The sequence below is a fragment of the Cupressus sempervirens genome, chromosome 7 (genome assembly GCF_028749045.1).
Source record: "Cupressus sempervirens isolate cs-2001-9-10 chromosome 7, ASM2874904v1, whole genome shotgun sequence".
NCBI lineage: Eukaryota > Viridiplantae > Streptophyta > Pinopsida > Cupressales > Cupressaceae > Cupressus > Cupressus sempervirens.
Window position 1 is genome coordinate 795,539,969 of NC_143124.1, and position 72,089 is coordinate 795,612,057.

Consider the following 72,089-nt stretch of genomic DNA (forward strand, 5'->3'; position numbering starts at 1 on the left):
AGTTTGATCATCGCCAATGTAGAAGTGATACTCTCTTATAACATTTCTATCCTCATTTATTCTATCATGTGCATGAATGAATGTTATATGCATAAAAATTGAGACTTTTGTTGAGTGGTAGTAAATATTTTGTACTTCATTTTGAGGCTTCAATGTATAATTTTTAGAAAAATCAACAATGGAAACAATTGTGCCCAATGGAAAAGTGTCTGTATGTATCTTAAATTTCTCATTAACCATCTAGCTCTATGTGCATTGCCTATTTACTCATATACTAATTTCTCTCAAAATAATTTCATAAAATAAGCTACACATATATCATTTTTCACTAACTCACACCTCTTTAACTCTTTTACATCTTTAACATCATATGTAACCGACTTGTACTTTCTAAGAGAAACTATTTTTTGACTAATTTCATGTGTGTTATCTACATGTGGGCATGTTTGAAACTTTTTTAAATCGCTCACAAGAACCTTTCAAACACATATTCTTATAATAAATTTTTCTATCATCTCGTGTGCATAGTATAATTGTAATAAAATCTCTCAAGGACTTTGGAGGTTTTTTTAGACCACATTCCTACAAAATATCATTTGTGTGCAAAGTAAAACATATAGAACAATAAATATCATAATGCATAAAAAAATCAACATGGATCCTACAAAAACACATGGCATGTGTATGATTAATCTTAACACAAATGGTTTTTTTCATCTCAAAAAACCTTTGGCTTATTCTAATTAGAGGATACCTTTGAAGAAAACTTTCATAAAATTATGTTTGAGTCATATCTTTAAAATGTTTTGGATGTGGGTCATGATTTGTACTCTCAATTCACCTTTTGACAATATCTCTTTGGTTTGGTGAAACCATTGTATCATCAAACCAAAAATTTTCAATTAATGTTCTTAGTGTATCAACAAAAACCTTGTCCTTACGTGGGAGTCTAGCTGAGAATGACCAAAGATGATCATTATTATTAGGATCCTCAATTATATCTTGCCTATCCAAGGCTTTGCATAATGTTGTTATATTTATCTTTAATGTCTTGTTTGTTCTTCTTATTATGTAATTTTTTTCATTTCCTTTCCCACTATGGTTGATGTGAGGAAATGTTGACTAACATTGGTGTCTTTAGTATGTGATTTTGACCCAATAGCTTGATATGCATCAAAAAGGATTCTCATAATGGTTCTTTCACTAATATTTTTATGTTCTTAACCCCGAAATTCTCATCATCTCTCTAAATTTCAGAATTTTAATCATTTCAACAACTATTTGACATCTTCTGCTTATGTTTAATTTTTCAAAATAGTTATTCCATATCTTACTAAAAATTCTTCTACAATTTATTTCTAACATTTTTTCATACATTGGCCTCACAAAAAAATCATCAATGTCAATTAGAAACTTTGGCTTTTTGCAAATTATAATAGGAGGTGTAGACAATGGTGCATTGTGTACATTAGGTGCATTATGTGATTTAGGTGCATTGTCAGCATTAGGTGAATTACATGCATTACATGAATTAGGTGCATAAGGTGAATAAGGTTCATTATGCAAATCAGGTGCATGAGGTGAAATAGGTGTGTGCCCTTGAAATTTAATTGTTGTGTGCTCTTGAATCTCATTTTCTAAATTAAGTACATTAATTTCAATTGGTGTGTGCTCTTGAAATAAATTGTCTACATTAGGTGCATTCATCATTTCAATATCACTTGGTGCATTCTCACTAGTCACATCTTGTGCATTTGATGCTCTAGCTAGACATAATATCCTCATACACTCCCTTTATTTTTCCTTCATTTCATCTTGTCCCTTAGTTGATATTTTGTTGTTATTTCCCATTGTTGATAATCTAAAAAATAACAAGAAAAATACAACATTTTGTTACAATGCCAACTAATTTTTTTTGGAATTACAATAGGAAAGATAAACTTTTGAGAAAGGGGGGTGAATCAATAGTTTAGACTTGGACCAATAAAGCTTTCACCACACATTCATCTCATACATTTACCATGTAAACTAAAGTAGCATGTAAGACATGTAAATCTAAAGCATGTAAGAAAGTAAACATTCACACATTTAACAACAAATATGATTACCGAGAAACCCTCCAATGAGAAGGTAAAATTGGGATGGGGATAACACCCACAAATCTTCACAACTACAGTAATAAAGTGTATCTAATCAAGGTTACAATGTTTTGATCATTAAACATGATCTACCCTATGAAAGGTATGTCATGTTAAAGGCTTACAAAGACTATTAGGCCTCACCCTATTAAAGGATTTCAACACCCTATTAGAAGTGTGCCTGGTTAAAGGACTTCAACTCACAATTAAGTAAGTACCTTGTTAAAGGATTTCAATACAGCTTATTAGGACTACTCTGTTAAGAGATTTTGACTGAAATCACCTGTTAGAATGTCTCAACATTGATCCTATAGTTAGCACTTGGTTGCTTGATGATAGATCACCTCTAAATTGATGTATCCTCGATCCTCCTTGATCAAATGTCTCTTTGTTGTATCCATTTCCTTTCCTTTGTTCTACTCTAATTGATTTAACAATTCAATCTCACTTCATAACTCCTTAGCCACCATGAATGCTCTATTTTTCACATGCAAACTGCTCTCTTTGCTCCTTCATACACCTTACACATGCTCTTCATATCATATATAGTTTAGGGTTTGTCTTCCTTAAAAGGACTTTGGTGACTTAGGGTTAAGTATGAATCAACAATTGTGTTTCATCCATTTTGTTGCTTAAACCTTCCCTTTTTTTGATTGGCTACATGTAATTTCATTGGGAATTCAACTTAAGATTTGTCCTTATCTCCAAAATATTGTAATTCATCCTTAAGTCAGCTCAAAAAGGTTTACATAGTTGTTTGTGCCATTGCAAACAAGTATGTCAAAACTATGTCACCTTGCATCTGAAGTCTCTAATGTTCGGCATATACTATCTTCTATACTATGACTTGACATATGTATCACTTGACATCCACTATTTACTTGGCTCCTATGTCACTCAACATAAACTATCTATTCAACACTTGAGTGGCTCAACACTCACTATAGATTTGGCATGCTCTTATATATACATGTTTTTCTCGCCATGTATTACTTGTTCGACATGAACTAAGTAAATAACTTAAGTGTGTTGACACTCACTTGTCAAAACCAATCTAAGATCAACAATCTCCCCCTTTGACATGAGTGTCAAAAACACTTGAGCATGCAATAATATAGTTAATCTTACAAGCATAACATATCTATAACTCGACTTATGTAGAAAACTTCAAAATTTCAAAATTTTGTAACAACTTAGATACCTCAAAATTTTAACTCCCCCTGAGTTGATATGTCTATTCTGTATCCAAAATTTTATACTCCTATTGAGTAAATATGCCTTAACTGATACTCTTTGACTTCATGTGGTTTTGTGCTTGCTTTGACTTAGCTTAATCTATATTGTCTCTATCCCTTTTTCTTATTCTCCCTCTTGTTTCTCTTATCTATATTCCTCTTTCTTTGCTTACTCTCTCAGCTTACTCTCCCATTTCTTATTCTCCTTATATCTCCCCCCAAAATTTTATCTCTTTTCTCTCCCCATTTAGCTTTTTCTCCCCCTTTATTCTATCTCTCCCCCTTTTTGACTCTTATGTCAATGGGCTATACACTTATAGTGTGATTGTCCAGAAAAGATTTATGGACATCTAAGATTATCTTGAGAGTGGCATCCCAATTCTCACATACTACATCCAAGGACTTTATTTGGATAGCAAGCTTAGCAGCAAGGTGGACTAGGCCATCTACTGTTGAAAGATTGGGGTCTTTCTTCATGAGAGTTTCAGCATAACTTAGTTCCTTGTGCAAAATTTCCATATGGGAAGTCAAAGTTATATGAATGCTAATCAATTTGGCCCTAATGTTGGCCTCATATACTGAAAATGTAGCTAACTAACTCTAGTTTTGAAGTAATGTTCTGAAGTGCTTTTCACTCTAAGCTAGTGTCATTGGCAGTTGTGCACTAATGAATTTATTTGACTTTTCAAGCTCAAAGTGTGACTTCTAGTCTCTTGTGTGAAGGGTGTTGGATTGCACAATTTTGTGTACAATGAGAACATATTCTCAAGTACCTTCTTCACACTTTCTACTTTTCTTGCCAATGCAACTTCTGTCAGTGCTATATCACCTAATATCTTTTCATTTACTTTATATAAAATTTCTTTTCATATCATTCTAATAATTTTGCATTTGTGTCTAGGTCAGCATCACTCACCTTCTCCACTTTGTTTGTCAATTGTTCAATTAGTGGCTTGTTCTCATCTAGAGTTGGTAGAATGAATGCATCTAAAAAGATGTCTTTAATATACTGTAATAGCTACGTCACGTGTGCTCCCTTCTAAGCATTTCCTGATGCTTCTTTCTGGCTAGGGCTTGTTACAAAATACCCATTTTCTCTATAGTCATTATATCATAATCATACTATCAAGGCTCACATCTCCATATTGTATTACTTCTTTAGCATTTGATTTACTCGGTCTCAACATTGAGATCTGCAATGGAGTTGCGTCTGTGCTTGGCTTTTGAAGAGTTTGAGTGAAAGGAGTGCTAGATACGGTAAGCCTATTAGGGCTTGTATATCTTCTTTCTCCTTCAATTGTGGTGTCACCTCGATCTCTTCAAGCTTTCCCTTGACTTCCAAAATGACTTGGATGCACCTTGTTCTTGCATTGAGGGTGCAGATAAGTCTATCTAACCTATTTGTCTCTATTCTTCTCTAGTGGTCTGAGTTTCCACTATATCCTTCTCAACTATATCAACCTTTTTTGACATAGTTAATGGTATGTTTTCCACAGGTTATATATTAGTGACTTGATGGGGCATGGTAGGTGGTTCTTGTGTATTCACCTCCTCACTTGTTGTATTAGTCATTATCTTCTGCAATTCATTCATACTCACCAATACAGGATTATCACAAAGTTTTGCCTACAATGTGGACTGATCAAGTATCTTCTTGAGATCTTCCTCTATAAGGGGAATTATGTTCTGAGCTATAACATCAAAACATCCTTAACGATTATTTTTTTAGTATTCTCATTGATTACATGTTGAGGGTTAACACTAGGCAGTTGTTTGTCTTGCACACTTTGTTCTTCTTGTTGCACTAGCTCAGTTGTTTCCTTGTCATCTATGTTCATTTATGTTCATCCTTGAATAGTGTTATCATTGTTATCATCTTCTTCATCATCCTTCACTTCAATGGGTTCTTTCTCACCTTCTTTGATTGTAATCAACCCATAATTAAGTTTCCACATATGTGTGGATTTTTTAACATCTTCAATATTATTTTGTAATATGCTAAAGGCTCTATATTTAGGTATAAACCTAACTACATATTTCTTCATAGCCTTAGCAATTTGTGCCTCGTTGAATCCATGCATAACTTGTGCAAGAGATGACTCTCTTATTTGTCTCTCCAATTTCAAACAATAGTGTCATTTTTGCTCAACTCTATCATATAATCTTTTGGGCATTGAGTTGGCAGTCTCTAGTGGTATAGTCTTGAATTTTTCCATCATGGCATATATAGCCTCCTCCACTTGATTCTTCTCTACTTTACCAAGATTATCAAAGTCTATATGAGAGAATCCTGATAAATTTGCACTATTCTTGGCATTTTCACATAGATTTTCAAGATCTAATAAAGGATAATGACTCATCACTTTAAATTGGCTATTGTCATTTGATTTTGTTTTCTCCTCATCTAATTCGGCTTGTGCAAAAAATTTCCTGCTAGGTATTTTCTACATATGACCTCCTTGCTATAGAAGCTTTGTCTTTTCTTTTGCCTTTTGTGTAGTTGCATGTGCACTAGCCCTTGTAGTAGGTATAGTTGGTTTGGGTTGGCTCAGCTGGGAGATCTTCTTGGCTTTTGTCACAATTTGCACGGTGGCCTTCCTCTTCTTTTGTTCTATGGGAGTGGGTGCATCCTCCACTTCTTCCTCCTCAACACCTTTAGTAACTTCAGTCTCCTCTTCTTGCTAGTCTTCTCCCATACCCTGTGTTAGTGCAAGAGGTGCTTGTGCTTGAATGTCTTCTTCCTCTTCGTCCTCTTCCTCTTCTTCTTCTTCCTACTTGACACCCTCTCTAAATTTGGCTTTCAAATTCTTCACCAATTTATCCTTCTTCTTTATTAAAAAAGTAGTCTTAAGTTCCATTGTGATTTTTAATTTTGTCATTTCATAGTTTCCAAATGCCTTGGCATTTTTATGTACCTCTTCTGCAAGTAATGTAGTAATACCTGCAAAGGCCTCATCCACATTTATTTCATATCCAAGTGGCCTATGCCATCTCACCCTTGGTGTTGCTACTTAGACATATGTATAGTTAGCATCTACTAGAAAACATACATCATCATAGTGTTTTTATACTAGAGATACTAGTATTCTCAATCTTTTCTTCATTGACTGCTTGAAGTCTTCAAAGTAGCTAGTCATCACTGATTCCAAAATTCTCACCCAATTGTTCAATGTATTCACCTATCTGTACTGCTACTGATCTGTTGATTTTCCATGCAACTATCCCAAATGTAGGAAAAATGTTTTGCACATAAAAGAATATACATATTAGGATAGAATCAAATTTACATTGTGCACTTTTATTTTTCCTTATTGCTCCTAAATTCTCAACTAGTTGTTGTAGTCGTAACTTGGCAAGATCATATGTGTGATCTTTCTTGACAATTTTGTATCCCACATCCACTACTATACAGGGCACACTATTCAATCTGTTGGATTGATAAAATTTGTCTAAAATAACCCTTACTTCAAACTCTATCAATGGATCAGTAATTATGTCAATTTTCATGCCTCCACTAGTGCATTTAACCCTAAATTTCAACCAAAAATTTTGACCAAGTCTTTTAAATGGGTTGTATGGTCGATTTATAAAGAAAACTTTTGTTTTTTTTTTAATAACATGGCCATGTTGGTTGCAATTGTGACCAATTATTTTGGTCTCAATTGCGACACACACGGCAACATAAAACAAAAAAAAAGGGGCAAAAATCACATTTCATTTGAGTGCAAGTTGGTGTTGAAGGTTCCAGAGCATTCCAACAAGTTAGTGTCAAGGGTTTTAAAGCATTCCAGCATTTCACATGAGGGCATAGTGTATCTTGGCATTTGAGTTATCCTTTATTAATTTCAACTTTGCAATTTTCTTATCCAGTTCAACCAAGATATCATCTTGAACTTACATTTTTTTTCTACTTGCAACTAGATCATCCTTGGCATAGCTCTTAGACAATAATCTTTTCAATGTGATAATAGGTTTTCTTTACCATGTCAGAAATAAGATTTTTTTTGTGGGTTTATAAATCTACCAAAAAGAGATGGGAAAAAAGAGATGCTCCCTGTGAAGGAGGGATTCCTAGATTTAGGATACTTAGCTTCTCTCCAAATATTTTGATGTTGAAACAGAAAATCTATTGGGTTTCTTCAAATGGGGATTATGTGTTTGTGTTTGATTTGAATGGAGATGGCATTGTCAAGAATATTTCAATTCTAGTGGGGAGGCAAGGTATATGGCACAAGACCTTGGGAATTTTTATTTATAGGAGAAAAATTATATTGGTTTATAAAGGTGAGCCACCAGTATGTACAGATGCTCTCATTTTTAATGAGCTTGTTGACCTTGATGGGAACTTGAGATTTAAATATGAAGCAGTTGTATTGCCCAAAAAATTGTTTCTTAGAGTAACTTATGTCGACAAGGATTGTATTTGGGGAATTCAAGAAAGCAAGGTTTATGGCAGCCATATAATTTGTTTAGATTTTGCTAGTTTGAAATTGAAAAAAAAATTACCCATTTATGTTGATAGCCAGAAACTGGCTATCCATGTCACTGAGCTTTTACCCATGCACTTAGACTTTTTCAATATGTTGTTCTAGATGATTTCAGAATGTTATAGGGTATTGGAAATTACTTTCTACAAATATTGCTATAGACAAAAGTGTTGTGAGGTTATATATAGCCAAATAAACCTACCTTAAAATAGTTGAATAGACTTTCTTTAGACAATGAAAGGAGGTTAAGCGGTTTCATAAACATGCTATATCAGTGAAAACAAAACCTGATTATCCATTTTTTGTCAAAGTTTCTTCAAGCATGTGTTATATATGTGAAGCATTTCATATTTTTCACAAGAAAATGAGCGTGTGTCAAAATATGTCAGCAAAATGTCAGAAAACTAATCTTTTGATGGGGTAAACTAAGAAATAGTCAGCAAAATGTGTTCCTTATATTGTGAAACAATCATTTGGATATAATTTGACAGTAGTCATATGCAAGGGAAATTTAATTTTTTTATCAACTTGACATCATAAACATAATGTAATAGACTAAAAAAGTTAGTAGTTTGTGGTCAATTCAGGGGTAGTTACGGTTGGTTGTCAATTTTAGGAGTTAGTATAAGTTTATAAAATTTGCAATGATTGATGACATGAGGAGAATGAATGTAAACCTGTTTTGAACAAATAAAGTATTGAATTTCCTACATAATTCCTATATATTGACTTTTTTGACAGTCTAATTCTTTTTTCATAGTTTTGTATTGTGTTGCTAAAGATCCATTAGTATAAATGGTGGAGTATTGAATATCCATTGCTTTGGCATTTGCAGGGATTAAGACCCAATGATATTTGCAGAGATCAAATCATTTTTGTAGGAATTGTCAAAACCTTAATATAGGTTAAGTAAGAACATTATGAAATGTATTTTAACATTATCTTACATGCAATAAGACCTAACATTTGGGAAATAATATGGGGAAAGGTATATAATATCTATCCACAAGGATGTGGGATGTCATGCACAAAGAAACGAGTGCAAAAGGTGCAAGAAGGGTCTAAGAAAATCATCTTACTACTAAGAGGATGGAGACAAGAGTGAGTAGATGTGGATTTGTCCATACAAGACAATAGGGAAGCATTGTGAGGGGTATCAAAAGAAGAATGTGGAGTCTAGAAGATGTCCAAATATATGTGTATTCAAATCATGTTCAGTTCAAAGACTATTTGGAGTAACCAATTACTTGTTTTGATAATAAAGAACATTCAACATTGTTCTTGGGTGAGAGATTTCTAATAGGGTAGGTTAATAAATATTGAGGTTAGTGTGGAAAAATTCTTGAAGTTGCAAGGGTTGAGCTCCCAAGGGCAAGGGAAGAATACTATCTATGATGATAAAGGGCATAAGATCGCAATTATTCAATATATCAACACCTGATGCATTAGCTGAAGAATTTTCTTTTGTGTGACCTTGTTTAGGATGATGATAAATATTTCTTTAAAGTGTATGACATTATGGTGGTTGCCACTACTTGTAAATCTATTCTTTTTTTAGTTAAGCCTATGCTAGATCAATCAAATGCAACTCTACTTGTCTAGATCTCTTGACTAAGATTTCAAAATCCAATATGGCAATTGGCCATGGACAAAATGGGAGCTTGAAAAGCTTAAGCCTATGCCAAGTCAATTAGATGCAACATCACTTGTTCTAGTTAGTTGACTGAGATTTCAAAATTCAATAGTGCAAACAAATTGACCATGGCCAAAGTGGGAACTTTAGATGATTTATCCAAGTATCCATCCTTAGGTCCTCGGGATATAGTAGAAGAGGTTGCGATAGGGTTTAGGGTTCAAGGTACTATGATTAAAGCAATAAGTGCTATTGTCAAGTTCAGAAGGCATAATCACCTATACAAAATTAATATGGTTAGTGATCAATTGGAAGGCATAATCTCCATTTTCTCATTGGAATCTAGATACACGGTAACTATAGAATTTAGAAGGCATTAAGCTGGTATCTAAAAAGATTCATATAGGCATCAAATTTCATGAATTTTGACTACAAACCATCTTTGGGAAGGATCTCCAATAAATATATCTTAGAGAATTAGTACTGTAGTGTAATGTCCCAAGGTGATGTATTAGCTTATTTTGCTAAATTTTTAGAAATAGAATACAAATGATAAAACTTTTTTTTTTTTGATCATTGAGATCCCAATATGAGAAAGTTGAGAATATACAATAGCTAGGATGTGAATAGTAAACAATTTATTTCACTTACCCAGTTTCAACAAGTTAAGAGTGCATGGTAGTTGGGGTGTAAACAAAAAGCAATTTATTTCACTTATTGGTGTTAAGTTGCATAGTATATAGGCTAATCCAGAGAGTCAGAGACAATTGGTAGTGCACTAAAAATGTTGAAGTTATGATAATGCAAGAAACAAATTGGAGTTGTCCCTCTCTCATTTTTAAGAAAAAGTTTGTCCACACATGCTTAGAAGAGAAATAGTTCATTAATTAGTGTGTAGTTTATAGGTAATAAACATAGATATATGGGTAGGAAAAGGAAATGAATGAGAGAAATAAGAATGTTAAATGATTACTGAAAATCATAATGATGCAGTAAACAAAATGCAATGGCCTTTCACAATTTATACACTTAGTGTATCTATATATCTTTATATACAAGTACAGACCAAAACCTGATGCTCTCATGGCACTAGGCTATGGAAAGTAGGGGTTTCCCTTGCAGTAACAAAGAGCAAGCTATCACACACACACACACACACATACATAGTTAGTTAGTTAGTTAGTTTCCAGCATCACGATGGATATATCTAGTTTCTTTCATCAAATAGTGGATGTTTAATATAGCCATCGACAATATATAGGTATGAATTAGTATAATAAAAGTGATGAATAAATATTGGAGAATATTATGATACATAAAACAATTGCAGTCACCTCACATCAAAAAAAAAATTGTGTCTAAGTGTGCAAGCATACACATTGCACACACATGATGACACAATTTTGTGAGAGATGATTGTAGTTTGTTTTATGCATCATCGCAATCTTAATGTTCAATCAAATTTTTATTGCATTCACAAATGTCTTAATGCTTATTTATTGTTGATAACTACATTCTTATAACCAGCCATTGTTTGGTAAATTGCTATATTTTCAAGAACATATTTAGGCAATAGTCATAGACTTTCTCGATAGAAGACTTTGCACATTACAACATTCTCATGTATTGATGAAACTTTCTTTCCTTAGGCACATCTTGTAGGTTACATTGGTTATAAGTTTTATATATTATACATATTTATGCATAATTGTTGGTAGTTTATATTATATATTTCATAATAAGTTATCAATTGTTGATAGTCTACACATCTTATAAACCACTCATTGTTTGAGCCATTTCTCTTGTTGAAGCATTCTAAGGAAATAATGACAGCCTTTCTTGAGGCAAGACTTTGCATATTATAAAATTTTCTTTTGATATTTTAAATTTGAGCCTAAGGATTGATGGCTTTTCTCTTCTTAGGTACATCAGGCAAGTTTAATTGACTATTCTATTTATATGCACTTTTAAGGTGATTTTGTGATACATTTTTTTAACGTATAATTATTGATAGTCTAAACATGTATGTTTAGACTATCAAATTTGGAAGCACCATGCAAAATAGATCACATAAATTTTCTAAAAATGTGCATATAAAGATGTATGAGACAATCAATTATTGATCAAATAGAAGTAAGATGTTAAGAAAATTGTTATTTTAAGGACAACATTTTTAGGTAAACTTCAGCAACATAATAGGAATCTGTAAAAGAAAAGGGAGGTTTTCAAGTCATTGATAAGAGAGATTCATGACATTGACTGCAATATCAGGAAGTATTGATGGCATCATTCTTAGAGTGACAACTAACACTAAAATAGAAAAGTGTATTTGAACCCTAATTGGATCTAAACACACAAAAATTCAACAAAAAATATAAGAAGCCTAGGGCTACAGTAGGATTTGGTATCATCTCTTGAAGTTTTTACTGTTGATTGGCAAAGGGTTTTATTGTGATGTGAATATCAGGATTTAACTGTGTGATTTTGAGTCAAACTCGATGACCCATGTTTCATGAGTAGTGATTCAACATGAATCCATCTCTCATGAGAATAAATGGAACACTTAGCACTCATTGGATCTAGGTGATGCTCACAGGGGTGAAGCACCGGGACTTCCCGGGAGGTCACCCATCCCAGTACTACTCCAGCCTGAGCGCGCTTAACTACGGAGTTTCCTCCACAATTAAACCCAAAGCTTGCAACCCCATTTGCAAAACCTTCACCAAGTGTTGTGCCTTATGAACCATTCATTAGAAAGCCCCTTAAGCTCATCAATTGATAAGTAGGAGATGATTTCCACAGCTAGTCAAATTGTGATGTGAATATCAGGATTTAACTGTGTGATTTTGAGTCAAACTCGATGACCCATGTTTCATGAGTAGTGATTCAACATGAATCCATCTCTCATGAGAATAAATGGAACACTTAGCACTCATTGGATCTAGGTGATGCTCACAGGGGTGAAGCACTGGGACTTCCCGGGAGGTCACCCATCCCAGTACTACTCCAGCCTGAGCGCGCTTAACTACGGAGTTTCCTCCACAATTAAACCCAAAGCTTGCAACCCCATTTGCAAAACCTTCACCAAGTGTTGTGCCTTATGAACCATTCATTAGAAAGCCCCTTAAGCTCATCAATTGATAAGTAGGAGATGATTTCCACAGCTAGTCAAATTGTGATGTGAATATCAGGATTTAACTGTGTGATTTTGAGTCAAACTCGATGACCCATGTTTCATGAGTAGTGATTCAACATGAATCCATCTCTCATGAGAATAAATGGAACACTTAGCACTCATTGGATCTAGGTGATGCTCACAGGGGTGAAGCACCGGGACTTCCCGGGAGGTCACCCATCCCAGTACTACTCCAGCCTGAGCGCGCTTAACTACGGAGTTTCCTCCACAATTAAACCCAAAGCTTGCAACCCCATTTGCAAAACCTTCACCAAGTGTTGTGCCTTATGAACCATTCATTAGAAAGCCCCTTAAGCTCATCAATTGATAAGTAGGAGATGATTTCCACAGCTAGTCAAATTGTGATGTGAATATCAGGATTTAACTGTGTGATTTTGAGTCAAACTCGATGACCCATGTTTCATGAGTAGTGATTCAACATGAATCCATCTCTCATGAGAATAAATGGAACACTTAGCACTCATTGGATCTAGGTGATGCTCACAGGGGTGAAGCACCGGGACTTCCCGGGAGGTCACCCATCCCAGTACTACTCCATATTGTTGAATATTATTTCTATATTGTATCAATCAAATATAGAACTTTAAATCAATCTAAAAGTAATATGCTCATCACTATTTCTGGTGTTCATCAATTTTGTGTATGTGATGGTCCACTTTTTAATCCAAATGATGGATTGATATAATGGCTAGTCTGAAGTTTTTATATCAATGTTTCTGATATTTAACCTTATTTCTTATGTGATGTTCTTGTTAAGATCATCCTCTCTAATTGAGGCTATAAGCACATGCAATCTTTATTTCTTACCAATGGTGGATTACTTCCACCCTCCTTGGTTGTTGTAAGGCTCTTTGAGTCCTCAGTATGCTACCAAAATAAGGTTTGATAACTAAGCCCAAATATTCATGTTACTTTGGGTTTCAATTTAAATGTTCCAAAAATTTCCAAGAATTAATGAAATTTTCTAAAGCCAATTTTTTTATGGCCATTTAAACTCATTCTATTTTATGTTAATATTAGGATTAAATGAATTTTATAGAAGTAGAAATAACCATCTAACTTTGTGTTTGTTTGTTTGTTTGTTTTGAAGTGTAATTTGCATTTCTTGGAAGTGTTTCACAACATAGATCTCCTTCAACAAAATTATCTAGGCTGGGCAATTGGTAACTTCTTTTCTTTCTATGGAAGATTGTAATTGACAAAATTTAAGACTTTGTTTGTTTGTAATCATCCATGTGAAGTATGTGAAATTTTTTTTTTTTGTGTTGGATACTTCCCTATAATGTTTGGTTTTTTAGGTTCTCTAAGCCATATCAAAGTGGTTGTTTGATGTTACAAGTGATTTTAGATCTCATATATTACTTAAAGCTCTAACTATTCCATACACTACTTTAGTTCTGACTATTCCAACATAGTGACCTTCAAAATGACTTAAAAACCATGAGCTTACAAAGAAACTACACTCTATTTGTATCCTTATTACTCCAAATCATCAATAGAGTCATGATCAATCTCATCTATGAAGCGTATTAAAAGCTAAGGATTTGGAGTGACTCTGTCATTTAAATTTTTTCCACATCTTGTTCAAACCATATAATGCAATCTCATCTATGAAGCATATTAAAAGCTAAGGATTTGGAGTGACTTGTATACAATTCATTTTTTGTCATTCATTATATGGTTTGAACAAGTGTGGAAACAAATCAGATTTTTATTATGAATTTTATGTTCATCAATCTATTTTAACCTAATCAGAAAAGATTTGGTCCTTTGAGTTATGGAAGGTCAACTAAGTATTTGTTTCTTTTCATTTTTTATATTTCTTTATCTCTTTATCTATACCTCTTTCTATTTGTCTCGCCTTAGTATTCAATTCTATATGTGTCTTCCTCTTACTACTCCATCTGCAAGTTGTAAAAAAATCATCCTTCTTCCACCAATGAGTCATTCCATTCAAGAAAGACCATGTCTGACAATATCAATGCACAAAAAAATAGGGAGACAATTGCTAGACTGTGGTCTAACTTAAAAAGAAAAGTTGATGGAAAATGTTATTGTCCTTGCAAAATTTGTAAGGGCTTAAAGACTCAAAGATATCTAATCACAATAGTTGAGCAACATTGTAGGCAACATGGTCACATTGAAGGGGAAACTAATATCATCCATTTGTATGTATTTTAATAATTTATAAACTAGCTATATATACCTCTATATATATTACGCCGAGAGTAATTGTTCTCGAGGCGCCTATTTTTATTTAATCCCAAAGTTATTTTAATCGAAGTTGGGATTAATGAAAATAAAAATAGGCACCTCAAGAATGATTACTCTTGGCGTAATATATCTAGAGGTATATATAGCTAGTGGCAGTCGTGGCGCAATAGGATAAATATTTACTTTTTATTTTTTATTTTGATAAGGTTACTATAAAATTTTTAATTAATTTTTAATTAGAGTTGTATGAAGTTAATATAAAATTATGCTTCAAAATATTTTTAAAAATTTAATATAAGGAGTTTAATATAGATTAAAAAAATATTTTTTATTTTTGGGATATTGTAATGTAAAATGTTATAGTCATACATAGATATATGGTTAGGGACAAAGTTACCATTATAGTTAATGTTAACCTTAGGGATAGAATTAGGGTTAGGGTTAGCATTAGAGTTAGGGTTGGAGTTAGGGTTAGGGTTTGAGCTATGGTTAAGGTTAGGGATAGAGTTATGGTTATGGTTATTGTTAGAGTTATGGTTAAGGTTTAGATTAGAGTTATGTTTATGGTTAAGGTTAGGGTTAATGTTATGGTCATGGTTAAGGTTAGGGTTAGAGTTATGGTTATGGTTATGATTAGGGTTAGTGTTAGGGTTATAGTAAGGCTAACGTTAGGGTTAGGGTTAAGGTTTGAGTCAAGGTTGGGGTTAGAGTTTAAAGGGTTAGGGTTTGAGTTAAGATCAAAATTAAGGTTAGGGTTAAGGTTAGAGTCCAATTATGGTAGAGTCAAATCCAAAGTTAGAGTTATGCTCATGGTTAAGGCTAGGGTTAGACTTATGCTTATAGTTAGGGTTAGGGATAGGGTTAGAATCCAATTATGGTAGAGTTAGAATTAGGGTTAGAGTTAGGGGTAGAGTTATGCTTATGGTTAATGTTAGGTTTAGAGTAATGCTCATGGTTAAGGTTAGGGTTAGAGTCATCATTATGGTTATGGTTAGGGTTATAGTGGGGATAGGGTTAGGGTTAGGGTTTGAGTCAAATATATCTTTTAATTTAATATAAGGAATTTAATTTAGATTAAAAAAAAAAAAATTGGGATATTGTAATGTAAAATGTTATAGTCATACATAGATATATGGTTAGCGACAAAGTTAACATTACAGTTAATGTTAACCTTAGGGATAGAATTAGGGTTAGGGTTGGAGTTAGGGTTAGGGTTTGAGCTATGGTTAAGGTCAAAGATAGAATTGTGGTTATGGTTATCATTAGAGTTATGGTTAAGGTTCAGATTAGAGTTATGTTTATGGTTAAGGTTAGGGTTAGAGTTATGGTCATGGTTAAGGTTGGGGTTAGAGTTATGGTTTTGGTTATGATTAGGGTTAGGGTTATAGTAAGGGTAGGGTTAGGGTTAGGGTTAAGGTTTGAATCAAGGTTAAGGTTAGAGTTAGGGTTAGGGCTTGAGTTAGGATCAAAATTAAGGTTAGGGTTAGGGTTAGTGTCCAATTATGGTAGAGTCAGATCTAGAGTTAGAGTTATGCTCATGGTTAAGGCTAGGGTTAGAGTTATGTTTATAGTTAGGGTTAGGGATAGGATTAGAGTCCAATTATGGTAGAGTTAGAATTAGGGTTAGAGTTAGGCGTAGAGTTATGTTTATGGTTAAGGTTAGGGTTAGAGTAATGCTCATGGTTAAGGTTAGGGTTACGGTTAAGGTTTGAGTCAAATATTATTTTAAATTTAATATAAGGAGTTTAATTTAGATAAAAATATATATTTTATTTTTGGGATATTGCAATGTAAGATGTTATAGTCATACATAGATATATGGTTAGGGACAAAGTTAGGGTAAGGGTTTGAGCTAGGGTTAAGGTTAGGGTTAGGGTTAGATTCTAATTATGGTAGAGTTAAATTTATGGTTAGAGTTAGGGGTAGGGTTAAGGTTAGTGTTAGGATTAGAATTAGGGTTAAGATTAGGATTAGAGTTAGGGTTAAGTTTAGGGTTATAGATAGGGTTAGGGTTAGGGTTAGGGTAAGGTTTTGGGTTAGGGTTAGGGCTAGGGTTAGGTTTAGGGTTAGAGTATGAGTTAGGGTCAGAGTTTGAGTTAGGGTTAGGGTTATAGTTTGAGTTAGGGATAGACAGAGCATTATAATTTGGGTTAGGATTAGGGTTCGATTTAGGGTTTGAGTTTGAGTTATGGTTAGAGTTAGGGTTAGAGCTAGAGCTAGAGTTAGAGTTAGGGTTAGAATTAGGGTTAGGTTTAGGGTTTGAGTTACCAATAGAGTTAATTTTACAATTGGGTTAATGTTAGAGTTAGGGTTAGGGTTAGAGTTTTGAGTCAAGGTTAAGGTTAGAGTTAGGGTTAGGGTTAAAATTAAAATCCAATTATGGTAGAGTTAGATTTACAGTTAGAGTTATGGGTAGGGGTAGGGTTACGCTTACAATTAGGGTTAGAGTTAGATTTACGGTTAGGGTTAGGGTTAGGTTTATATTTAGAGTTAGGGTTATATATAGAGAGAGTTATATCAATGTTAAGGTTAGGGTAAGGGGATTGAGTCAGGGTTAAGGTTAGAGTTAGGGTTAGGGTTAGGGTTTCAGTCAGGATTAAAGTTAGGGTTAGGGTTAGAGTCTAATTATGGTAGAGTTAGATTTACAGCAAGAGTTAGATTTAGGGTTAGAGTTAGGGGTAGGGTTAGGGTTAGGGTTAGGGTTAGAGATAGGGGTAGACAAAGGGTTAGGCTTAGGGTTAGGGTTAGGGTTAGGGTCAAGGTTAGGGCTAGGTTTAGGGTTAGAATATGAGTTAGGGTTAGAGTTTGAGTTATAGTTAGGGCTATAGTTTGAGTTAGGGGTAGACAGAGTATTAGAATTCTAGCTACAATTAGGGTTAGGTTTTGGGTTACGATTATGGTTACGGTTATGGTTACGGTTAAGGTTAGAGTTAGGTTTAGGGTTACAGTTATAGTTAGGGTTAAAGTCCAATTATGGTAGAGTTAGATTCAGGGTTAAAATTAGTGGTAGGGATAGGGTTACAGTTATAGTTAGGGTTAGGGTTAGGGTTAGAGTTAGAGGAAGGGTTATATTTAGAAGTTTTCTTATGGTCACAGTTATAGTTAGGAGGGGAGTAAGGGTTGGGATTTTAGATTATATTTATTATTATATAAGGTGCCCTATATAATAATATGTATATTCCCACGCTCATGGATAAGGTTAGGGAAAGAAGTAGCACCACGGTTATTAGTGTTACATTTAGAATTTCATTTAGGAGGGCATTGTGTGCTATTTTTTCCCCCTATTCAACCCATCACTGATGTCTGATCTAAGAGACCTTAAATGGGATAGGTTCTTTGTAGAGGGTTAACATCACTAAAGTTGGCGGCTAACATTTTGTGTTGGCTCGGTTTCTTCATTGACCATGCTGGATCATTTTTTCTTGGTCAGGTTGATTCATGCTGCGAGATTCGATAACTCTTATTTCTTTGCGAGCTATCTTCCCATCCTCCCAAAAGTGCAAGATGTTGCCATGCTTTCCCATTCTAACGTTTCTTTATACGCTAGTGTCTTCAAAACACTCTAAAGCCTAGAATTGCACAAGATGCTGCCATGCATCTCCATTTTGATGCATCATCATGCTACATTGTTTCTTCAATTCTCTGAAGCCCAGAATTGCATCATGCTACGATGCATTGCCTTTCCAACATTTCCTCACTCCACAATGCTTTCATGAGCCTTTGAGACCCAAAATTGTGCCACATTATTTGCTTCGTTCATTGGGAGGAATCTCGTCACTACATCTTAGTCATCCATTGGAAATAAAGCCAATCTTGATCGACGAATGTGATGTAATCCTTCATTGGGAGGAGTTTCCTCATTGCATCTCAGTCATCCTTTTTGAGGGGAGAATCTACATCGACGGTTGTGACTTAATCCTTCATTGGTGAGGATTCACGATGTATCTATGCCATCTATTTCGAGAGGAAGACCTTCATCGATGACCATCATTCATTTTTGGGGAAACCAAATTCCCCCTTGTGGTCAACCTTGCATTTTTTTTGGGAGGTTAACACATCATGTTATCTCTTTTTGTAGTTTTCTACCAGCGACATGAAAGTCTTTCCTCTTCTTTCCATGAGTCTCCATTCTAGCGCCTCCTTACGATGCATTGTTTCTTCAATGCTCTAAAGCCCAGAATTGCGTCATGCTACCACATGTCACCTTTCTGACATTTCCTTACTTTGTAGTGCTTTCGCGAGGCTCCAAGACCCAAAATTGTGCCACATAGTGGGGGTCCCCACCTTTCATGCTATGGTTACAATTTAGATTTTAGGGTTATGGTTAGAATCAAGGTCAATTATAGAGTTTGTAGAATATTTAGAGTTAAGATTAGGGATTAAATATACATGAGGGTTAGCATTGGGTTGTATGATAGTTACAGTTAGGATTATAGTTAGATATATCATTTAGATTAGGTTTTAGTCAGGGTTTAATTAGACTTAAGATTAGGGTAAGGATCAAGGTGAAGTCTATATTAGGGTTCATATCATGGTAGGATTGAAACTAATGTTAGGGTTAACATTGAAATTATGATTAGGGGTAAGGTGAAGATTTATATTTGGTCATGATTGTGGTTTGTGCTAGGATTAGGGTCTAAGCTATGATTAATTTTATGATTGAACCTTTAGGGTTAGGGTTTTATTTAAGTTTATGAGTATGGTTACAACTATGGTTTATGGTTCAAGTTTAAAGTTGGGAATGTGATTAGGATCAGGGATTAGTAAAAAATTTAAGAGTTCGGTTATAGGTTTACACCACGGTTAGGACCTTGGGACTGGATTTAGAGTTTAATATCATGGTTATGCCTATAGTTAGGTTTAGGATTTTGATCAATATTCTAGAGTTTGTTTTTACATTATGGTTAAGGGTTAGATTTTAGGGTTAGGACTGTAACCAATATTAGTGTGTAGGTTTTTGGTTTAGATTATGGTTTGGGCTGAGATTTTCATTATGATTAGAGTTTAGAATATCAATAGGGATATGTTTTAGTGCTATAATTATAGTTTAATGTTGGATTATAGTTAGATTGTACATCATTGTTGGGGCTAGGGCTAAGGTAGGGGTTGTTGTTAGGGTTAACTAAGGATGACAATTAGGATGGTTTATCTTTTCAAGTAGAAAAAAAAAACTCATATTGATTGAAAAACAAAGAAATTATACTTCGAAAATATTTTTCTATGTCATAATAGATTCATTTATTTTAATTATTGTATTAGTTAATTAGTTGTTTGATGTTTCAAAGTAAACATGGCTTATTTTATTTAAATTTAAATAATATTATTGTTTTGAACTGAATTTAGCTTAATTGTTAATGATCATATTTATATTTCTAATATTAACTCCAATTTGATCAAGGACCAAATATATTTTTGGTATTTTTGTAAACGAAATTGATTAACACTTCCCTATTTCAAAGTTAATAAAATATCATTTCTATTGTCTTAGATTTGAGAGTAAGTATATTAAATAAGTAATAATAAATGAACATTATGATTAATATATTTCTAAAATAAAAATATATTACTTAAAAACTTGTTTACTTTAAATGAATAAAGTACTCATTTACTTGTAAATTTTAAAAATAGAAATTAATCTACATATATATAAAATATTTATTCTTTTTCCTATTTGCATACAAATTAATTAAAATCTAAACTTTAAACTACATAAATATTTTAAAAATATATATCCATCAATAATTAGTTTAGAATAAAGTAAAATCTAAAAATTAGACACATATAGAATCTTTTTAATTTCTAGATACATGTTTTTCTAATTTATTTCTACAAACATGCAACTGATATTTCTATTATCCATTTTTTTCCATTCTAAAAAAATCTAGATGTAAATAGAATTTTTTTAGATGCATGCAATCTTTCTAATTTTTTCTACATACATATATTAACATTTCTATTTTATATTTTGTTTTTACATTATGGTTATTTCAATCAAAATATCTAGATGTAAATAGAATTCTTTTCAAAAAATCTAGATGTATATAGAATTCTTTTAATTTTTTACATACATAAAATGATGACTTGCATGCTTGAAAGTGTGTATAAAAGATGGCTTGCACATGGAATGGATCACCTTAAATTATAACCCTTAAAATGGGTCAAGGATCTTGAGGCAAACTATTAGATTTTTATATCTATTTTATATCTAATTAAAATTAATATATATATTAGATATAAAATAGATATATTAATATTAGCCCTAAGGTTTTCAATTTTAATTTAACCCTTAGGTTTAATTTTATATCTATTTTATATTAATTTAACCCAACTATTAGATTTTTATATCTATTTTATATCTAATTAAACTACTATAACTTACACAAATACAAGTCGTTATGTAACACTTGTTGCAATATACACTTTTTGATGCCAATTATCAACTTCGAATCTCTCCCTATTAGATTACGACACTCTCTATACAAGGACCAAAATGCACTTTTATTAATTAATTTAAAAATTACATATAACAGTTTTATGAATTTTAATTTCTAAAAAAATACACACAAATTGATTATGCAGGTGCATTTTGACCCTCCATAGCCAAAACCTTAGATTACATCTACCTTGGTGAATTTGGCACTCCTAAGCAGGCTTGGAATTTGACGGCTGCTCCATTTTTTTTTTTTATGATGGCTAGTTTTTTTTCATACCTTTCATTTTACGTTTAAAAAAAAAGTTGATTGTCAATTTTTTTAATTTAAAAATAATTTAATAGATCATTTTAAATTTAAATATTTTATATTTTAGACAATTATTATATAAATTAGTCATCTATGTAAAATTCTCTATGAAGGACTTATAATTATAAATTAGTAATCTATACAAAAGTTTCAAATAAAAGAAGCAAGTTTCTAAGTTCATATATTTACTTTAAGAGATTTTTAAATAATATAATTATATATAAAAATATATATCTAATATTATAAATTTCTAAAAACAATTTTTTAAATTTACTATATTCTATTTCAACAAGTTTCTAAATTAATATAAATATACAATCATCAAATACAAAATAGAAACATATATAAACATAAAGGGAAAAAAAGAAAAAGAAACATATTAATATTATATATTTATCATACATATATATATTATACATATTATGAAATCACATGTATGTATATTAAATAAAATACTAAGTACATTTATGTATATTAAATAAAATACTAAGTTTCCTATAACAATAACAAACATTGAGAGTTTAATAAAAAAATTTGATAGTTTAATAATAAATTTATTTGTCATATTGATAGTTCTCTAAAAATTTACCCTATCAATTCATTTGTTCTTACAATTTTTTTAGCCCATCTATACAGTTCAAAGGTGTAAAAACGGCTAATACAACATGTATTTTCATACTTTAAATACATCCTTAAATCATAATTAATAATAAATTTTATATTCAATATTTAAAGTCCAGATATACCATCTATGTTTTCTCAGATATTTCAATGAACCCTAATTTAAATTTAAATTTAGAAGACAAAAATGGTCAACGCAAATGAATCTTCCTCTTTAAAAAAGTTTGCCAATATTGACTTATCATATTTCATGGTATTGAAAATCGATTGATCTCTAACACAAGATAAATTGTCTGAAAATTGAATGAGAACTCTGGCTTCCAAATATCTGGAGAAGGTATGATTACATTAGACATATCAAAAGCACTCAAGATTCGAGGAATAGATAATCTGTGTATCCAACAACAGGATCGAAAGTATAGAATGTTTCTCTGTGGTATTTATTGAGGGGCGCATTCACCTCAAATCTTTTCGGCAAATCTGGATTTGCCAAGAACAGTCAGCCATAAGCAATCAAATCTGCCTTGCCACTAGAAATAGCTTCGTTACCATCATCCCGATCATAACCCCCTGTAGCAAAAAAATATCCCCTTGAATGATGTTCTTATGGGAATCAGGCTCTTTTCACTCGCTATCATCGTCTGCGAATTATCAATCCTGGGCTCAAAGAAATGAGCATACAATATCTTATATTTATTCAGAGCCTCTGCCATGTGAAGTCCCAGTGCCTCTGGATTTGAGTCATACGCTTCTACATGATTCAAAAATGGAGAAAGCCAAATTCCCACATACTCTGCTCCGATTTCATCCACCACTGCTTCCACAACTTCAAGTGCAAATCTGCAACGATTCTCCAATGTTCCGCCATAGCCATCTGTTCGATCATTCACGCTATCCTTCATGAACTGGTCCACAAGGTACCCATGTGCCCCATGGATCTCAACACCGTCAAACCCTATTCGTAAAAGGACTGATTATGTCAACAAAAGGAACATTCTCTTCTTCAAACCAAGATAGATCAGAATAAAAAAACATACCTGCATCTATTGCATTCCTAGCAGCATTTCAAAAATCAGCAACTATATTGGGAATTTCCTCTATTTTCAAAGGCCGGGGAGGAGAGAAATCTGCCACATCCTTTCGGTTCGGAAGAGGAATCTTTCCAGAGATTAGTTTTCTTGTGGAGGAAACTGGAGATTGGCCATTAGGCTGATAATCTGCATTCCAATGCACCCATTAAATACACAATACACTGTTTTTTGTGGAGGAGAGCCAACCAAATTGAAATTAATTAAAATTGAAATCTAAATCAAAGTAGAATATTATAACTAATTTTGAATTTCAATTTACATCTACATCTAAATCTAAATGAAAATGTAAATAAAAAATAGAAATCTCACCTACAAAAATGTTACTCCAAAACATCAATTTACTCCTATTCAAAAACTCCAATCTAATCCTCCAATAACCTCCACCTCTTCCTTCCTGCAAAAACATAAAATGAAAATGAAATGAGGAGCCTTGGTTTTATAACTTCTGAGAGGCTCCTCATATCCCCCAACAGATGTCTCTTCACATTCCACGAATTTGTTTCAAATTCCCCCACTCCCCACAAAAAATAAGCATGAATGTGCATGCAAAATTATTTCACCCCTATTTTTTCGGGCCCTACTTTTTTGGGTCCTACTTTTTCGGGCCATACTTTTTTGGGCCTATTATTTCGGCCTCCATTTGGCTTCCTATTATTTTGGCCAGCTATTATTTCAGGAATTCTTTTTTAATATTTAATTTGGAAGTTTGTAACTGCTCCCAAATCTTTTTTATTGACAAGGAATCTTGGCATATTCCCATGCTGGGCATTTGTGTTGCCATTGTATAGAACGCCTCTCGGCGTAATTATATAAGACATGATTTGATGATGACATCATGGTCATGGTTAATATAAGGTCATCATTTTCATATAGGTCAACATCCTTGAGTTTCATGTTATGGACCATAATAATTCAGAGAATGTGGATTTCCAAATGAGGGAAAATGGAGGTGTGAATATTGAAGTAGAAGGTAATGATACCATGGAAGAAGACCATGATGATGAAGATCATGATGATCAAGATGATCACGATGATCAAGATGATGATGATGATGATATTGATGTAGAGCTTGATGTGCCTATACTTGAGAAGGCAAATGAGTCCCTATATGAAGGCTCCAAAACAACTCTTTTTGTCGATGTATTGTTGTTGGTGAACTCGAAGGTTATGAATGGTTTATCTAATGTAGCAATGACACGTATGTTAAGGTATGCCATCTTCTTTCATTATTTTACTTGTAGTTCCCTTACAATTAACATTGGGTTTGTGTAGCAATTAATATTCTTTAAATTAACAAATTATATTTTTGGTCGTAGGTTGATAGGTGAGTGTTTGTTACCACCATCAAACATTCTACCTCGCTCATACCAAAAATTATCTACCATCATGAAAGATATTGGAATGAAGTATCAAACAATACATGCATGTCCAAATGATCATATTATATATCATAAAGAGCATGAATTTGCAACACAATGCCCTATTTATCATATTAGTAGATATCAATTAGATCAATTAACAAAAAAAGGTGCTTCGCAAGGTTCTTCAGCATATTCCCATTATTCCATGTCTACAACGATTATTCAGGTGCAATAGCTTGGCACAATTTATGGATTACCATGCATGCAATAGAAGTCAATATGACATTATGCAAATGCCTACAGATGGTTTAGCATTTAAGGAAATAGAGGGGAAATGGCCACACTTTAAAGAAGAACCTTGTAATCTCAAGATTTCATTGGCAGCAAACGGTGTTAATCCTTTTGGAGAGATGAGATCTACTTACTTGGTGTGGCCTATTTTTGTTATCAACAATAACATACCTCTTTGGTTGTCCATAAAGAGAGAACACATAATGTTGACACTGATTGTTCTAGGTATTTTTTCATTTAGTGGCCATCTAAATTAATTTATTATTACTAATCCATCAAAATGGTCATAATAATTATGTAATGTTTTTGTTCATTCAACTAGATAAGTACCAAGTTAAAGATATCAAAGTATATATTGAACCCCTTATCCACGAGTTGATGGTGTTATGGAATGGGGTTGCTATGTATGAAATTTGTAGACCAATAGGACAAAGACAATTTCAATTTCATGCAATGCTTGTATGGACAATACACAATGTCCCTAGGCTAACATATTTTTGTGGTGTGTTCTCTTCTTAACGCCTCTTTTTTGGTATGTCAAAGTTAACACATTTAATCCAATTATACATGATCTTGTAGGTCTTTAGACAAAGGAAAAATTGGCATGTCCAGTTTGTGGTCGAAAGGCCAAATCTCATCATTCAAAAAGTTTAAGAAAGCAAGTGTTCGATGAGAATAGACACTTTCTACATAGAAATCATAAGTACCGAATTATCAAAAAACATATTTTTAATGGGAAAGAAGAGACTACATCAAAGCCACAGAGAATGACACCTCACCTATGGAAGTTGGCATACAATGAAAAAAATCATTGAGGTAATGTCATTCCATCTAATGGTTTTTGTTTCAAATTTATATTTCGATATTGTGTTTTTTTTACTAATGATGTGATTGATGCTTGTGAAGGTCGTCAAGGCATCAATGACCAACTTCCAAAAGGACTAAAAATTTATCTTACATAATTTACTAGGTTGTCATACTACAAGCAACTCCCAATTGTACATTTTTTGATCATATGCATATTGGAAAGAATGTAACAGAGACATTATGGAAAATCTTGGATGGAAAGTGTAACAAAGACCAAATTGTCAAAACTTGTAGTGACATTGAAGAATCCAACCATGCAATGAAAACTAGCATTTGATCAAATAACAATGGAGGCCAGATTGATACAAGTGCCCTTAGTTGGTTATTGTCAAAGAAAAAGAGCAATGTTATAAAAGAGGTCATAAAAAAATATGATTTCCCACAGGATTTGTTGCAAACATAAACAATCTCATATCAAAGAAAAGTGAATTTGTGCTAGGGTTGAAAACACATGATTGACATACATTTATTAAGGTAATTCATGTTATTTTGTATTCACTGTATATTTATATATTGCATGTAGTTTTAATTGCATTCTTTTATAAAATATTGACAAGATCATTTTACAAATATTGTAGTACGTTCTACCTCTACCTCTCCCACACTGCTTCACCAACAATGTCAAATAGGTTATATATGATCTTGGAAAATACATGAGGTGGTTGTCATTTAAAGAAATCAATAAAGAAGATATAAAGTATTGGAAGAGAAAAATTCCTCTTTTGATGTGTGAAATGCAAAAGTGTCTACGTCCAAATTTTTTCAATGCACAAGAACACTACCTCATACATCAAGTTGAGGAGATTGAATTGTGTGGACCTGTACCAACCAGGTCAATGTGGATGGTTGAGAGGCACTTGAAATGTTTGAAAGGCTTGGTTTGACAGAGAGCACATCCTAAGGGTTTTGTGGTGGAGGGATATATGGTATACTAGACCATGGTGTACATTAGTGAATATCTTCCTAAGTTTGCAGCAAAGATCCATGTAGATCATATTTGGGATCCCAACTCAATTAAAAAATTTGAAGGGGAGTACTTGATGGGAAAATGTAGATAGAGGAAAGTGAGAGGTAAATCTAAGATGTTATTGTAGTTAATTAATTCTTATAAATCTTCAATATAAGTTATTTATAATTTGTGTATTTTTTTTTTAACCAGGTGGTCGAGAGTGGGATGCAATACATTTGTATATTGCGAACAATCTTGGTTGGATGACGAAATGGATTGAATGATGTCAAAAAAATGGTTTCTCATTAACATGGGAAGGTGTTTCTTTATTGGTTATAGAAGCTCATCATAATGGAGATTCCAATGTTATGTTGATGGTAGTTGATCTAGTAAAGGGTTTAAGTGGTGGAGAGGTACATAGAAATTTATTAATGATCATAACTCGACGTATGTTTTGTATCAACTCATGATGCAAATAATTTACACACACTTCAAAAATTATAGATCAAGCACCACAAATCTATGTACTATCATGGCCACAAATTCTGCATAAAAAAGTTGGATGACACAAAGAAAACTTGTGATTTTGGGATAACTATAGTTTTTGAGGTCACCAATATATCATCTAGAAATTACATACATCCTCAAAAATATCAAAATCAATACCATGGCATCTTGGATGATATAATTGAGTGTGAATTTAACACCTTCAAAGTAGTTCTATTCATCGTCAAATGGTATAGATTACGACTAAATCAAAATGATCTAGATAGAATGGTTATTCAACATGATAATGGATTTACAATTATTAATACAAGGTCATTTGAGCCAGTTGGAGATGAGCCCTATGTTCTTCCAAGCCAATGCAAGCAAGTGTTTTACTCAGAGGTTCCACATAAACAAGGTTGGTCATTTGTTGTTAGACATGATCCAAGAGGAAGGTCAATAAAGTATAACGTTATGGAAGAAGAAGATATTGAAGATGATGAAGAAGCAGATGATGAAGTTCAAGATGATGGTGATAACGATGATGGTGATGACAATGATGGTGATGGTGATGGTGATGATGATGATGATGGTGATGATGGTGATGAAGATGATGATGGTGATGGTGATGGTGATGGTGATGGTGACGGTGATGGTGATGGGGATGGGGATGATGATGGTGATGGTGATGGTGATGGTGATGGTGATGGTGATGGTGATGGTGATGATGGCGATGATGATGGTGATGATGGCGATGATGATGGCAATGATGATGGCAATGATGGTGATGATGATGGTGATGATGGTGATGATGATGATGATGATGATGATGAAGATAATCAATGACTACAAATGTCATCACCCCTTCTGTTGATGATCTTGCATTCCATATATAAGGTAAATTTGTTCATGTTTATGATGTTGCATATTGTTCATGTTGTCTACTAAGTTATTTGTAGCATACACGTATCATGTAATTTTTAGCTAACTTAAGATAAATGATTAACATATCTAGGAAATTTGATTACATATTTATTGTGTTCATTTCTAATGATTGCAACATATGCTATTTATAATTATCAATGTTTATGTTGTGTATGATTAACACCCTTTTTGCAAAGAATCAATTGACTACAAGTACATCATCACCCCTTCTATTGACGATCTTGCATTCCATATATAAGGGAAATTTGTTCATGTTTACGATGTTTTCTATTGTTCATGTTGTCTTCTAAGTTATTTGTAGCAAACATGTATCATGTAATTTTTAGCTAACTTAAGGTAAATGATTAACATATGCAAGAAATTTGATTACATATTTATTGTGTTCATTTCTAATGATTACAACATATGTTATTTATAATTACCAATGTTTATATTCTGTCTAATTATTACCCTTTTTGCAAATAGTGAATTGACTATAGGTACATTGTCACCCCTTCTATTGATGATCTTGCATTCCATATATAAGGTAAATTTGTTCATGTTTACGCATATCATGTAATTTTTAGCTAACTTAAGATAAATGATTAACATATGCAGGAAATTTGACCCCTTTGGCATGGATCATGCACAGTGACATGGATCAGCAGGTATAAGTCAATAAATAGACATAATTTTCTTATATTCTTCTTGTTTATCATTGAGCATGTATGTTATAAATAGACATATTATATAATCATATAATGTATATATCGAAAAAGAAGGTCTGTATAGAAATACAATTGTATAATCACTTTCAACTTGCTACATTTTATATTTGTCACTTTCACTTTCCATTTGATGGATTGTAGGACCCACTAAATAGGTACTTGTCAGATCTATCTACATTGAATGAGGAAAATGAGGAAATGGTAGATGAAAGCTCTACATTTAGTATGGCTAAAATAGGGAGATCAACTAGAGGTCAATAGATTAGGAAAAAAAATTGATAAACATGTGCAATTTTTCCTTGCTGATGGGGGATCATGTTCTTGTGATGATGAGACCAAAGGTGACATCAAGGTGCCCTTTCGGTACACACACATTGAGAAAGAATGGGTACCCAATGAGCTACCTCCAATTAACACAGATTTTTGTGTTAATGAGAGGATATATCACATTGCTCCATCCTCATTACATGGTTTGGGCCTATTTTCCATGGATGGGATAAAGGTATGTTACAAGAAATTTGTCAAATTATTCAATTATGTCGGTCCATGTTACAATTACAATGATTGGATGCGAATTGTTCGATATAAAAAATTATGTGTAGGTATGCACTATCAACTAATTATATATAATGGAAAGAAAATGATCAAAGTAAAAGATTTGCTATGTACATTGATGGGAGACCAAAAGCAATAGGTAATATTGCAGGTTTTATAAATAGTAGATGACCTTCCTCAACTAGTAAGCAACCCAACTGCATATTTGAGGCACGTGAAGGGAATGAAGTTTTTGTTTGTGCAATAAAATCAATAAGTGCAAGGGAAGAACTGCTAACAAATTAAAATTTAAATCGCATAGATACAAACAAAGTTACTATCATGAGGGTTATTGTAAGTACTATATACCATTTTGTTAATAAGTTTTTTTTTGTTGTCTATTGCTTTTAGTTAGCTGATTTTTTTATGTTTAATCTTTGTCATGACAAGATGATATGGATCTGACAGATGATAGAGGCCACTAGGATGCTACTCCCACCCCTTCTTTAGTGAGGGTAAATCTTATTGAAATTGTACAAATTAGATAGTTGAAAAATGTTATATTATTACATTATTTTATTTATGGTTTTTTAGTGTTTATGATAGTTTTACTGATATTCCTCTCACAATTTGATTTTCAGGATAAGGGTAAAGCACCAGTAATAAGTACCGAGCCACTAGTTATGCCTTTTGATGAGGATATTGCTAAAACTCCCAATGTAACAACAATGTTGAAGAAAAAAAATTTAAAAATTAATTTAGAAATAATGAAAATTTTGGATGAGGCAAATATGGAATCTAAGGAGATGATGAAGAGGCTACCAGATTTGAGAGTGTGAGCTCGTTGTTATGAAGTAAGCAGTAATGAATCTTTAGTTATAAAAAAAGTTCAATAAAGATTTATATTTTATAATCTTTTATGTTGTGAAGTAAAATATGTAATATGTGCAAAAATACTTTATTGATGCAATTTTTTTAAAGAGTTGTAAGAAACTTTAACTACTAAATTCTTGTTATACAAGATTTTTTGGCAATTGATCCATAACCTGGTCAAGGATAAAAAGGTGAGGCTGGTAGTAGTAGAGCCTCGAATGCCACTGGTAAAATAATCTTTTAGTTGACAAGTTAGAAGGAATTTTTTATTTCGAACATTCAAAACTTCTTAACTCTTACTGTTATTATTTCAGAATGTCTTTGCTAACAATGTATTGTTAAGGTCATCTAGTGTAGGAGACTCCTACGAGGTTGATGGACGCTCGTACAAGATTGCCGACTGCAATGTCAAGAACAAGGGGACGTCTAGCTGGTAAATCCTTGTTTTTCTATATTTGGTTTTGTGTTAATTATGAGTTGATAATTTGTACTTTAATCTTGGGTGCATCACATAGTGTTTTTTTTTTTTGTGGTAGAAGATGCACCGTCTAGTACTGATGTGGATCATAGTGCATGCATTGGTGATAATTCATCATCATTTCTTGGAGCTACATGTGTTTCTAGCACAGGAGCTACACATACATCATTGTTGATTGACAATGATGAATCAATACCTTTGAAATGTCCTAAGATTCTAGGTACTTTAAATAATTATTTGTTATATTGTAATAAGGATTTTCTTGCAAGATGTAAATATGATATAAAGTAGTAAATGCAATGGCTTTTGATGTGGAGTGATGCCTCATGACCTTATTTAGTATGTCATATTGTGCAAGTTGTTTAATTATTCTGGAATTCCTTTTTATTAGGGGTTTGGTAGGATCATTTGAATTATCAATGACCTTTTATCTATACCAGTAATTCTCTAGTTTAGTAATTCAATTTGAGCTATGAAGTATTTGATTCAGTAGCTGTGGTGGTTTTAATTTGGATTTCTCAAATGGTAATATTGCAAGTACATTGATCGGAGACCAAAAGCAACATGTGCATTTATATCACTTGTAATTTAGAGTTCATGATTTCCTCTTTTGATATTTAATAAGTCTATTATTCTAGGGCACAACCCTGCACAAGTCTATTTTGCATTTTAATGTTTTTGAACTTAATGTTTTTGAACTAGATCTGTGAGTTCCAAATTTGATCTAAATATTTCTATTGGCACTGTATGATCTAAATAGTGGAAGTGTGTGTACCATTGAGATGTTCCATTTAGTACATTGCAATACCATGCTTCCAGTAGAAGATACTAACCAATTTTTCTACAAAGAACCAAAAGTAGGAGTCTTCTTTCATATTCAATGTTCAGTTTTCAACGATTTCCAACATCATTACTATTGCCTATTAGAGTTTTAGAGTGCTCACTTTTAGATTCATTTTAATGGTTCTTACTATTAATCATCCCATGAAATTTTTTGTAGGAAACGATAAATTTTATAGGAGGCTTTATGATCGCATGCTACAAAGATTCGGGCCCACCATACATACAAGGTGGAACATCATAACTGAACTAATTTCACCTCACTATTTTTTTTTCATATCATTAATTGGTGCAACATTTTTTCTTTCATTCAGATCTTTTCTTATACTAGCTATATCTAACAATTTTGTGTTTTTTCTTAAAAGGTGGAACTTCCAATATAAAGAAATAAAAGATGAGCTCATCAAAGATATAGAGCATGAGTTTGGTAGTAATATTTTTTATTATAAGAAATTGTTACAAAAAGCTTCCAAACATCTTAAGGTTGTGAGGGACTCATATAGAAAGAGTCTTGTCCTAAACCCAAAGTACGAGTGTCCTCCCTTTGTTCCAGTGAGGGACTGGAATGAGTTCATTTTGGATGCAAAGGAGAAAGAGGAATGTCGAAAAGAAACTACACCAACAAATCCAAAAGGGTATGCAATAGTATTAACTACTAGTACATTAATGTAACAATCCACTAATTAGTATTTATCTTTATATCTATATCATCTAACATATTTCAAACTTTTCATAGGTTGTAGGACACATCAAAGGAAACAAAGGCCAAGCTAGAAAAGGTTGGGTAACACAAACTTGGCTTTGGGGGATATTTGAAAATCAAAGCATGCGTTGTAAGTAGCAGTAAATTAATTGCAAAAAAAAATTATTTATAAAATGTAAATAATTTTGTTAATTAATAAAAAAATGTAGGGCATTGATTTTAACTTGGAGGCCACGGAAGAACACAAAAAAATTGCCTTCAAGCAAGACTATGCAACCGTGGTTGAATGCCTATGACAAGCTTACATTGCCCCGACTGAACAGTCTCCTACATCATGTGCACAGGTAAATATGCCAAAAAATATATTAGAAATTTAATACTTGAGCAACCATCTATTTGATAATAATGAGCATGACATTGCAATGTAGCCTATTAATCGTGACACAAATCATATGCACCATCATGAAGCCCCCGATGTGCATCGTACTGTCGATGGAGGTGCTCATTTGCTATTTAAAAATAATTATGTAATTATTAATATAATTTAACATCTTTACTTGAATTTTTTGTAACCTTTTTGTGTTGAGGATATAGAATCATGTCGTGCTAAACGAGTGTCGGAGGATGTTCAGACTAATCAGTAGGTAGATCATGTCGCACATTCTGGTAAAGAAAATCTATGTTTTTTTCCTTTAAATTAATTTTTTGATTTATAGTTCTTTTACTTAAATTAAAACTCAAAAATTCGCTAATATAAAATGGTGTGAATTTAACTCATGAAGTTCTTGTTATTGTAGCAGACCCCCCTTTGGTGCAGCAGCCTCATGATGTTCCTGAACGGATGAGGAGGAGACATGTGTTACAACCAATAGAGGATGGGGATGATGAGGACATTGATATTACTCTTAGAAATTATAAGAAAAAAAAGAGAGCAAAAAAGCCAAAAAGAAATGATTATTCATGAATCACTTACTCTTGAATATTGTTAATGAATATTATTCATCAATGTTGGGTGTTAATGAATATTGTGTTAATGAATTATTCATGAATGTTGTGTGTTAATGAATTTTATGTGTTAATGAATGTTATTATGTGATTATAATGATTGAATGTTATATTTAAAAAATGGATGAATGAATGAATGTTATTAAATGTTAATGGGGAATTTAGAGTGATGTTAGTCAGGGGGAGGGGCCAAATGAGCTCTTACCTTCACGTGGTTGGCCCTATTTAGTAGAGAATATTTAACTATTCTCGAAAACAAGTGAAGCTCAAACTTTAAAGATAAGCTTATAGTTAATAGTGACAACCAATTAGCAAGTCGAAATGAAGTTCTTCGTTATAGGTACCTTTTTAGTTTTTAAAGCACGATGTCATGTTTTAATATTGTGTAGTGTTTTTCTTAAGTTAAAGTATTCTTTTACTACAACAACATAATTTATGAGCATTTTAGTAAGTATTCTAACACCTCTTTATGACAAATCCTATTTTGGCAAAGATGGTGATAAGTGGTGTTGTCTATTCCTTGGGAGATTGGATTGCATAGGTCTATATCTCAAAATCATTTGCATGAGGTAGAAAGGAATACTTACAACCATTTCATTCTATATCTAAAAACATTGATGATAATATTGCTTGTTTTAATTTATATTTTTGTCTATAGTCATTATAAACATTGCAACCTTAGTCAACTTTTATAGGCTATGAAGAATAGAGTTGAATACTACAATAATTTTGTGGTTAAGAATTTGTGTTTTCCCTACTCATAGTCCAATTTATTTATAGTTTGGAAGGGTACAATTAGTGCACAATCTACAATTTTATACTCATTCATATATTTATTTCATAATCAATTTTTTCATTGAGTTTTCTTGACCTAATTTGTAATATTATCTTTAATCTAGGGGCCTCTAATTTCAACTTCAATGGAAGAAAGAAGTTCAACACAAGAACACATCAAAAAGTCAAATCTATGAGTGTTGAAGATTCCTCCAATGTATTTAACTATATTACCTACTGTACTCTTTACATTTAACTATATATGTCGTTCTTTGATAACCACTCATCTCGTTATATGGAAAGTTAAGAAAGAGAATAGAGAGAACAAATCATTTGGTTCGATGTGCATAGGTGATAATATTACAAGGATAAATATGTTGTTCTTGGAAATTAAGAGGAGATATTCATCTCTTTCTGCTTATGATATAGGTTGGTCTTTAAATATTCTTTAATATAGTTTGATGATATTTTTATAATGATCATGTAAATGTAAGAGACATTTATTTGTTGGTGCAGTGCTTGGTGCTTATCCTATCAATTTGATTCTTGGCCTCTCAATGGTAAATCGTTTGGAGAGCTTGGGTATAGCAAGACATTTCAAACATGAGATAAAAGAGGTTCTAGATGATGTCTATAGGTAATTGGGAGATATTTTTTCTAACTAATTGTAGTACATTTTATGAATTGATTTGCATATTGTTTGAAATAAATGTTCTTCTTGGGAAAATTTTGGATAGAGAATGAAATGGGTAAAGGAATGCCATTAGCATCAGACATAATAACCATTTCTAACATTTAAGTCTTAATTTTGCATAATTCTTGTTTCTAGTATATTTTATTCTATTTTTTAAGTTGTTAAGAATTTTCTTTTATTTGTATAGAATTAGGTTTTTTTGGTAAAGTCAATTAGATTACTTCTTATTTCTTTTCTTAGTTTATATATATAATATGACTTATGTTCAATTTAGACGAAATATCTTTTATAAAATTGAACAACTTTAAAGAGTTATACATTGTGTTACAAATTGATATTTAAGATTGAGTGTTTTGATTGTGAAGGAGAAAGAGTAAGGTGAACATTATGTACAGATTCATACTCAGTGTCTAGACACAACCTAAAACCTTATTATCGTAAATAATGTTTTAGGAAACTATTCTTAGATAAATACTCAGTATCTAGATTCTTAGATAAGAATAGTGTGAACATTATGTGCAGATTCATACTCAATGTCTAGATTTGTAATATTCCTAACATCCTAAAACCTTATTATCTTACTCATGAATTATCTAGGAAGGTGGTGTAGTGCAGGGTCCTTGTGGAATGCCTCATGATGACCTTAAGTGCACAAAGCTATATCACTAAGCTTGGATACATGTACTAGTCCATCCATGAGAGCTCCAAAATAAAAAAAGTGTGAAATGACTATATTCTTCTCACTATCCCTATAAAAGTTGCACCAAGAACTAAATCTTCATTTGGCACTCTTGGATTCCCATTCTTGCTAATAATTCTAGTGGGTACTGACTATCTTGAACTAGAAGGATCTTCAACCGCAAGTGATTCAATTTCTGATAATGAGCCAAACACATATGATTTATTGCCTTTCGATGGCTTATCTAAATCTCCACTTTGTCTAGGAGCATCAATATTTGGCTCCTCAAGTGTCACTTCATTCCCAACTAATGTTGAAATTCTGCGTAATAGTGAACCATGTCTTCTGTTGGAATATATCTCTTTTTGATAAAAAGTGAAATTATATGAAAATGATCTGAAAGGTAGTGACTTATTTACTATTGCAAAATCTATAGAATTTTGGGAAGATAATGTTCTTTTTGAATACTTCCTAGTCCTTGTGTTTACAACCCTTCCTGGCATGTACTAGATAGACCTAATGGGACAAATAATTGCAGATACCATGATTATGTGACTCCTTAAAGTAACTGAGGTCTAGCTTGGAACCTATAAAGACTCAACCCCTGAAACCATGCCTATGTAAATGATTGGTAAAATAGTAAATATATACAAACCTTGGGAATGGTAAAATATTAAAATAGTAAATAGCTTGGAACCTATAGTGACTTCACCCCTGAGACAATGCATGTGTAAATGATTGGTAAAATAGTAAAAATACAAACATCATACATGTTGGGATTTGGAAATTTGAATATTTTTATATATTTTTTGCATAGAAAGGGTCCTTTATTATAGGAAAGCAAATTATTTTATAGATATAATAATTGTTATAAAAGATGGCTTAAAAGTTCATAGCAAGTTCTTTAAATCTTACAGTTAGTATATCTTATTTCAATTAACGACTTGAAATAATTTGCTTAGGGATGAGGATTCTGATGATAATTTCAAAATTTTGTGCTTTAGGAGATGCATATTGGTCATGACACTGAATTTAGGATCATAAAATTAACATTATCATCTTAATTAAATCTAAAATCGACATAGATTCCAAATCTAGTGTAATGCCCATATGTCAAGAATTTCTTTGGAATTCATATCCCTACACTTTGCCAAAGATCTAGAGCAATTACTAAAGATGAAAACAAAACCATAAAATTTTAACATAGTTAATTTCACTTGTAGCTAAATGTACCATAGTCTTAAAAAATTCATGGCAACTAGTGGCCCTAATGATAATGTACCATCCTTCATGCTTCTGCCTAGTTAAAATGGCTTTCTATAATTTTGTGAACTTTTGGGTAAAGTTGAGTGTAGATGTGAGAATTACTCCAGTGTGCTGGAAATAGGTATTTTAACAAAAAGATCAAACCTGTATCTAGCTGACATGAAGACATAGGCCCTGGTTTTATTAACTCCACTTTTTGTATGAGCCATCATCCAAGAGGCAGTCTGTGATTATGTAATATTTTAGATTTTGATTGTTGCAATAGAAATGATATTCAAAGTATAGGGACCAATTTTGTTTGGATGGTAATAATATTCAATATCTTGGGCCGATATTTGGCTCAATTAGAAATAATCTATGCAAGTTTCAATCATCTATCCATGCTTAGTATTTATGAAATAATCTTACTCAATTAGATGCTTGATCAAAGATGTTCAAGGTCACAAAGGACTAGGACAAATCTCCTGGCTTGAACATTGTGTTTCTAGAGGGCATTGGTAATTGTGTTGCAAGTAGTACTCATGCAAAATGCTCTTCAGCTATGAAGGATTCTATCTTAGAACTAGATTGTTCTTCCATTGGAGGCTTGCTAGATAGAATGCAATAAATTTGATACTACTTTCAAGTTGTTTGAGCTCACCAAGGATAACAACTTATCACCTTGCTTAAACATGGAGTTTACTACTATATTGGAAATGTCTATAGCTACAAATAGCACTGATATATCTATTTTTTCAGGTGGAACTGACTCTCATCTACACAAAATGTTGGAGATTAATAGAACAGAAGATTCAAACTACAAATGGCACTAGTGAGACAAGGCTCCAGTACATCAAACTAGAGAGTTGCAACAAGGAAATAGGCAGAAATAGATTCATGTAACAACAAATCAATTGAAAACTTCTCTCAAACTAATAAAAAATTATTTTATAACTGACTTCAACCAATTATTATAGTGGTCCATCATGAACGCTTGGTTATTGTTTGGAAGAATGATACATACCCCATGCAAGATGCAATTAATATAAATTAGATCACCTACAATTGCTGGAAAATAAACATTGTGAGGTTCATATCTTGAAAAGGAACTCTAGATAAAACTTTTGTCATTTGCAACTACTAATCGAACTCTCACATCCCATGATTAGTCGTATTTTATCAAGATAGCTCACAATGATTTTTCTCAAATGTCTGTAACTACTGCTCAAGTGGGTTGTTATGGATGGACACAAGTTGTGGCAGTATACACTAATGGTTACTGTGGTAGAAATTGAGTTTCTACATGAGAGGATATGGGATATGTGGGAGATAATATTACTCACAAGGCAACTTTACTTCCTCATATCAGCCAAAGTAAGATGGTTAATATGATAGTAGATTTAGGATTAGTGGAGACATGGCTTTTTGTAGTATATATGAATTCAGATGTTGGTAAAGCTAAGAAAATGGGGATATTGAACAAGGAATATATTTGGATAGTCACATATTGGCAATCCTTTTTTCTTGATTCAACTAGACTTGCAACACTGGATATAATGTTCTTTGGCTTTTGATAGGAGTAAATCTCACTTTGGTTCGTCTCGTTAAAACTAGAAAGATATCTAAAATTTATTACTGCTGCTTTGTAAATCTCTGCAACTTAGTGTAGAGAGATTGATTATTGTTGTTGTTAATGTAATGCTTTGTATCTTTTGACAAGGGAAAATTTGAATTTTGTTCACAGGTATAATTTTTTAATCTTTGTAGAAAGAATCATCCTAGCATTTGAGAGTCAACATAAATATACATTATTGCAATCTAGAGATAAATTCTTATAAGAAGATATTAGGACAAAATAAATAGACCAATTTTGTTACTTGAAAAAAAGTCAAATTGAGGAATGAATACAACAACCATTGTTTTCACTCTTCAATTCTTCATTCTATATATATCCCCTCCAGAAATATATGACCTTTAGTATCTATGTGGATCTCTGCTCCTCAATTATCATTTGATATGCATTATTAGGTGTTATCTCTAATTCAAAATACACTTGAGATTAAGACCAGACAATTTATGTGTTGGGATGAAATAAGACCAGACAATTCATGATCCTTTCATTTTGTAGACAACTGGCATGTGTCCAATGTTGTGTTGCAAGTTTCAATCATCTATTTTATTTTTATCTCATTCAAAGGTAAGAAGAAGATAAATTGTGGAAGGTGAACTAATTACTGAGCTTCATGCACCTGGACATGTTATCATGTTCATATACATTTCATTCTTAATGTTACAATCCACTTAGATTTGTTGCAAAAAACAACAAAAAATGTAATATAATGTGGAGTACAAGAATATATGTCTATGTTTTGACATCAAGGTAGAGCTGAATGAACATTGAAAAAATAAATAGAATAGTGGGGATAAGGGCTCAAAAAGGAGGCAATAAGATAGACTTTTGGCTAATCCAATGAGCTTGTCTCTGTACTGCTATGCTATCTCTAAGTTGAAATTACTAAAAAAGTGATTAGGTGGAATGTCCTTGTCTAATATGATAAATGCCAAATCTTTCTTGTCAATGTTCTCTGCTCTCAAACCTCTTTTTTGTATGTAGTGAAGCCCTACAAAGGAAATTCCCTATTGTTCTTCAGTCTATACCTAGATGCTACAACCAATGATACCAGCCTACATGCTAGATGCCTTGTTATATGTCGATGAAAACCAACTTTCTGCTCAATATATATTTGTTTAATAGTCATGGAATTTAGCTTTATACCCAAAGATTGCATTAGTTTGAAAGATTCTAAAGCCTTTTTATAAATGTGTAAACTAAATATTAATGTTATGCAGTCCTTATATAGGTATGTATTTTTTTAAAATTACCATATTAAAAATAAAGGAGAAAGAGATTCGATTTTACAAATTTTAATGTACAGTTTTAATTAATACTCCAAATTTAACATGTATATTTTACAAATATAACATATTTGACTACTTCTCAAGCATTTGGGCTGTAATTCTATTCTTAGTTCTCCAACTTATAGTTTCAGTTTATATGCAAGTACTTTTTGATTTCACATATTGTATAAACTATCAATGTCGAAGCTCTATTTCTCATGATAGATTTTGAGTTTTTGATCTCTTCATTTATAAATCTTTCAAGCTCTAAAGAATTTTTGGATGGAGATGCCATATTAATGTTAGATCCAAGAATAAATAGAAACCTTGCTACAAACTTGGTCATAGAGAAAGTGCTATTAAGGAGTGGTTAAAAGGCTTGGCATTGATTTGGTTTTGATCAATCAGGTATGCTTCATGTGTCCAGACTCTTTCTACTCAAAATTTAGCTCTTGTTTATGGCTTATTATTATTATGAGTTTTATAAGTTTATATAGTTCATTTCTCTGTTAAAAATTTCTATTACATTTTGGTTTTCTTTTTGTTTTACATAATTGAAATTAAACCCATTTATTTCTTATTATAGGACCGCATTAGCCTTATGCTCAAAAAAAGAAGAGGAAGTCTCATGTTATAAGATTAGAACCACAAGAGCCATAGGAGAATGTCGAAGATAGTCACCATGTGCCTATTAGCAATAGGCACATTGTGACTATCTTTGGCTAATAGGCACACCGTGATTATCTTTAGCATTCTTCAATCAAGAATTCTCTTTTAGTTGAGCTTGCAAGGGAGATCAGCTAGTGAAGATGCTCTGTTAGCACCTTTAGAATCAGCAAGAAAGTGGGGTGTGGCACCTTCTCCAGATAATGGTACTGTTGGATCAAATACAACATTAAACAATCAAGATTTAGAACTATGCTTAAACTTAAAAAATGTTTTACTACCACCGGGACTCCCCTTATATTCAATACATAGAGAATATTACTACCACTGAGACTCCCCTTATATCATGTTAGGAAACTTACCAATCTAATAGAGGTTTGGGCTAAACTTGAAGCATTGTATGGGACCATAGATGAAGAAATGGCCTACACTATTGAGGACAAACTTCTCAAGTTAGATCCTAGGAATTTTGACACCATCAAAGATTATCTTACCTAGGTAGACATGTATAGGGCACAACTTAAGGATTGTGGTGAACCCATCAAGGATAGAAAGATGATCAAACATATAATGACTTATCTTCCACCTGAATATGCTCCTTTTGTTTCCAGTTACAATACTCACAAATTAAAAATAGGTAGTGCCTACACTAAGACTTCATTTGAGAAATTTTTAGAAATGTTGGTCTTAGAACATGACAATTTAGTGAGTATGGGAACTCTCCATTCTTTCAAGACCAAAGCCTTAGTAGCTAATGAAGGGAATTCAAGTAGTAAAAACTCCAACAAGAAGTAGAAAAAGTGGAAGGCTAAGCCACAAGATGACACACAACAATCCTCCTCTAAACAACAATCTTCCTCACATCAATCTTCTTCCATGCAACAATCTTCCTCACAACAAGGAAAGTCTTTTTCCAAAAATAATTAGAAGGGGAACAACTCCAACAAAAGGGAGAAGAAAACTTGTGCCTATTATAAGAAGAATGGTCAGTATGAACATGAGTGTATGGATAAGTAGATTGATGAATTGGTAAACCTAATAAGGAAACACAAAATTGATGTACCAAATGCATATAAGGACAAGGGATCTTCAACCACTTCAAAAGGTAAGGGACAAGGTTTGATAGCAAGTACAAATAATGCTGAGGAATGGGTTCTTGATTCAAGAGCTACACATCATATGGGTGCTTCAAGGGAGCATTTTTCCTCTTTGAAACCATCAAATGTACCTTAGATCTATGTGGGCAATGAAACTCGAGTGGAAGTTGAAGGGAAAGGGAATGTTGAGTTAGACAATGGTGTCTTCAAGGATGTTCTACATGTTCCTAACCTTAGCACCAACCTTCTTTCCATCTACCAAATAACTCACTATGGATGTGGCAACAAAGTGGAGTTCCTTCTTGATACAGTTGTAGTGAAAAATCACAAGGATGATTCTATGGTGGTGATTGGAAAAGCTAATCATGAGACAAGACTTTATTCTTTTTCTCATTTTGTACCTAAGTCAACTTCCCTTGCCTTGTTGACTCACTCAAATTCACAAAGTAAACTTTGGCATAAGAGGTTTGGACATCTCAATTATCACTACCTTCAAAAACTTAGTAGCAAGTGTAGGAGTTGATGAAATCCAAATCCATAGTGCACCAAGATCATTTGCATGCAAATAGTTTGCTGAAGAGAAATCAAAGGAGCAAGAGCTTGAAGCAAACAAGGCAAGAGAAAATATTTCACAAGAGGAAAATGAAATTGCTATGTGAATGAATGAATTTACAATGAGAGAGAGTCCAATATAAAGGCCTCAAGGAAGCTTGTAGAACAAGATGAAAAGTGCTAGAAGATAAGGTTGACAACTAAGCATATGTATACAAAAGGTGGGATATCCTCGATGAGAGGATAAGTATGACTTTGACAGGAACAAACACCCATGTTGTGAACAACTCCTAGACTAAAAATAATAAATAAATGCATTAACCTAAGTAAACTTAAGTAATAGGATAAATAATTAATAAATAACTATTTACTCTAACACTTTCCCTTAAGTGCAACTTAGGGGAATGCCTTTAGCTCACAAAATCTAAGATGAAATGCAGAATGGGTCCTAGCAACAAGGCCATGTTAGGTACCCATGTACAATGCAAAGAAATGCAACCTCTAAAAATGAAGAAAGAGAGAAAACCTCATGGGAAAAACCATCCCCCAAAAAGAGGTAAGTACAAACATGCTGAAAAAAATGAAGGAAGGAAGGCCTCAACAAGACCTCCAAAGGATAATTGCCACTGGAAGTGTTTCAAGAAACTCTCTCAAAACCATAAGTACAGCTAGCCCCACCATGAGAGATAGAAAAGATAGCAAAGCCCCCCCAGAATAATGGAGCTCCTAGAGAAAGAACCAAACCAATGAAGCTCCAATGTGGAGGAAAAAAGGGAAAAAAACAAGGGAACCCCTGAATGAGAGGGAAAACTGGAAGGTTTGCCTGATCCTCTAGCTCCATTCATCAAGCCTCTAGGTGCACTTGTTGTGGATTTTATAGTGGACATTCATGATAGTATCATCACACTTGCCTTGGGGATTCCTTTTTAGGATCTTCATATTTTCTCCTTTGAGCATCAACTAGGTCTTCCAGTTTCCCCTCTCATTTAGGGGTTCCCTTGTTTATTTTATTCTTAGATAAAATGTAAATTGTTGTAAAATATGAGATGATATGAAAATACAATGAGAGAGAGAGACCAAATACAAAGGCCTCAAGGAAGCTTGTAGAACAAGCTAGAAAGTGCTAAGTATGACTTTGATAGGAACAAACTCCCATGTTGTCAACAATTCCTAGACTACAACTAATAAATAAACGCATTAACCTAAGTAAACTTAAGTAATAGAATAAATAATTAATAAATAATTATTTACTCTAACAACAAGGATATGGTCATTGGTTTACTTCAAGTCAAGTATTTAGAGGGTGTATGTCTAGGTTGTGAAGCAGGCAAGCATCCCAAAGAGAAATATGACAAGGAGAAGTCTTGAAAGGTTACTGTTGTTCTTGAATTAATTCATAGGGATGTAGCTGGCCCATTTCTAGTACCATCTTTTGGTAAGGCTCGCTATGTTCTCACCTTTATTGATAACTTTTCACACTACACTTGGATCTTCTTTCTTGATCATAAGAGTGAAGTATTTGATAAGTTTATCACCTTCAAAGCTCAAGTTGAGAAAAAATCAAGGAAAGCCATCAAGATTCTATGAACAGATAATGACAGGGAATATGTCAACTCCAAGCTTATAAACTTTTGCACTCATGAGGGTATTGATCTTCAACATTTAGTTGCCTACATGCCATAGCAGAATGGTATTGCTGAAAGGAAGAATAGAACCCTTAAAGAGATGACCACTTGTATGCATCAACATAAGTCTCTAGATCAAGTGTTTTAGGTAGAAGCCATGTGTTGTGCCAATTACATCCAAAACAAAAGTCCCCATAAGGCCTTAGATGGTATTACACCTTTTGAGGCTTGGTGTGGAAGAAAACCAAGTGTAAAGAACTTTAAAGTTTTTGGTTTTCCAATATGGGCAAGGATACCTCCACAAAAGAAAAAGACATTAGAACCTCAAAGAAAACCTTGTATATTCATTGGATATCCTGACCATCTTAAGGCATACACACTCATGGATCCAGAGACAGATGGAATCTTTTTTGAGAGGAGTGTTCACTTTGAAGAAACTTGTCCAAGTTTGGCTTCTTCAACTTCTCCTTCTTCCTCCTTCATGGAAAGTGATCATAGTGATGATAGTGACCCAAAAGATGAGATTCCTTCAATTTTGACTCACAGCACACCACCTTTGCATGGTCCACAAACAGTTGAGGACATTTCTTCTTCTTCCACTAAACCTTATTGGGCACATCAAACCCTTGATTCAATAGGTTCATTGGTGGGGAATCCTTTCGATACTCAAAGGACAAGGTCATAGCACAAATAATTTCCACATGCTTATATTGCCCTTGCTTCAGATCCATAGTCATTTAAGGAAGTACCATTAATTCTAGAATGGGACAAGGCCATGGAGGAAGAACATAACTCTTTAATGAAAAATAACACTCGAGACTTAGTTCCCCTTCCTAAGGGAAGAAAGTTGGTTTGATGTATGTGGATCTATCAAACCAACTTTGTAGTGGGTGGAAGTGTTGATAAGCATAAGGCCAAACTAATTGCCAAAGGTTTCTCATAGGTTCCAAGTATTGATTATACTAAGACTTTTTCACTAGTCCCCAAGATGAACTCCATTCGCTTGACACTAGTTATTGCTGCAGCTCATGGTTGGGTTGTACATCAGATGGATGTAAAGAGTATCTTTTTGAATGGTGATCTTCACAAGGAGATTTATATGGAGCAGCCATAGGGGTTTATACAAGATTCTACTATGGTTTGTAGATTGAAAAAGTCTATCTATGGTCTTAAGTAGGCTCCTTGGGCTTGGTATTCCAAGATGGATTCCTTCTTACTCTTAGCAAGATTCACTAGGTGTCATTCTGATTCGAACATCTACATTCTTTAGAGGGATGACTCACACTTGATACTCATGCTTTATGTAGATGACTTGATCATTACAGGAAGTACTTCATCCATCATTGCCAATGTCAAGACCTCCTTGCAGGATACATTTACTATGATAGACTTCGGTTTACTACATTATTTCCTTGGTATTGAGATCACACAGTCTTTAGAAAGCATCACACTTTCTCAACCCAAGTATGCTCTTTACTTGCTTTCTCGATTTCACATGAGTGACTACAAGCCTACTCCTGCTCCCTTTCTTTTAGGTGTCAACTTAGAGGCCAAGTGTAGCACTCCACTTGTTGATGCTACATTATATAGATAGTTAGTTGGGAGTCTCATCTACTTGACACATACACTCCCTAATATAGCTTTTTCAATTGGCATGGTTTCTCACTTCATGCAAGAGCCACATGAGCTTCATTAGAAGGCCGCCAAGTGCATCTTACATTAAATATAGGGTACACATACACATGGGATTCACTATGCAATAGGTACAAGACTTTTTCTGGTTGGATATACAGACTCAAACTATGCATGGGACCATGATTCTCACAAGTCTACTTTAGGTTACATGTTTCACCTTGGTTCTGACCCTATTTGTTGCTAGAGTAAGAAGCAAAATAATATTGCTCTTTCTTCAATTGAGGCTAAGTATCAAGGAGTTGTCAATACAGCTACAAAGGCTCTTTGGTTATAGCACATCCTAAAAGAGTTTGGATTTGATCTACCTAAACCTACAGTCATACATTGTGACAATTAGAGTGCTATTGAGATCTCAAAATATCTAGTTCAACATCAGTAGACCAAACACATTGAGGTTCATATGCACTACATTAGAGAGTTGATACATGAGCACATCATTGCATTATAGTATTGTCCTACAACACAGCAGGTCACAAATATCTTCACCAAACCCTTCATTGAGGTCAAGTATATTCATTTGCAAGATCTCTTGGGGTTGTGGGATGTTGCAGAAAGGGGAGTCCCTTGACTTCTCTCTTCTTCTTTCTTCTAGGAGGGATCTTTTCCTCATTTGAGGTCTTCTTCTCTCTCATTTTCTTTATTGTACTTATCTCTCTTTTTGGAGGAGGGTTTTTCCCATGAGGTTTTCCCTCTTTCTCCACTTATGAGAGATTGCATTGCATGACATTGTATGTAGAGCATTGTTTTTGTACATGGGAACCTAATATGGCCTCGTAGCTGGGACCCATCATGCATTTGTAAGCTTAAGTGCATTCCCCTAAGTTGCACTTAAGGGGGGTGTTGGTGTAAATAAGTATTCACTATTTACGCTTTACTTAAGTTTACTTAGATCAATGTATTATTTTATTATTTATTAGGTTGACACTTAGGAGTTTATATACTTTTATGAGTTGTCATGTTGACAACACTGAAGTAAGCAACTCTAATTCAGCACATGGTGTTTATAACACTGGAGTTTGCATAATTGACTGAGTTGTCATGTAGACATCACAATTATTTGCACTCTTAATTAAGCACATGGTGTCTACGATATTATTTTTTGTGCTACACCTTTATAGGCTTATCCTCTTATCATCACACTTACTCTTGTGCTTAATGGAGGATAATCCACTCCTAGTGGACATGTGCTTGGTTGTAAGACTTATTAGTATGTTGAATCCTAGACATTCCAGAAGCATTTTAGAGGCCTTTCTATACAGGCACTCCTAGTGTACTTTTACATGAATTGAATACTATATTGTTATTTTGATCATACTCTGGTCCATTTTGTGCTTGTGCTTGAGTTCCTTGATCTTGGATGATTTTTTCCCTAAGGCAAATTCTTGCACTTTGCAATTTTCTTTGTTCATGTAGCAATTTCATTTTATCTCTTTTAATTGCCAAATCTCTCTCCCTCTCTTCTGTTGTTTTAGTTTTTGGTTTCTTCCTTGGCATGATGATGATTTCTATATGCCAATTATTCAAACATCTGAATTACTTACAATCTGTAAATTACAAATCATTCAAATACATATACAAATTACAATTATTTTAATGAATACACAATATATATTAAACAACTTGTCAAATTTCTAACCATTTCCAAATAGAAATTCATTCAAACATACAAATTTCAATGAATACACTATATAATAAACAACTTGTCAAATTATAATGAAATTTGTCTCTATATAGTAACAAAAAATATTTAAAAAGGATTGCACTAACGAAAGAATATTCAAAAAGCCTTCAAATACTGTATCCAATAATTGAATTTGGTGTTTGCTAGCTTCAAATAGAATGAAAGAATGTTAAAAAAACCTTCACATAGTGTATCCAATGATTGAATATGGTGTTTGCTAACTTCCAACAACATGAAACCCATGTTTTTTGTTTGAACAAGAAAACACACAACAGACAAAAAATAGAATATGGATTAGTAGGGATCTAAACTTTTGATATGATTTTTTTTGGTGTTTTCATATAGTGCATACGTACTATAAAACTTATGCCCTCTAAAGCACGTGTGCACTATAGTGCATACACACTTTGTGAAAAATTTATCTCTCCCTATCCCACCCTCTCCCATCCCCTACTCTCTCTCTCTCTCTCTCACCCCCTACTCTCTCTCCCATCCCCTTCTCTCTCTCTCTCTCTCTCTCTCTCTCTCTCTCTCTCTCTCTCTCTCTCTCTCTCTTTTTCTCTCTCTCCCCTCTCTCATCCCCTACTCTCTCTCACATTCACACTCTTATCCCCCCCTCTCTCCCTCTCCCTCTCCCCCCCTACTCTCTCTCCCACCCCTACTCTCTTTCTTTCATCCCCTACTCTCTCTCTCTCACACACTCCCATCCCATTCTCTCTCTCATCTCTCTTGTCCCCTACTCTCTCCCCTTCCCTCCCTCTCCCTACTCTCTTTCACTCTCTCTCTCCCCCCATCTCCTACTCTCTCTCTATCTCTCTCTCTCTCACACACACACTCCCATCCCCTTCTCTCTCTATCCCCCTCTCCCTCTCTCCCACCCTCTACTCTCTCTCTTACACAGACATACACTACCATCCCATTCTCTCTCTCCCCCACCCCCTTCTCTCACTCTCTCTCCTATCCCCTACTCTCTCTCATTCTCTCTCTCTCTCTCACACACACACACACATACACTCCCATCCCCTACTCTCTCTCTCACACACACACACTCCCATCTCTCTCTCTCTCTCTCTCTCTCTCTCTCTCTCTCCCCCCTTGACTCTCCCACCCCCTACTCTCTCTCTCTCACACATATTACCATCCCCTTCTCTCTCTCTCTCTCTCTCTCTCTCTCTCTCTCTCTCTCTCTCTATCTCTCCCTCCCTCTCTCCCATTCTCCTACCCCCTACTTTCTCTCTCACACACCCATTTCCATCTCCCTCCCCCCCTCTCTCCCTCCCTCTCTCCCATCCCTACTCTCTCTCTCCCATCCCCTAAAATCTCTCTCACACACTCCCATCCCTTAGTCTCTCTCTCTCTCTCTCTCTCTCTCTCTCTCTCTCTCTCTCCCTCTCCCTCTCCCTCTATCCCACTCTCCCACCTCCTTCTCTCTCTCTCTCTCTCTCTCTCTCACACACACACACACACACACATTGCCATCCTCTGCTCTCTCTCTCCCACTTTCCCACCCTACTCTCTCTCTCCCCCCCACCCCCTACTCTCTCTCTCACTGCCATCCCCTACTCTCTCTTTCTCACACTCTCGTCCCCTACTCTCTCTCTTTCTCTCCCTTTCCCACCCCCTACTCTCTCTCTTGTAGGCATACAATGTCATCCCCTTCTCTCTCTCCCCCTCTCTCTATCTCTCTCCTACTCTCTCTCTCTCTCCCCCATCCCATACTCTCTCTATCTCATACACATACACTCCCATAACCTACTCTCTCCCCCTCTCTCTCAATCTCCCACCCCATACTCTCTCTCTCTCTCTCACATTGCCATCTCATTCTCTCTCTCTCTCTCTCTGACACACACACACACATCCACCCCCTTCTCTCTCTCTCTCTCTCTCTCTCTCTCTCTCTCTTTCTCTCTCTCTTTTTATCTCTCCCCCTCTCCCTCTCTCCCCACTCTTCCACCCCCTACTTTCTCTCTCCCCCATCCCCTACTCTCTCTCTCACACACACCCATTCCCTACTCTCTCTCTCTCTCCCATCCCCTACTCTCTCTCTCTCACACACACACACACACACATACACACTCCCATCCCCTACTCTCTCTCTTCCCCATCCCCTACTCTCTCATCCCTTACTTTCTCTCTCCCCTACTATGTGAAAAATATATCTCTCCCTATCCCACCCTCTCCCACCCCCTACTCTCTCTCTGTCTCTCTCTCTTTCTTCCACTCTCCCAACCCTACTCTCTCTCTCTCTCTCACACACACAAACACACACATTGCCATCCCCCTCCTCTCCCTCTCCCACCCCCTACTCTCTCTCCCATACCCTACTCTCTCTCTCTCTCTCTCACACACACACACTCCCATCCTCTACTCTCTTTCTCTATCTCGCTCTCTCCCCCTCTCTCCCCCTCTATCATCCCCTACTCTCTCTCTTGCACTCTCTACTCTCTCTCCCATCCCCTACTCTCTCTCTCTCTCTCACACACACACATACACTCCCATTCCCTTCTCTCTCTCACTCACTCTCTCTCTCTCACACACACTCCCACCCTCTACTCTCTCTCTCTCTCTCTCACACACACACACACACACACATAGCCATCTCCTTCTCTCTCTCTCTATCTCTCTCTCTCTCCATCCCTCCCTCTCCCTCTCTCCCACTCTGCCACCCCCTACTCTCTCTCTCTCTCTCACACACACATTGCCATCCCCCCCCCTCTCTCTCTCCTTCCCTCCCACTCTCCCACCCCCTACTCTCTTTCTCTCTCCCATCCCCTACTATCTCTCTCTCTCTCTCACACACACACACTCCCATCCCCTACTCTCTCTCTCCCACTCTCCCACACCCTATCTCAAGCAAACACTTCCATCCCCTTCTCTCTCTCTCTCTCTCCCACTCTCCCACCCCTACTCTCTTTCTCTCTCCCCCATCTCCTACTCTCTCTCTCTCTCTCACACACACACACACACACACACACACACACTTCCATCCCCTACTCTCTCTGTGACACTCTCATCTCCTACTCTCTCTCCCCCTCTCCCACTCATACTCTCTCACACACACAACCATCCCCTTCTCTCTCTCTTTACCACTCTCCCACCCCCTACTCTCTCTCTCCCATCCCCTACTCTCTCTCAATCTCCCACCCCTTACTCTCTCTCTAACACACACACTACCATCCCCTCTCTCTCTCTCTCTCTCACTCATCTCCTACTCTCTCTCTCTCCCACTCTCCCACCCCCTACTCTCTCTCTCTCTCTCACACACACACACTCACAACCATCCTCTTCTCTTTGTCTCTCTATCTCTCTGTCTCTCTCTTCCCCACTCTCCCACCCCCTACTCTCTCTCTCCTCCATCCCCTATACTCTCTTCCATTATCTACTCTCTCTCTCACCTCCTACTCTCTCTCTCTCTCCCATACCCTACTCTCTCTCTCTCTCTCTCTCTCTCACACACACACACACACACACACACACACACTCCCATTCCCTACTCTCTCTCTCTCTCTCTCTCTCTCTCTCTCTCTCTCTCTCTCTCTCTCTCTCTCTCCCCCTCCATCCCCTACTCTCGCTCTCACTATGTGAAAAGTCTCTCTCCATATCCCACCCTCTCCCATCCCCTACTCACTCTCTCTCTCTCTCACACACACACACACACTACCATCCCCTTCTCTCTCTCTCTACCACTCCTTACTCTCTCTCTCTCTCTCTCTCCCATCCCCTACTCCCTTTCTCTCTCTCTCACACTGCCATCCCCTACTTTCTCTTCCATACCCTACTCTCTCTCTCTCTCTCCCCCCCTTTCTCCCACTCTCCCACCCCCTACTCTCTCTCTCACTCACCCCTACTCTCTCCCCCATCCCCTACTTTCTCTCTCCCTCTCTCACACACACTCCCATCCCCTTCTCTCTCTCACTATCTCTCTCACACACACTCTCATCCCCTACTCTCTCTCTCACCCACCCCTTACTATGTATCACTCACTCTCTCTCCCCTACTCTCTCTCTCTCTCTATCACACTCTCTCCCATCCCATCCCTTACTCTCCCTATCTCTCACTCTCTCCCTCTCTCTCACACTCTCCCTCTCCCATCCCCTACTCTCCCTCTTCCAGTCCCTACTCTCTCCCTTGATCTCACCTTCTCTGATCCCCTACTTTCTCTCTCTCTCCCTCCCCCCTCCCTATCCCACCTTCTTCGATCCCCTTCTCCCTCTCTCACATTATTTCTCCTTCCCCCCTTCCTATCCCACCTCCTACTCTCTCCCCATACTCTCTCTCATTCTCTACCCTCTCTCCCTCTCTCCTTCTCTCTCTATTGAAATTTAGGCATTTATAGTGCGTGTGCACTAAAGCACATACGTGCTATGCAAGCTTGAATGTAAAAAATGCTTTAAATAGCACGCACATGCTATTGAAAAAGCACTCTATTTAAAGCTTTGGATTCTACTAAGCCTAAGGCTTGGTTTTTCCCTGGGGATCCAACCCAAATGTTTAGAGTCTCTAAACTAGTTTGAGATGTGTTTTTTTGCAAACATACAAAAAATGATTAATTTTTCTTGTGCACTCTCCTTCAAGTTTCCTCATGGTTGAGCATTAATGAAATTAGGTTACATGACATTGTAGATCTCTATGTTAGCTATATAACCATATAATTTATTTTTAATTCAAACTATTTCAAACCTTTCAACTAGAATTTCTTTTGAATGTATGTCCATTTTCTATCAAAAACCAATGTGTACTAATTGGGTTGTAGATTTTAGCCCATTCATCGAATTTTGCAACAACCTAGTTTTTTAGAAACTGGACTCCATTCTACACACTTTGAAAAAAAAGAAGTTTTGATTTTAGATTAGTTTTCAATCATTTCTAGGGGGAGCACACATATATTTCACATTTTTGGGATGTGTCCAATTAAAAAATTCATTAAAAAAATACACATTATAAAATTACCCAAAAAATATGGGATAAACTACATAGTGTTAGGTAACTTTTGACCAGAGCAATTAAAGAATTTAAAAAAAAGTTAACATTTTAGGGGGGCCACACTTTGCACTATGTTATATTTTTTCTAAAAAAGTAGTACCACTTTTTATGGCCCTCTTTTTTGAGGACCTAAAACTAAACCATTTTGAAAAAAAATTAGTAGTTTAAAAACTAGATTCAAAGGACTAATACTTTTATTTTTGTCATTTCTTAAAATTTTGAGAGTAACTATCTTCAAATTCTTGTCAAAGTTCAAAAATTGTTGATTTCAAAAAAATGTGGCCACTTATACCCACCTTTTGGCACCACAACTTGGTGCACCTACCCATAAAAAATATCAAAGTATTTGATCCATACAAGATTTTTGGAGGAGAAAATTTAGAAGAAAGTTACTAGAAGATAAAATTAAGAATGAGTCTAGATTAGGCTTGTTAAATAGCACTAAGCATATCCATTGTTCCAATGAGATAATAATTCAAGATAGTGGATTCATTGTGGCCAAGTACCAATGCTAAATAAAACTCTTCTAAAAAATGAGATAAATATTAAATCAACTTGACACCATAGATATGACAACTATTGCTAAATTCTGAGCCACAAACTAATTTAGCTTTTGGACAGGTTAATTTTGTTGTGTATTATAGGGTAGATGAGGTTTGTGAAGCCTGTAAAGAGACATATTTTGTAGGCCATGGACAAGTTGATGAATAAGGATAAGTTGTTTAAATAGTTCATATTTTGGAAACATTTTTGTGACAGTTAAGACAATTGTTTGCAATTATCAATAGCATTAAAAGGTCTTTAGTTTAGGGTTGTATTAATAAATATTAGAAATAGGAGAGGAAATGGAACATAAGATGATTTAGGGTAAAGATGATTAGTTGGAAAGTAGTATAGAATGCAGGTGTAAGTGATGACTTTAGTACAGGATAAGAAATCTACTTCTCCCAATGGTGGGGTCTGAGAAATAAGAATTTTGAACATATGATAAGGAATAGAAGTCAATGCACCTGAAGTCTCATCATCATATGGTAGTGAAGAGGAATGGCCAAGGAAGAAGAGTAAGGAAGAAAGAAAGAAAAAATAATCTAGAAGAGATTAAAAAGAAAGGTGCATAGGTCTAAAAAGTCTTAAAAATAGGTGTTATGTCCCATGTTATTTTGTTATCTCCATTGTCATTTATGAAGTTGTATTGCTATTTTTTATGTTTTCCAAATTGAAAAACAACCCTCTTCCTTCATATACATATTCTTCATAAACATGTTGAAGTATATGTCACTATCAGGTACACCATTGCACCTCATTTGGTTCAAGTGCTAGTATATGTTTTCTTTGGGTTGAAGGGTTATTATTATGTTACAAGGTGAATTGTTATGTTATGTCAACTTTTGAAAATGTGTCTAGAAGCTTGATGATATTAGATAAGAGTTTTATAATGATGTTTGGGTATTTGTTAGTTCTCCTAGTGCACTAAATACAAATATTTTGCTATTAATTATTCCTCTTATGCACTTGGATGAAGAGAATTATTGAAATAGAACATTTTAAAATGGAATGCCAAAGAATACCAGTAAATAGTAGCACATAACATTGGATGTTGTAAAATGTGTTCCTAGTTACATGGTCAAAAAATAAAGGGGATTAATCAACTATCTTTGAATTTAAATTGGAGAAAGGAAATGATCATCTTCATAACCATGGGAATACCCTAACTGGTAAAATGGCCCAATTTAAGTGGCTAGAAACTATATATGGTTAGGTGTTTAGATTAATGTAATAAATGTGAAGATTGAGTGAGTAGAGTAAGCATATGAGGATAAGGTGAGGGTTAAGTGTGTGGAATATATGCATGTAGACATAGATTAAGGGTTGAAGAAGTGAACTCTACACAAGATTGCACAAAATTGGTTAATATGTATGTATTTTCAAAATATTTCCTTAAAATGGGTATAAAACTAAATGACATATACTATGTGCATTAAAATTTCTTGTTGGGTAACTTACACTATTTAATATAAGTAATGTAATAAGTGCAACTAACCTAATACAATTAATCATGGAAAAATAATAATAAAATTTAACGAAATTTAATGTGTGTTATTTAGGAAGGAACATTTGCACATCTATTGTGTGTCTTTTGAACTTGCATTAAGTTATTAGTTATAATAGGAGTCATGTAGTGTCAAATTGTTTTCTTTCACAAAAATCCTTATGATTATCACCTCATTTGTGTGCTCGATGCTAAACTTAGATTCCTATACACACATTTTGTGCTCAATTGGAATTGGTGTATGTATACCTCTTCCATGTTAGCACATGTATGTTGTCAGAAATGCAATAGGAGAATGTTTTTTCATATTTCAACTATAAAAATATGTTTCCTGTTGTCAACATTCATTTTTATAAGTCCATAATGGTTATAGCGGTTTGACAGCCAAAAGATTAACAATAAATTTGACAAAGGTAAAAGGGTTAGTTGCATGAATGGTAACATTTGTCAAACACGAGTGATCTTTTGTTGTGATTACCTACTAACTATAGACCGAGCCATTCACTTTATGTGCCAATTACAATGAATAACTATTTAAAAGATTAACAAAGCATAGACAAGTAGTTAATTATTTTTTATTGGTTAAGTGCAAAATGACATTGATAGTAGTTTTTGAATAATAAAGCTGCCAAAACAAGGGGGTTGACCCTTACATAAGATAAACTGGCCTACAACCAATAGATTACCAACCAAACAAAAGATTACCCCTTATAATTGCTTAACAAAATAAAAACATCATTTGAAGGAGCATAATAATAAAAACTACTAGGCATCCTATTAAGATGGTCTAAAATAGTACTTATTAAAAGAAAGAAGTTTTTAAACAAAGGCAGAATAATCTTTAAACTAAGTCCTTAAACCAACAAACCAAAAAATGCATAAAATAGAGAGGAGCAGGCCCTAACTAGGCTTCTTCTCATCCTTCCCTTTGAGGATGATGTTGGCCCAATCTTCTGCCAAGAAATCAAAGAGCATTCTAGAGTCCTCATGAGTCAAGTCCTCCTCCTGGTTGTCCTTTAATAGGTGTAGTGTAGTGGCCACCGTGTGTGTCACCTTGATGGTGAACTTTGACAGAAGTTTGACCCTCTCCTTGAGAGCCTGCATCCTCTCTCTCAAGTCTTTAACCTCCAAATTGTGGGTCTCCTTAGTATCCTCTAGCTTACCTCCTAAATTACCCTCCACCATGTCCTTACTATTATCCTGCAAAACTAGGGGGTTAGAAAAAATCTTTTCTTTGGGTATCGCCTTAGCCAGAGATGACACCGTCGTAGGGGAGGGGGCTCTTTCCACCATTTCTAGAAATTGATCTTGCATGAGGTCCACTCTTCCCATGGTAATAGAAGTGGAGACATGGTTCATCTCCTTTTTTCCCTTATACTCACCACCTGAGCTTGATATAGAAGAGTTTGAAATTTCCACCTCCTTATACTCTTGATTCCCCAAACCATAGTTCAATGTCTTCTGTTTCACTCTTTGTTTGGGGTGTGTCGTCTCTTTCGAATCTAAATCCTCCTCTTGCAAAGTAGTGGTCCTAATTTTTTTTTTTGACATTTATTTTTTCTATTCTTCCAGATCTTCATCTACCACCTCTATTTTCTTCTACCAAATCCTCTAGCTCCTTCTCCTTCCCTTTCTTTATTTTCACTTTTTATCTATGAGGGGTAATTCTTCTCTCATTGGGGGACCCACTTGGTGATGGTTGGGGGGTAGGGGCTCTTGGGCAATAATTCTTAGAGGTTAACAAGGCCAGATGGAATTGATAAAGGTGGAACATCAAACCCTAGTGAAGGATTCTAAAATTAACTCCCCTTTTCATCTTTTCCTTAATGTTAGACATAGTATCAACTAATTCATGTAACAAAAAGAAAGGAATAGAAATATAATCACGATGGCGTAAATGATTAAGGAGGGGAAAATGGTAATAGTAGCACACACCATAACTCCCTTCTGGGGTGAGATATTTCATTAGCGCCAAACAAACTTCAATCCATGGCTCTGGAGGCTTTTTATGCAGAAATCCACCACGATGGCGAATGGATCCTTTGCCCTCCTAAAAGAAGTGATTCGGATTGGCCTCATCTGCAACCCTAGTCACCTTCTTTCATTTTCTTCCTTTCATCACAAGGCCTGTCGCCAATGAAATAATTTCCTCTGACACTTGAAACATAATACCATTAACTATCACCTTTCTATTATCCTAGGAATTCACATTGATAGTAGTTAATTATATTTTTGTTTCTTCAATGCACCTCATTTTCCTATATTATCCCAAAATATCCTACATCATTCATATGCCACTTTTTTGCCTCCAATTTGCATGCAATATTTCAATTTAAACTTGAAGTTTTTGAATTAAAAAATTACAACTTTAATTATATCCCCTTAGAGTGATCTTTTCGGGTCACACTTAATAACTTAATTAACTTATTTTATAGGGTAGTTTTAAACATAATTTGTATTTTATAAAAAATATGATTTTGACATATATTTTTTATTTTTATAATTTTTAAATTTTTTTTAATGTATTTTAAATACCACTTTAAGTAAGTTTTTAATTTATTATTTTAAAATTTGTATGTATGTTTGTGTGCACGTATGTGTCAACAAGATTGATCATGATATGGTTGGGCTAAAATTTCCTTAAATTTAATGAAGTGATGAAAGAACCTTTTCACTTTTGATAAGGGTCTATGGGAAGAGATCCAATAGCTACCTAACTTCGCACACTTAGAACTCTTAATATGTATGTCAAAATTTGGTGAACTTTTGTAGGTGACTGAAGCACTTAAAGTTAAGGGTTAGGTGTTTCTGCATTTACAGAGCTCTTGTAGAAGTCGTAGAGTGCAAAGTGGTCGAAAAGTGCCATTTCAAAATGTTCGCATGAAAACTATTATATTCACCCCCAATAGCCACTCACCAAAAAAGAAATAGTACGTACTATACAAATGAACCAATCAACAGCCAAGAAAGTTAAAAACTGATCGACAATTAGTACATGTGTTATCTCTTCGTATATCTCTTTTAACATAAGAAATGATCTCTTTTTATGATAACTAACTCTTTCTATCAATTCTTATAGAACGATAGGCCCATACAAAATATGCACCAGTACCCCCATGCCGTATCTCCCACCTTAAAAACGAATAAATAACTTTTTAGCCCTTTTCCAAAACTTTTTGACTGCACGCAGAATTTTTTACCCTCATTTCCACGACTTTTTGAAAGTGCACAAAAGCTCCTACTTCCTGTACTCTCAGGGGAAACCAGAAAACAAAGGGAGCAATTATCTTTTAAATCAAATTTCCACTCGTCTTTGATTTCCCTTTTCATGTGCTTCGTGCTCATCAAATTCAGCGTAGGAACTGGATTTACTTGTCGATAAAGCTATGTGAAAATTCCATTCTATTCTTACATTGAAATAATACCATGCATCAGCTCAAATATCTGCCATACGGAACAGATCAGTGTACTTGGACTCGAAACTCGCTGGAATCCTATACTGTCTATGAAGAGACTATACATATCGTTATTTACTTTGTTTCGACTACGGCCTATTGTTTTCGTTCATAGGAAATGAAACCCATGTCTGTGAATATCCTGCTTATTATTCTTATGTTCATGTATCCATTGCTTCTAGCCCAAGCTCACACAACTTTCCGCTTCAACAAATTCAATGCCTCCACCCTTTATCAGATCGGAGAAGCTTCAATCCGGTCCAATGCAATCTGCCTAACAAATCAGTCCCAACACATGTCTAGCCGAGCTTTGTATATTCACCCTGTTCGGATGAAAGATCCCAACTTTTCATTCAGCACAACCTTCGTATTCGCCATGGTTCCTTTTCTCTCTGATCCTCCACGCAGTGGGCAGGGGATGGCCTTTATAATCACACCCTCCAAGTCTCCAGTGAAAGATTCTTCATCTCAATTCCTCGGTTTGTTCAACAGTTCCACCATTGGGAAGCCTTCCAATCATCTCTTTGCCGTCGAGTTCGACACAATCTTCAACAAGGAATATCTAGACATGGACAACAATCATGTCGGCGTGGATATCAACGACCTCAGATCTGTAAAGTCTGAATCTGCGGGGTACTGGATTGGCAACAAGATGTATCCATTAGATCTCAACAGTGGACACAACATTCAGGCTTGGATCGATTACGATGATATTCAACAGCAATTGAATGTAACAATAGTGGAAGCCGGTTTATTACGACCAAAGAAACCTCTTTTATCTCTCGAAAACATGAATCTTTCCGACTTCTTGGAACAAGAAATGTATCTGGGTTTCTCTGCATCCACAGGAACAGTCGTTGAAGACCATTGTGTCCTCGCCTGGAGCTTCAGCACAAATGGACCCCCGCCTGAGCTGGATGTATCTCATCTTCCTTCTCTAGTCAAACCCAAGGATTCCAACTCGACACCTATCATAGCCGCCATAACTACAAGTCTGGTACTTCTCTTGGTGCTTCTGCTCGCCGCAGCGGTTTTCTGGTGGAAGAGGATTAAGCAGACTGACGAAATAGAAGAATGGGAGAAAGAATATTGGCCTCACAGATTCGACTATAAAGACTTATATATTGCAACCAAGGGCTTCCGAGAAGATCAGATCTTGGGCTCTGGTGGATTCGGGCAGGTGTACAAAGGTGTTCTTCCTGCAACAGGACAGGAAGTTGCTGTAAAATCAATCTTCAGAGAAACCCCTGAAGCTCTCAAGGAATTCATAGCAGAGATTTCAAGTCTTGGGCGTCTGCAGCACAGGAATCTTGTGCAAATCAGAGGGTATTGCAGGAGGGGTGCCAAGTTTTTCATATTGTACGACTACATGGCGAATGGGAGCCTGGACAAGATGATATTTGGGAGGACCAAGAGCGTGCTGACGTGGGCTCAGAGATGCAGGATTCTGAGGGACGTGGCAGCAGGATTGCTGTATCTTCACGAAGAGTGGGAGCAGGTTGTGGTGCACAGAGACATCAAATCTAGTAATGTTTTGTTGAACTTTGAAATGAATGGGAAGCTTGGGGACTTCGGTCTCGCTCGTCTGTACGAGCACAGAGGAGACCCACAAACTACTCGTGTTGTGGGTACGCTTGGGTACATTGCACCGGAGCTGCTCAATACAGGAAAGGCCGCTCCCAGCGCAGATGTGTTCAGTTATGGTATTTTAATGTTGGAGGTTGCATGCGGGAGAAGGCCTGTGGATTCTTCCCTCGATGATTCGCAGATAGTAATGGTGGACTGGGTGAGAGAGCTGCAAGGGAAAGGCAGGCTCACAGATGCAGCGGATCCCAAACTTGGTGGTGAGTATGTTGAAGATGAGATGGAAATAGTGCTCAAATTGGGACTTTTGTGTTGCAATCCTCAGCCGGAGGAGAGACCCTCCATCAGACAAGTGTTGCAGGTAATGGAAGGTGAAGTCTCACTTCCCGCTGTAATATATCTCCGTGAGATGAGTGGAGAGAGCAGTGGGTCATTTCCATTTGCAGGAGCATCGTATGCATCGACTTCCAACTCTCTTCAGGAGATCTTCAACCGTTTAGGGCCTGCGAATGAGCAGGAGGAATCTCATCATTCTCGTAATGAGGAGAGATTGCAACGTGAGATCTCGGAGTTCTAGGAGGAGGAATCCTATTGCAGACGAGGACGCTATTCTAGCTGGATATATCAGAAAATAGATGTCTATGTTGTTTTGTGAAATCAAATCAGATTTATAAATCAAAATTTTCCTGCTTTTATTGGTGTGGTTTTTCTTCAGAGTTTGGGGTCCCAGCCACCATGATGGGATCAAGAGACAGCACCTCTTGTGGGGTTTTGCGATAGGGTTTATTGTCGGATCGAGGAGAAATGCCCTGTAAGCCAGAAATAACTTTATTCTTGTAAAAAGAGTTGAGAGTTATTTTTCTATCGGACAAAATATTCTAATTCTAATTTTGTAACTGACATAAATCTGATATAAAATGGCTTCAGATTAAGAATTTTTCTATATGATGATTTAGTACTCTCTTGCCGCAGTATTGAGTTTCAAGAGTTCGTCAATTGTAAATAGGTTGTTGACATTCTATTTGGTGGACACAGTCCAAGATTGAATGGACCATGTTACTGTGTGGTTTATTCTTTTACATTGGTCATTATATGATCATATATTCTATTTCTGTATGCTTTATTCATTTAGATTATTGATTATATTTGCATATAGTTGGTATATTTGTAATAATTTGGTTGTCCTAGTTTTAACAATTCAAGCAATGTACGAACAGTTTAGCTCATTGACTTGGACAGAAGTTTCACAATACATCCTTATAGTAATAATACCAAGGCTCAAGGTGCCTTTTTAATTATTCAAGAATTTGCTATGAGTTGGTAGCATTTTCTGTGTCCTCTGCTTTGTTTGGCATTATTTCAGGGAAACTATCTTGGTTTTTGTGGGGAAATGACCTGCATGGTCATGCCTTTCCTTGGCATTATGAATACCAACCTAGCATAAAAATATATAAAAACTATTTCATGCTATAGTGGGCCAATCACGCTTAAACATCATATACTAAGTGTGATATCCCCATTTTGACATATAAATTAAATAATAGATAAGTATTATACATAAAGTTTATAATATTAAAATAATCAATAGTGTATAAAAATATTATAACTATACTAAGATACAAATATAAATTATATCATAATAATATAATTATAAATATCAACTATATATACATACATATACAATTTTTAGTACTATAGTATATGGCAATTATATCTTTGTTATATATTAAAATAATATTGTTATAAATAATTAAAATGATTCATATATAATATAGTTACCTTATTAAATACAATTAACATTAATGAAAGGACATGTCTCTATGAAATACCATATATATATATATATATATATATATATATATAACATTGAGAAGGGGTTATATGGATTATTATCAAATGGATACAAATAACAAGACAAATAAGAAAATGTCCTGAAACAGAACATTACAAGTGGTATCAGAGCATTGAATCTGCCAGCCTGTGGGAGATATCTACAAAAGGATTGATCATTTTCAGAGCTGGAAAATATTTATCATAATTTTTTATTAGAGGCAAAAGTTTGGTAGTTGAATACAACTATTTTGTCTTGCCATAGAAGGCTTGACTCATTACTGCATAATTTCTAGGAGAATGCTGGAGCATTGTTTCGAGACTATTTTTAGCCTATTAAAGATTCATCTAGCTATCTATCATATTACTGACATGCAATGCAATAGTCTCATATCATTGCAATGATAAGCTTATACTCTTACATTATTGACATGCAATGCAAGAAGCTATAACCACTATGTGATCATGTGCTAGTGGGTATGATGTCCAAGGTGAGAAGAGGGACCTTCCATGAAGCAAGGAAGGTGGTATTTTTTTCACCAGATTTGATGGATCTATCAATCCATTGCAGTAAAAAAGACAAGCTCATGGAAGTATTTTAGACATACTCGTAGTTGTATCAAGGTTTTTTTTGAAGCCCATGCAGGGTTTTCTTCCCTTCAATGCAGGAACAATAATGGCAAGGAGCTTAAATAAATATAACAAGGGAGACCATGGCGGTGCCTCAGACCACCACGACAGCGCCTTAGATCTCCATTGGCTCAAGTAATTTTGTTCAAATGAAGATAAACACTCAATGGTTATCAGATTATCAAAATCAAAATGGATCGAGTGTTGTTAATAGTCATGATGAATGTGAAGACAATAATAAGGTTAGTTCATCTAAATTAGATTGTAATGGCCAACAACACCAAACTGATCTGCTTGGTGAGAATTCCACTGCATTAAGTGAAAATGGGAATCCATGTCAACATTCTACTAAGAGAGACAACAATAATGGGCACTAGCATTTGAATGAAAGTGAAGAAACCCTAAATTTTAATATTTCTTATAATATTCGTCTCCAAGTTAGATTCCACGTTACCAACTACACCACTTTAGAAATCATATTCCCCAGATTAGATTAGCACTATTTATTGCAAGATTTAGACTCCAATAAGGCAAATTTAGCATGGCATTTGTATTTAGAGAAAGCTCCTAGATCAGACATGCAAGTTGTTGTAAATGATAAAGACAAGGATGTAATTTCTAACAATAGTAAAGATGGAGAAGTGTGTAGATGCCTTGATAATGGGTGTACCAAATTGATTGAGGGAGATGCATGGTCTAGTATCTATCACAGTTCAATCATTGAGATGGGTGAATTAAATCAGCCATTGCAATTTCCTTGTGGACATGCATACCACTCTAACTGCATTGTTAAATGGTTGGGATCTAAAAACACTTGTCTACTCTGTATATACCAGATACCTAGCTATATGATTCTAACCATTTCAGCTCTTTCTTGAGGAATAATTTCTTCGTATGATTACTTCCTTTCTTTTATTTTCATTTATAAGATGTGAGAAGCTTCCCGAATTTATAAGAACTAATTTTGGTGGTTGTGTGCGAAGTTCATGACAGTGCCTAAGATCACAAATACAAAAAGGGAAACCATATTCCGCTTTACACCAACAAAGTGGTCCCTTTAGTAATCCCAGGTAGGGTAGACTTTAATTAAATGAAAAATCATAACTCTCTTAAGTTTTGTTAATTCTATAGAATTGGTCGAGAAATCTAGAGATCATGGTTATGGGCTCAAGGATTGAGTTTTGAATTGGTTAGATGTGTAATTAGTGTTTTAGGGGTTTTTTTGTATCAATGTTAGATGGAGGAGCATGTGTTAATTGCAAAGCGTAAGTGTGGAATTTTAACTTGTTTTGAGTGAATCTAGAGGTCTCAATTTTGGATCTATGGTCTTTTCCTTACAATTATGGAGTTTGTACCAAGCATCACTTGGGGATATTTTATTATTGACTTGGATATAGATACAAACTAATTTATATTTTTGAATATATTTGTGACATTATAAGAATATGATATTTAACATTTTTTGATATTATTAATATTAAAAATTATAATAATTAGTGAATCAGATTACCTCCTAAGTAGATCACCTTGATGGATGTCAAGCACTGCCATCAAGGTCGAGAGGGCCAAAGTTTCACTCTTGGGCTTAGGTAGGATATTTAAAGAAGAATAAGATTACCATCTAAGTAGATCACCTTGATGGATGCCAGAGTGCTGCTGTCAAGGCCAAGAGGGCCAAAGTTTCCCTCTTGGGCTTAGATTGGGAAAGAAATGTTAAGATGGACATCTAAGTAGACCACCTTGATGAAATGCTAGAATATTTCCATCAAGGCCAAGAGGGCCAACGTTTCACTCTTGGGCTTAGATTGGTTAAGTTAAGAAATATTGGCATCATGTCAAGCTAATTCAGCTAAGAATCATCTAAGTAGACCACCTCATTGGATTACTGATGCCTCCCATTGAGGCCAAGGGGCCTAGAGATTTGCTCTTGGTCTTGGTAGGAAATTGGTTTAGAACTAATTTATCATGACTCATCTTTTCTTTGGAGCTATTATATACATGTACATGTTAATAATTATTTGTTCTTGCAATATCCATAATCAAAAAGCATACTGGGGAAGTATATTTTGTAAATCATTCCCTTTACTTCATTGTGAAAAATAAATTATAGTGAATCAATAAAGAATGTATGATCTGTCTGCATCATGTATGCTTCATGTCTTCATTTGTCTGCATCATGTATACTTTGTGTCTTCATGCATTCTTGTGACTACCTTGTGTTTTCTTCATGTTTTCATTTGTTAAATATGTATATCTCAAAATTCTTTTAAGTCTTTTATATGAACATATGTTTTGTATCTATAAAGGAGTTTATTTATGAAATGATTTTTGCTTGAGGACAAGCAAATTTGAGAGGGGAGGACTATGATATCCCCATTTTGACATATAAAATAAATAATAGATAAGTATTATACATAAAGTTTATAATATTAAAATAATCAATAATGTATAAAAGTATTACAATTATACTAAGATACAAATATAAATTATATCATAATAATATAATTATAAATATCAACTATATATATGAATTTTATTATATATCCATATATAATTAGATATTTAAATGTCATGCTATACATACATACATACATACATACATACATATATATACTATTTTAAGTACTATAGAGAATGAGAATTATATCTTTGTTATATATTAAAATAATATTGTTATAAATAATTAAAATGATTCGTATATAATTAATATAATAATATATAATATAGTTACCTTATTAAATATAATTAACATTAATGAAAGGACATGTCTCTATGAGATACCATATATATATATATATAGAATATCAAACGTTGAGAAGGGAATATATGGATTATTATCAAATGGATACAAATGACAAGACAAATAAGTAAATGTCCTAAAATGGGACATTACACTAAGGAAGAAATTAAGCCTGGAAAAATAAGTCAACTTCGAATATTTTACACTTTCAGTTTAAGAATCTAGCATTAGTATATGATATTTAAATCATCCTGCTCACTATTTGGATTGCATAGAAATCTTCTTTCAAAGCATTGAGGAGAGGGGAGCTCCTCTTCAAAATTGGATTGATTGCCAAGGAAATCTTGGACAGATTGCTAGCTAGTGTTCTCCCATTGCACGCGCAACCCTTTAGGGAATTCGTTACTCTCTTGCTTTTGAAGGTTTTCTTCTGTGCTTCCTTGTTTCTATCGATGCTATGGAAGGAGTTACTGGTTATCTATCAGATTCAATACAAGGATTTAAGCTTCTCCACTTCAGGCATGGACAACTTTTTTAAAGGATTTTTTCCATGCGTTTTAGGGGATTTTTGCATTGTCTTTTTGGGGAGATCAAGATTTATCTACCAGGGGAAATCAACTCCAAAATCCTTCATTTTTGCAATGATTTATCTTTACACAGTATGAGGTATGAGTTCTGTATCTAGTACTGGTTTATGTTCATCCTTCTCTTAGATTGATTTTACTCCAATTAAAGGTACTTTCTCAATCTTTTGAGGATGTTATGTACATAAATACTTGGTGTCATTTTAGAATGACTTGGTTAAAAAGTCACATGCTGTATTTATCTCCTTTTTAACCTTATTGTGCCTATCCAAATGGCCACACCATAACCAGTGAAGTGTCATGATTTTTTTCTATAATGGTACATCTTTCATTTCAAGTTCTATGATTTATTTAGTTTCAAAAAATCTTGATATTAAATTTTTTAAAGTTAAAATATTATAAAATAATATCTAATGACATGCCTTTCATTTTAAGTTTTATGATTTTTTTTAAAATTTTAATTTTAAAAAAATAATATTAAATCTTTTTAAGTTAAAATATTATAAAATAATAGTAATATCTAATAAATTATACAAAGAAAACTTTATTTTTCTTATCAATAAATAAAATAAAAATTAAAATAGTACTTTTAAAAATCTCAAATTAACTAGACATATTTTTAGTTTGTATACTTCATTTTCCTCTCCCATCAACCCCTTATTTCCATCTCTTATTAATAAACAAACTAGAGTTTTAGTTTTCATTTCAATTAGTAGACATATATTAGATTTGATTTAAGCATTTTTTTATTTTCATGCAATGTGACTCTATATATGTTAGATTAATCACAAGGGTTTTATCCCTATAGTTTTTCCTTTAACCGAATCACATTATAGAGTTTCCATTAGATTTTTTTTACTTGCAAGTGATTTTGTTTAGGTTGGGGGTAGAAGTAGTTTCGAGAATTGATTGGTACATTTACAAAAAATAGGTTCTAATGTTCTTTTTCTAAGTATAGGACGAATATTGGAATCCCTTGGGATACTAAATGAGTGCCTCTAATTGGGTAAGTAGAAACTATATCTATGGAATTTTTTTTAGGTCTAGAAACAACAAAGCAACAACACTAGGCTTGGAGATTTGTCAAAATTTGATGGTCATAATTTTGAGGTAGTTGCAACTAGTCAACATGATCTTCACAAGTCAAGACATGACTAGAAATAAAGCACTCAACTTCAGAACTCGATATTGAAAGAGAAGGTTGGAGATATGTATACAAAAGTCTAACAAAAAAAAAAAAGGACTTCAAAATATAGATAAAATCATTACTTTTTAGTATTCATCAAGAACATACTTCTATGAAATCATTTCAAATCTACCACTTTCATATTGCCAATCTTCAAAACTTTATTTTCTTAGTAGGAACTTTTTTCTTGAAACTACCAAATATATTTTTATCTTTGTAGTTGAATTCCTCAAAACAATAAAAAATCTTACTATGATTTATTCATAATTGTAGCTTCTCACCTTTTCTTGCTTGATTATATTGTTTGTGTTGCATATTTTCTCATTCATAATTCTTTAGGTCACTCTTGCATGCTTTTTTAGATTGTATTATTTACATCATTCTAATGAATGTATAATCATGTAATTTCATAAGTAACTTTTCTTTTCAAGGATTTAAAAAAAAGGGAAACCCTATTTCAATTTTTTCATATATTTAAATAAGTTTTAAACCATTTTTCTATAATATTTTTAGATGATACATATTCTTAAAATTTTAATTATATTTTTCTAAAAAACTATCTAAGATATTATTGTAGAGTCATTTGATTTAAATTTATTAGATATCCCCCAACATACAATCATGCAACCATGAAAATTAGCTAGTACACTATTTTAATCTTTTAGTGTTTGTGTCCTCTTGTTGTGTAAAATCTTGGCCATTAGCTTTTTTTTTTTTCACAAATTATATTTTATTACTGATTTTTTCATATCATCAATACATCAAATATTCACTCAATAAAGATACTAACCTCCAATTTAAAATGTGGCTTTGATTGTATTTATTAATAAATACAAGATACAATATAGCTATTTTTAATTTTAATTATTAAAATAAAAAAAAGAAGGTAAGTGCATTCTATCATAGACAAAGAAAATAATTTAATTAGTCTACATGTTTCATTGATTTGGCTCATACATTTGTCAAACAACATTCAAACGATGTATAAACTCACAATTAATTGTCATGATTTACTTGTTGGGTTTATCATAAAGTAGTTCACCTAATTTTGAAACTTTGTTTAGATGGTCATCCTTAAACATCACATACTAAAAATAAATTTAATCTTGTAAAAATTAGGTCAAATTCAATACTATTTTAACACTTTTAGCATGGGAATCAAACCTTAGTATGTGATGTTCAAGCCATGGGCATTTAGATCTGTGCACTTGTAGAAATTTGCATGAAAATCTACATGTAAGCAAAGCAAATTCCACAAGCTATTTTTTTAATGACTATTCACCTAAAACCCTTCAAAAAAAGTAGAGGAAAATTTCACGCTTTCATAAATTTGACACTATGCACAAAATAATCCCACATTAGAGCATTTGAACTCTCACACCAATTATAATATGAGAATGAAGTGGGTGATTGCTTGTAGTCATATAGTATACTACTATATTGACAAAGAATTAATATTTGAAATAAACCAAAACCAAATTAAGAAATGAAAGAGTATTTCTGCCTATTATTATGTATATTGATAAGTTTTTATATGCCAAGTGGGATGAATTTCTAACCATGATATCTTTCAAGGAAGTAATCTAAATCATTAACAAGGATATAGAGAAGGGGATTTGGGGGAAACATTATATTTTTAAGGAGAGATCAATGATGGTCAATAAAGCATTGACATTCAAAAATAATATTTGTTATTTTTTTTACCAAGTATAAATTTTTAACAAAAATTATAGCTCTACAACATATACATTTCAACTTCATCTTTTGAGAGTTTATAACTAGAAAAGATTGAGAGTATATATTAGAGTACCATGACTAAAAAAATACCATTAAAAAATGGTATTATATATTCATTGTGATCACTGTATAGATAAACTACTAATCCACAACAACATCCTTGAAAATTGCTTTAGACCATCCCTAAGGGCCTAGGTGAACATTTGTTACCATCATAGGTAGAATAAATGGCACAATTTTTTTGGTTCCCTCCAATACTTGTCCAAAGGTGGAAGGAATTGGTAAATTGGTTTATGAAATGTATCCAAGTTTAATTTCTCTTTTTAGCATCAAGGCATTGCCTTCCTACAACAACTCTATGAACTTTACCTCATCAACTTTCGTCATTAGGGTAACCTACAATGATATGTTAGAGAACACGAGTCTCTTAAGAGACCCAATAAAATTTCTAGAAACACCACATAATATGTTATCATTTCTTCTTTCCATAATAACCACAAGACATCAACTGAAATAAGAGACCAAAAGATATTACAACTACTTTTGGCACTCATGATTTTCCCTGTTATGATATTACTCACATTGAAATTATGCTCAAAATTAAAACCAAATAGAGCCCAAGATTCTTTGGTAAAGGCATGATTAAAGAATGTGGGGAGTAAGCATTCAGGTTGTCTATAGTATGGACAAATGTTAATGTTCTTGTTTGATTTAACAATGTGCAACTTGTGCAAGAGAAAGAACCAGAAGAAGCATTATTTTTTTGGTTCTACTACTCTATGCCATAGGTTCACAAGAATACTTTTGTAGTCCTTGGGATTACAGGAGAAATTCTGGACAAGGTTGGGGTGATCACAAATATTCAAGTTGGAAGATAAGAAGTTCTAGATTAGTTTAGATCTAGTGTATAGGGTAAGGAGGTACCATCCTTCCAAGCTAAGGCTGGGCTCCTATTATCTATGACATAGATATCTCTAGGGAGGAAGAACGGACCACAAGCATTCTTAATCATAAAATATATTCTTTTCTAAGATTCAGGCAAGTTAAATCTTGAGGATAGGCAATCTCAATTGATAAGTGTTCCTTCTAGGATATCTACAAGTGAACCGATTCCCAACTTGTTCCATTTCTTTGCTGAGCATCCCTACATCAATGTTATCTAGGTTTTCTCCCATGTTTTAAGCTCCACCGAATAGACATTTCTTCATAAATTGTATTGTCCTTATTGATTATATCATTGTCCCTAATATTATCTCTATCCAACTCCCAACATCTCCATATTGCTTTGAACACATTAGAGCCTTTGAATCTCACTGAATGTTTTTCTATTAGGAGCTCACAAAAATTTAGGTTCTTCTAGAAAGAGGCCTTGGATGGGCATCCTCTTGAGATATTATTTCTAATTAGCTCCTTCTAGGGTTCATCTCCCTTTGTCTCCCTAGCTATCCACTTTACTGCTAGATATCTGTGCACTTGTAGAAGTTTTAAGAAATGTGCATGAAAAGCTACATGTATCCAAAGAAATTTCCACTAGTTATTTTTTTATGGCTATTCACCTAAAACCCTTCAAACAAAGTAGAGGGAAATTCCACGCTTTCATAAATTTGACATTATGCAGAAAATAATCCCACATTAGAGCATTTGAACTCTCACACCAATTGTAGTATGAGATAATGTATAATTTAGTAGGAATCTACTATAGTGGGTGATTGGTTGTATTCATAGGGTTTACTACCATATTGACAAAAGAATTAATATTTGAAATAAACCAAAACCAAATTAAGAAATGCAAGAGTATTGCTACCTATTATTATTTATACTGATAACTTTTTATATGCCAAGTGCAATGAATTTATGACCATTATATCTTTTAAGAAAGTAATCCAAAGCATTAATAAGGATATAGAGAAGGGGATTTGCAGGGAAACATTATAGTTTTTGAGGAGAGATAAATGATGGTCAATAAAGCATTGACATTCAAAAATAATATTTTTTATTCTTTTTGTTATAATATGGTCACATAATATTGGTTCTCACTTTTTGGCTGACTTTGACATTGAAATAAATATTTTTTTGTAATAATTAAAATTTATTAATGGAACAAAATTTATCATTATGTTTCAATAAGATTGATTAAGGATGATTTGAGTTGCACCAAAATTTGCACTCTGTTTCTATTTTCATTATGATGATAGACTAGTTGAACTTTTTGATAGGTTTTCACTACTCTTTCCCTTTCCATTTCTCTCACGTATTTTAATTTATTAGAACATGCATTGTATGATTTGGATTTTATATCATATCAAGTATTATATTCATCTAGTAATTGGTTCCTCCTAGCCTAATTTTTTTTTATAATGTGTGCAATGGGTCTTCAAGCTTTCACACAACTATATATGAGCTGTCTAATGCAACTATGATGGATACTAGTTAGTATTTTTTTTATTGGGAATGTAATACTGTGTCTTTAATTAATTATTATAAATTATGTATATTGTGTTATATATTGTGGTTCTTTCCAAAAGACTTGGTCCATCACATCAATTGCAAGAGTTGGTGGACAATGTAAAATTTCTCACAATCCTTCACTGGCCTACATATCAGTTAGTCCCCTTTGTAAAATTCAAGGCATAAAATTATTCATCTACTAATATTTTGGCATATTATAGGGGGTATAATACATTGGAATATGATCTTCATGGTTAATTAATAGAAAAGGTAGATATTTAAACTATAACATGTTGGTTCTCAAAATTGGAAGCAACAAAAATTATATTGATCTCAAACTTTTAGCATAAATGGAGCTCCTCCAATATGGGTAAGCTTTAATTTTAACTCCTCTTACAAATTTAGGTTTTCACTAAATATAATGTATAGATTAAATTTATTCAAACAAACTAAATTCTAAATTTTATGTTTAGTTGATTATGGGAAGGGGATGAACCACAATAGATGAGGTTATGATTGTCAAGAGTTGAATTGACCTCTTAAAAATTTAGACATTCTTTAAAGTGCAATTATATATAAATATAAAGTATACACATTAAAATTTATGCGGACAAATCCAAATCTTATTTCTTCTAGATTCTTTTGAAGTTCAGTGTGTTGTGGGATGGGGCGAACCATGACAAGTAAGGTTGTGGTTGTCAATAGTTTGATAGACTAACCCACCAACTATTATATTGCTTTAAGGAACAAAAATGAATTGAACCTCTTGGAACTTATCTTACAAGCTTTGAATTGTCTTCAACCTTTTTTCTTTGCAATTTTTTTATTCTAATTGTAGAATCTTTGAATTCCAAATAACAAATTGATAATTAGATTGAATTAGATTCAATTGAGATTTTATACTACCCTAATGTTTTGAACCTATTGCATAGCTTAATAAAAAACTTTGATTTCCACTTAAAACATATTTTTCATAAAAGAAACAAAATATTAGTATTGGAATTAGTGGGTTCTAATTGCGAGTTGAGGATAATAATCCCTTTTTACTTCCAACTATCATTCAACTAAACAAATTACTGACTTTTTTTTGTCAGATTAACTAAAAATTATATAGTCAGACCAAATTATTTCTATTTGATAAAAAAATTGTCCCTTTAACCAATTAATGAATTTAAGGGGTTTTTTGACAATTGGTAGAGAAAACAAAAGAAGTTAATTTGGGTTCCCAAACAACATTTGTGGCAATAGTGTTAGCCCTTTTCCATGGTATTAAAATTTTTATTGAAAAAGGTTACAATAAAATGATAGTGGAAGGCGATGCTCTCAATGTAATTAATATTTTGAACCAAAAAGATGTTGTTGTATGGAATGGTAGGGATGCCACCAATAAGACCATGACGTTACTTGACATAGCTGATGAAGTTATCTACCAACACATCTATAGGGAGGGTAATAATGTCACTAATAGGTTGGCATCCTTAGGGAAGTACATTAAGTACTTAAAAATATGGGAAGACATGCAATCAATTCCCACAAAGGCTCATGCAGTGATATCGCAAGATATTGTCATCTTACACAATAATTACAATGCAATTAATGATAGTTAAATATTTCATTCTTAACATTACTTCTTAGATCTTGGGAAATTTTTCCTTTCATGTTTCCCTATGTGATTTCTCATTTCCAAATTTATACTAGAGCCTTCTTGACTATATCTTTGCACTACCTAGGTTAACTGTGTATTGTGGGTTACAAGGTTTTGTCTTTGAGATATATGAGAGAGGTAGTTTTTGGGTTATGATGGGAGGAGAATTGTATCAAATTGATCCCAACAAGTGTGAGGAGTTCAAAAGTGACTCCAA

General features: G+C 34.0%; 2 pseudogenes; one reads left to right on the forward strand and one right to left on the reverse strand.

Annotated features, from left to right (window-relative positions):
• Nucleotides 1–22,631: 22,631 nt before the first annotated feature.
• On the reverse strand, nt 22,632–57,555 carry LOC149549760 (putative 12-oxophytodienoate reductase 11; annotated as a pseudogene).
• Nucleotides 57,556–57,606: 51 nt separating this feature from the next.
• Nucleotides 57,607–59,649, forward strand: LOC149549761 (L-type lectin-domain containing receptor kinase SIT2 pseudogene; annotated as a pseudogene).
• Nucleotides 59,650–72,089: the final 12,440 nt, after the last annotated feature.